Source organism: Physeter macrocephalus, unplaced genomic scaffold (assembly GCF_002837175.3).
Source record: "Physeter macrocephalus isolate SW-GA unplaced genomic scaffold, ASM283717v5 random_247, whole genome shotgun sequence".
Lineage (NCBI taxonomy): Eukaryota > Metazoa > Chordata > Mammalia > Artiodactyla > Physeteridae > Physeter > Physeter macrocephalus.
In genome coordinates, this window is record NW_021145533.1 from 1 (window position 1) to 54848 (window position 54848).

Below are 54848 nucleotides of genomic sequence, written 5' to 3' on the forward strand. Positions count from 1 at the left end.
GGCTAGCCTGCTGCAGATTGAACTAAACTGAGTTGTTTAAAAAATTAGAAAGTGTAGCCTTATAGTAGGGAGACACTGTAGCTTCATGGTATGAATTCGGAAACTGAGGAGAGACAGTGGTTGGCTGGTCTCCTTGCTAGAACTTAAGCTCTGGGGGCGGAGTTTCTGGTCATCTCCCGGCTGTGCATCCAGGGCCCACAACAGTGCTTGTTGCATAGGAAGTGCCCAAGGCATGTTTGCACAGATGAATCTTCATTATCATGAGGCTCGTCTGAAAATGAGGCATTCTTCCTAAAATTCTTACACTTATGTCCAGTTTTATGTTGAAGTATCTCATTTCTCATTAGGTGGGAAGATGAGCATATAATAAGACTGTGAATCTTCTTTTTTTTTTTTGAGCCACGCCCCAAGGCTTGTGGGATCTTAGTTCCCCAACCAGGGGTCGAACCCGGGCCCTCAGCAGTGAGAGTGTGGAGTCCTAACCCCTGCACCGCCAGGGAATTCCCTGAGTCTTCTTTTGAGTCTAGAAACTTTAGCATTTCTGTACCCTTCTATTTTAATATTTATGAAACCTGCCGAACTTATTCCATATGTAGAAAGCTAGCACAACCTAGATGTTAGACTTAATTGCCGGATCGTTTGGGAGTCTCATCCCTGATGAATTCTGTTGCCGCTTTGCTTTATGATCTGTAGGTACCCTGCTGGTTCCCAGTTTTAATACGTATTTCATATTTTCTGTTTTTTATGACCTCTATTTCAGATCTCCCTGGAGTTTCGAAATCTGGCTGAGAAATACCAAACAGTGATTGTTGACATTTGCCGGAAGATGGGATTTGGGATGGCAGAGTTTTTGGATAAGCGTGTGATGTCTGAACGGGAGTGGGACAAGGTTAGTGTCCCTGTGGAGCGTTGTTGGTGTGAGTGGCACTGATGACCTGGCAGTGCTCACCGTGACCTTCGGGCCCAGGGACAAGGGGTGGTTTCACAGCCCAGCTGTAATGTCTGCACATAAACACTTAATAGGGGCTGACGTGTAGTCATGCCTGGGATGATCCTTGCTCTGGGGAGTTTATCGTCAAGTTAGGCCAGGGGTCCCAAACCCCTGGGCCGTGGACCGGTACAGGTCCACAGCCTGTTAGGAACCGGGCCGCAGAGCAGGAGGTGCACGGTGGGCGAGTGAGCGAAGCTTCACCTGCCGCTCCCCGTCGCTCCCCGTTGCTCGCATTACCGCCTGAGCCATCCCCCCACACCCCCACTCTGTCCGTGGAAAAACTGTCTTCCACGAAACCGGTCCCTGGTGCCAGAAAGGTTGGGGACCGCTGAGTTAGGCCAAAGCAGATATAACTCGTCCCAGAGGTGCAGACATTAAGCTGATGAAAGTGTCTCTGACTTGCTGTGAAATTTGAGGTTAATGACCAAATTATTAAATGTAATATAGAGACATCAGTAGTTTTCACATCTTAAAACGTGTCTTCTATTTTTTTTGCCTTTACTGAGCACGCGTGTGTGTTTCTGAGTCATTTCCAGTTCCTCATAACACAAGCTTACTATTTTTTTAAATGAAATTTGGGTTTCTTTTCGTTTTTAACGTTTCTTTATGTAGGCTGTGCTGGGTCTTATTGCGGCATGCTGGGTCTTTAGTTGTGGCATGCGGGATCTAGTTCCCCAACCAGGGATCGAGCTCAAGCCACCTGCATTGGGAGCACAGAGTCTTAGCCACTGGACCACCAGGGAGTGCCCACGAGCTTACTTTTAAATTCAGTGCCACCTTGGCCCCATTTACTTAGGAGTAGGTATCAGACTGTTAAATTATATTCTGTGTCTGTTTCCTCAGAAACAAAACGGTTCACAAGGATCCCAAGGCGCTAACTTGGATCATAGCTGCATTACGCTGAGGAGTGAGTGCCTTTCTAATACCCACTCCTCCTTCCCCATCATCTTTTCATAGAAATAAGACGATGCGAGAGGTTCCAGGTTTCTTGCCGTCCGCCTGCCTCTTTTTACGGTGCTCGTAGATGCACATATGCGGAGGTACACTGCAGGAGCCCCTGGGGGCCCAGGTTGTCTTCCTCTAGGGACAGAGCAGCTGGAAAGGGCTGTGAGAGCAGATGATGTGGCAGGTACAATTATCCTGGCTTCCATTTGGCCAGAGGTTCTCCCTGACCAGCAGCTGTGAAGGACGTTGGCCAGGGGTTGGGGAGAGCATGCTTCTGTGGACAAAGTGACGTAATTGACTACGGGGACTAAACCTGACTCAAAATACAAGATGGGGGGGGGCCTTGCCCATTTTCCATAGGAATGGCCTCTGTGAGACTCACTCATACCTCAGTGGAAGCAGAGACATTTTAAACGTCTAAATTGTGTACATATTTTGTGTCTCTAATAGTGTTTAGGTTAGGGTCCCAAAAGAGCTGCTACTGCATATTCATCGAGTGAGTGTAGGTCCAAGGTCTGGCCTCCTCATTTTTCACGACTCAAAACTTGATGACAACATCTTTGGAACTGGTGGTTTATGCTCCACAAGTCAGCGTTGAGTGTGGCTGCTGCTAGAATATCGGTTTATGAATTTAAAGTTAAAGCTGAAACGCCTGGCCACGCACTAGCGCTCGTTATCAGCACAGTAACTTCCTTTTCTGCTGTGCAGATCTATTCAGGAAACTTAATTATAGGCTGTTGAATAGAAGTTCTGATCAGATAAAACTGAATACTTGTAAAGATTTTTCTTTTCCTTCAACTTTAGAGGAAAATGAATACCTCCATTCTAGGAGTATTTCTACCCCAAAACTGTTATCTTAACATAAAATATACTTTTCCTTGGACAGCAATATGGATGTTGTAATGTAATATGTAATGTTTTTATTAATTTCTAGTAAGTCTTTTAAAACTTTCTTGTAGTTGTCCACAGCTGCTTACTCTCTGATTTCAGCATATCTTTACTCTTTCCAGATCCTTCCTCTCCTAGAACATATTTCAAGTGCCCTTTCTACCATTTCATCGTACCCCTTGATTAGTCTGTGACTTTGTATTACTTCCTTTTTTAAAAAATTAATTAATTTATTTATTTTTGGCTGCGTTGGGTCTTCATTGCCGCGCACGGGCTTTCTCTAGTTGCAGCGAGCAGGGGCTACTCTTCGTTGTGGTGCGCGGGCTTCTCATTGCAGTGGCTTCTCTTGTTGCAGAGCACAGACTCTAGGCTTGCGGGCTTCAGTAGTTGTGGCGCATGGGCTTAGTTGCTCCGCGGCATGTGGGATCTTCCCAGACCAGGGCTCGAACCCTTGTCCCCTGCATTGGAAGGCGGATTCTTAACCACTGCACCACCAGGGAAGCCCTGTATTACTTTCAACCAGAGACACTCTCTACTCTGGTCTTTGCCTAATTCTGCTGTAGAGGGTACCTTCTTTAACTCCTCTTCACTTCTTAAGTTGTCTAATGGACATTCATTTTATAAACGTATTGCTTTAAGTAATACAATATTGTAAATCAACTATATTTCAATTTAAAAACAGAGTATTCCATTGAGTTGTCTTGGAATACTCTTCTCCGGGGAGGACAGCTTTGACAAACCACTTGTATAGAAAAAAACTTATTTGACAATTAAGATTTACATTTACTCAGATTTCATTTGAGAGAAAGGCAGAGTTTTAGCAAAGTTGTTAAACCCTGCCTCTGAAGCCATACGGCTTGGCTGAGAATCCCTGGCCTCTGACTCGCCAGATGAGTGATCTTGTGCAAGTTTAGTGACGTCTCTGTGCCTCAGTTTCTGCATCTGCACGATGGTGATAATTATTGACTGTGCCCCAGAAGATGTTTGTGAGGACCGAATATGCAGCATGCTTAAAACACATCCTTAAGGACTTCCCTGGTGGTCCGGTGGGTCAGACTCCACGCTCCCACTGCAGGGGACCCGGGTTCGAAGAACTCTGGTAAGGAGCTAGATCCCACATGCATGCCGCAACTAAGAAGTCTGCATGCCTCAACCAAAGATCCTGCATGCCACAACTGAAGATCCCGAGTGTCGCACCTACGACCCAGCACAGCCTAAATAAATAATTAAAAATGTAAAAAAAAATGAGTGAATAACTTAGGAAAGTATGTTTAAAAAATAAATAAAACACATCCTTGTTATGTAAAAAAACAAAGTACTACCACTACGTTCTTTTACTTAAGGAGGATTTTGAGACACTGCAAGATCTTAAAATGTCTTCAAGATTAAATTCTACTTAGTATTCTGGTTTCTGTTAGAATATTCCTTATTCCCTCATGGCCTTCACTCCCAATTTGGGATATCAAAAAGTTTACTGTACTAGTTTATTTTTTCAGTAACCTTTTATTCTAGAAGCAGTGCATGTGCATTGTACAGATATAGAAAATATAGTAAAAAAAATAATAAAATTAAAAAAATGGAAACATCACATGAGCCAGAGATCACTTCTGTTAAGTCTTTTGTGCACATCCTTCTTGGAGTGTTTTTTACTCCTTACATGTACATGGTGTATAATGTGGTTTTTTTAAGCAAAAGGAGATCTTTTACATTCTTTTTGGAACCTGGTTTTTTTGTAGCTAATGATCTCTGGCATTTCTGTTTTAGTAAAAGTTTCATTATTAAAGTACTTTAAAAATCGTCTTTTACAGTACTGTCACTATGTTGCTGGGCTGGTGGGAATTGGCCTTTCTCGTCTCTTCTCGGCCTCAGAGTTAGAAGATCCCTTAATTGGTGAAGACACAGAGCTTGCCAACTCTATGGGCCTGTTTCTGCAGAAAACAAACATCATCCGTGATTATCTGGAAGACCAGCGAGAAGGAAGAGAGTTTTGGCCTCAAGAGGTAATAGGTTCAGGGGATTTGGGGAGAAATAATTTTGAATGCTCTCTGACAACAAAACATTAAACCCTTTTGGTTGCAAGTGACAGAAACACAAATCAAGCTCCCTTAGACAGCATAGGAGACGGTGTAGACTAGATTAGGATTTAGTTTGCTTCAGGGGGACGGGCTGCATCCAGGGATTCAGACTATGTAATAAGGCTTTGTCCCCTTTCTACCTATTGGACAGGTTTTGTCCAGTGGTGGGTATCACGTCCCATTACTCACTCATAGCATTGGTTCCTATGCCCGTCCCTTAATCAGTTAGTAGCCAGAGCGTTGAGCACTCAGTCTAGACCTGGAGTATGTCTGCCCACACATGTAGAATGGATTTCCTCCAAGAAGGAAGGACTCGGTGGCAAGAAGGGGCACCAGATGGGCACCCACTACAGATGTTCATTATCAGAGACAAGAGTGGATCTTTGACTTGATTTAAAATGGACAGGGAAAGGAAGGGCTTTGACGTTGATTTTATTCAGAAGGAAAGCCAGGAAATCTTATGACTATTTCCTGATTTTACTCCAGCATTTACCTTTTGTTTTAATCCATCAAATGGTATCCTAGGGACTTCGCTGGTGGCGCAGTGGTTAAGAATCCGCCTGCCAGTGCAGGGGACACGGGTTTGAGCCCTGTTCCAGGAAGATCCCACATGCCGCAGAGCAACTAAGCCCACGCGCCACAACTACTGAGGCTGCGCTCTAGAGCCCACGAGCCGCAACTACTGAGCCTGTGTGCCACAACTACTTTAGCTCACGTGCCTAGAGCCCATGCTCCACAACAAGAGAAGCCACCACAATGAGAAGCCCGTGTACCGCAACGAAGAGTAGCCCCTGCTCGCTGCAACTAGAGAAAGCCCATGCATAGCAATGAAGACCCAGTACAGCCAAAAATAAATAAATACATTTATTTATTTTTAAAAAAGATTTTTAAAAAAATGGGGCTTCCCTGGTGGCACGGTGGTTGAGAATCTGCCTGCCAATGCAGGGGACACGGGTTCGAGCCCTGGTCTGGGAGAATCCCACATGCCACAGAGCAACTAGGCCCATGAGCCACAACTCCTGAGCCTGCGCGTCTGGAGCCTGTGCTCCGCAACAAGAGAGGCCACGATGGTGAGAGGCCAGCGCACCACGATGAAGAGTGGCCCCCGCTTGTCACAACTAGAGAAAGCCCTCACACAGAAACGAAGACCCAACACAGCAAAAATAAATTAATTAATTAATAAACTCCTACACCCAACGTCTTAAAAAAAAAAAAAAGGTTTCCTAGAACCAAGTGCTTTTAAGGTAAAAAAAAAAAAAAAAAAAAAAAGCAGGTGAGAAGGTGGAAAAGATGTTTGGAATTTATACTGCAGATAAAGAGTTAATATTCCTAATATTAAAAGAACTGCCAAAAGTTAAGTAAAAGACCAACTGCACAGAAAAAATGGGTAAAGGGATAAGAACAGGTAGTTCACAGAAAGATGCAAATGATCCTTAAACATCTGGGAAGGTGATCAACCTTACTCCTGATAGGTGAAATTCACTTTAAACCTCCCCTGACCTCAGACATCATAGGTTTTCAAGCCTCCCAGGTGAGTGTGGTGTGCAGCGAGGTCGAGAAACAGCGACACCAAGGCTCAGAGAAGGGAAGCGGCTTATCTCAGGACTCCCAGAAGGGGAGCGTCTGTCTCCTGGGTCTCAGCCCGGTGCCTGTCCAGGAAACGACACCGCCTTTCAGACGAGGCTCTGCACCCCTGCACGTGCTTCACTCCTCACTCTTCTGTAAAATAGAATAGTTTATACCACCAGGCAGTGGTGTGAATAAAATGAGAAAAACTTCTAGCACAGAGTGCTTAGTAAATGTCAGTTCAGGCAGCCTAACAACGAAAAACAGTCCTGAGGTACCATTTCCTGCATTGGATTGGCAAAATGTCGGAAGTTTGATAAGCCGTAAGCCATGCTGGGGAAGTGGGTGCTCCCGTGTGGGTGGTGAGCGTAAGCTTGGCCGTTGACGGCTGTGGGAGGTTGCTGGCTGCAGCCATTGTTTGTAATAGTTACCGTTTATAAACGACTCACATGTCCGTCCATACGGGACGGAGTGAATGAACTATGGTCTATCCACGCAGTGGAGCACCAAAAGATCGATCCTACTGTGGAGCGAGCTCCAGGTTATATTACTAAGTGAAAAAAGCAAGGTGCTTAACAGTATGTGTAGTTCAAATGAAAGGATAAACCAGAAAGGAATAAAGTTTTCAGTAATTATATTGTGAATAATAATATTAATATTGAAACTATTATAGAAACTTTACAGCATAAATAGTAATTTTGTTCATATCATTAGGAAGCAAGATTTTCAGTCTAAAATAAAAGTTGCAAAGATAGAAAACACTGAAGTTAAGCAAAAACTCCAGTGATCCTAAACTGGATTGGAAATATCAGTATGAACTCATGATACCGTTTCTCTTAGAAAATTCTAGCTCCGTCTACTAAGAGTTGTATTGTAGAAAGAGGTTCAAGTGGCTCCTGAGTCCCCTTGATGGGACCCTAATAGTCTTTGATAGCTGCCTTGCCGTATGGTGTGTCAAGATGTTCCAAGCTCATTTTGTACATTTTTTGACTGGGATTTGGACTCATCCAGCTCTTCAAGAAGCCTAAGCTTCTGTTAATGGGAAATGGTGCCTCCAGACCACACGTGGGCACTCGGGGTGGTCATTGCACTCGCAATAGTCGTCACATATATTTAGTTTTAAATCTAAAATATTTACCTTGTAGTTTATATTGATATTTCCAGTTTGAACTCGGGACTGTTACATAGTCTCTTCTGTATCACATCTCTACCTCTTCCTCACCCACAGTCGTATTTCTCAAGGAAAATAAGAGATGATAGAATTAGTATATCCCATAATGACTCATTTGCTTTTTTCCCACATTACAGATGTAATTACACATTACCGCAGTCTCTGAATAGTGACTCTAGTGCTACTGCTACCACGTATGACTACTGAACACAGTTGAAGATATGTTTTCCCATATGCTAGCTAATTCCCTATTTTTATATTGTATTTATATCTAAATTGTCAGATCAGCTAGCCATTAAGACTGGACATCCCTGGTGGCGCAGTAGTTAAGAATCCGCCTGCCAGTGCTGGGGACACGGGTTTGAGCCCTGGTCGGGGAAGATCCCACATGCCGCGGAGCAACTAAGCCCGAGCGCCACAACTACTGAGCCTGCGCTCTGGAGCCCGTGAGCCACAACTACTGAAGTCCGCGCGCCTAGAGCTCGTGCTCCACAACAAGAGAAGCCACCGCAATGAGAAGCCCACACACTGCAACGAAGAGTAGCCTCCACTCACTGCAACTAGAGAAAGTTGTGGCTTGTGGGGTCTAGAGCGCAGGCTCAGTAGTTGTGGCGCTCGGGCTTAGTTGCTCCGCGGCATGTGGGATCTTCCCCGACCAGGGCTCAAACCCGTGTCCCCAGCACTGGCAGGCGGATTCTTAACTACTGCGCCACCAGGGATGTCCAGTCTTAATGGCTAGCTGATCTGACAATTTAGATATAAATACAATATAAAAATAGGGAATTAGCTAGCATATGGGAAAACATATCTTCAACTGTGTTCAGTAGTCATACGTGGTAGCAGTAGCACTAGAGTCACTATTCAGAGACTGCGGTAATGTAGAGCTTGAACCCATGTCCCCTGCATTGGCAGGTGGATTCTTAACCACTGCGCCACCAGGGAAGGCCATTAATATTTATGAATTTTGAAGAAAAAAAAGAACAGTACTTCCCTATGTTTATACATGTTGGTATTAGTTTGTCCTTTATACTTCAAGGTCACTTTTTCTGGATATAAAGTTTTTAGCTCACAGTTTCGAGTTTCTTAAATGTGTTACTCCATGTTCTCCCACTTTAAGACTGGCTGTTGAAAATCTAACGATAACTTACTTTTCTTTTCTGTATATGTTATGGGTTCTTTTTCTCCTCCTTGGTGGTCACTGCCTAGATCCTTTATCAATGGAGATGCTAAATGGTGCTATCTTAATTCTGTCATCCTTTCTGCATTTATTAGCTGGAATTTTGGATTTTGCAAAACTGATGGTGGCAGCATCATAGTGTTTGGATTTTCCCAGATTCTCACCAAAAAAAAAAAAAAAAAAAAAGAAAGAAAGAAAGAAAGAAAACTCAACCAAAAAACTGAAACAGATGTATCCAAAACAATGGATAGCATGTCCAGAAGCACAAGTGACAAAACATCCCCAGGAACTCCAAAACACAAATGGGTGCAGACAAAACACCAGCTCCAAAAACAAAACCTGCAAAACCTGTGCAGGACAAAGCCACGGCGGCTGCAGGGTGTCTCAGACCCGAGAGCAGGAGTGGACAGTGGAATGGACCCATTTGAGTAGAGCAGGTGAAACAGCAATGGGTGTCCCTTCTCTGGCTGTGGGCGAGTCCACGGGGGCCATGGGAAAGCCTGGAGGAGCTGGAGTGCATTGGCCCCCTTGAACTGGACGTGGACACAGACCAATCAGGATTCTCTTCCAGGATTGGGCCCACATTGAGGGATGAAATAAAAACTGAGCAGCGAGACCTATGTGACATCAACCAGATGCAACATATGAATCTTGTTTAGGTACTTACTGGAAGAAACCAAGTGGAAAAAAAATTAGACAGTGGGATAATACGACTGCTAATTGGATAATTTGTAGTAAATATTTATCGTTAACTTTTAGTTGTGATAAGATATATGTACAAGAAAGGTTCCTAGTCTTTTAGATATTCATAATGAAGTATTTATGGGTAAAATGATATATTAGGGCTTTAATTTGAAATAATTTTGGGGCTGGGGCCATATAGCTGGAACAAGATTGGCCAAGTGTCAGTAACTGTTGAAGCTGGTGGATGGATACGTAGGCGCTCATTAACGTTTTTCTCCAGGTTCTGCAGGACAGTCTAGTACCAGCAATCTGAGCGGGTTTAGGTGCAAATTAAGAATGGATAGCAAATGTGACTTACCATAGAATCTTAGTCCTTTTAGGCCTAGTCATTTATTTTGGGGAGTGTATAAAGTTACAGTAAGCGTTATTCTTTAGGAAGCTTAAGACTACCCAAGGATAAAAGTAAATTATTTGCTAGCTTCAGAGAATCCTCTAAATACTATTAAAGATCATCAAACCAATTCTGTTGTTGGAGTTGAGGCTGTTATTTCATTTTCAGGTCAAGGAGGTAATGTTCTTACAGTAGAGACTCAGTTCATTTTCCCAGATAACGCTTGTTCAACAGTGTTCTTATCAGAACTGGGAATGTAATGTTAATCGTTAATTATTTTGAGACCTTGGCCATCTTGAGACTGTTTAATGTTTAGCTTGCAGTGCTGTTGTAGCTGATTTTGTTGTAGCTGGTTGTTTTTTCAGGAACAGACCAATGCCTTGCAAACAACAGGAGGCCTCTTTGGCCTGAGGTCATCAAAGTATTGCTTAGTACGTGCTGCACTAATTGTCCCAAAGGGACACTTTCCCAAATACTTAACTTACTCTTGATTATGATTAGATCTTGATTGTAGTCATAATAGACATTGTATAGAGGTTAAAACGGACTTGGTCTTGGTGAAAGACGAGGCAGCAGCTAAGAAAGGCTTTGTATATCATAGTTCTTATACACAAAGACCCTTTCATGTGACTTGTACGCTGTTCCCCTGTGCATGTGCTGACTTGTCTTTTGATCTTCTTATCCGCTTAGGCTTGGAGCAAGTATGTGAACAAGCTGGGTGACTTTGCCAAGCCAGAGAACGTGGACTTGGCCGTGCAGTGCCTGAACGAGCTCATAGCCAGCACACTGCACCACATCCCTGACGTCATCACTTACCTTTCACGACTTAGAAACCAGAGCATATTTAACTTCTGTGCTATTCCACAGGTGTGTATCGGGGAGGCCGAGGGGTGGGGTGGTGTGCTGTGCTGGGCATTCTAGGCATGCCTAGAATGCGTGTGCTGTTTTGGTCTGTGTATTCAGGAATGTGGTTCCTCAAAAAAATGACTCGTGTATTTTCTTCTGCCAGGGGCAGGCACGTTCACAACACCTCCCTCCCCTCTGCCCCATGGCCATCACACTCAGGTCAGCCTTGAGGTTAAGCCTGCTTCTTTCCAGAACCTTCTAGAACCCTCTTTTTCTAAACGAGTTAGTTTGATGCTTATCCTCACAATTAAATCTAGGGCTTTGAGTCAGATTTATGAGGAGTGCTGGGTGAAACAGGTGAAGCTGTTACTAAAAAGTCTTATTTAAGCACCTAATTTTGGCTGTCCTTTTCCCAGATCTTGGGATAACAGAACCTGGTCCTGTGGACTTAGGAGCTTATACTTTTTAAATGCCTTTACCAGTTATTTACGTTTTTAACTCAAATAAAATGAAGAAAATTATAAGATTTAATTTGGAAACTTGGTTTCGTCTTGTTCTAATGACCAATCTGACCAGTTGATGGAACTAAATAAACTCTTTATGCCAGACTTATGTTTCCATCTATCCTAGAAATAATTTACCTTTGAGCATGGGGAACTACACGGCCCCCTTTCTTTTGTCCCCTGCCACCCCCGTGCTACTTTTTTTTTTTTTTAATGTATAATGATTATGTTCATTGTAGGAAAAATAGAAAAAACAAAATAGAAAAAACTTTCCAGATATTATTTTGGAATATCTATTTTTCAGATCTAATAACCCATTGCCCCAGCATGGAAAATGTGACATTGGCTTGTGTTTGTTTTTTCCAAGTAAAAAGGAACTATCGTGACTAAACTATAGAATTATTCAAGACTGCAAAGGGCACTTGATTCTGTGTTTTGCTGAGAAAGGGAAACATGGGAAAGGGAGAAGTCTTGACATGCGTTCTTTACGGGTATTTTCTCTCGGTTGGTTGCGTCTTAGCCCTTTGGCACTTTCTCCTGAAGGTTCTCTTCCCTCCTCATGATGATGGCTTACAGTGCAATTTCTCACTTCTTTTCACTTCTTTGAAATGAGATGAATTAGTGTTCTCTCTCTCTCATTATCTGTAGGTCATGGCCATTGCCACTTTGGCTGCCTGTTATAATAATCAGCAGGTATTCAAAGGGGTGGTGAAGATAAGAAAAGGGCAAGCAGTCACCCTGATGATGGATGCCACCAACATGCCAGCTGTAAAAGCTATAATACATCAGTACATGGAAGAGGTGGGCTTTCATTTAATAATATCACTATTTAAACATTTCATATTTGTATATAAGATGATCTTAACTCACAGTGTTACGGCATTGGTGTTGGACGGGTTGGCGTCCTTTATTTGGAAGAATAGGCACAGAGAGCCGAGTGTTGCGAGCTGCCCGGTTCCCTGGTCAGAGGGGATGAAGGAAGCCAGGCCTTAGGATGGAGCTCCCAGGAGAATCATATTGTTTGAGCTGGAAGATGAAGTTAGAGGCCAGCCAGGCTTCTTGTCTCACGGCTGAGGCGTGTGAAGCCAAGGCTGTGGCTGCTGACGCAGCATCTGACTGAGTGGATCCGGGACCCCAGGCCACACTCCCGACACCCGGTCCAGTACTTTGCCCTATGGCAGGGACCTCAATTGAGAAACCATTGTGGGGAATTTAGCAAAGGAAAACCATCAAGCTGCAGCTATTTCTAAATTTTCTAATGCAGATCTCATTTCAGATGCCCAAACCATCCTGTAAAACAGAACGTGCTTGTTCTAGTCAAATCTCCAACTCTGGAGGGTGTAATACATGACTTGGTTCAAAAGAACTTTTTCTTAGAGGCTAGAACTCTGCTCGCCAGGCCCTGGAGCAGAGGGCTTCTCAAATGGAGGCGATTTGGCTTCCCCCTCCCCTGGGGGACACTCGGCAATGTGTGGAGACATTTTTGATTGTCACGCTGGGGTGTGAGTGGCTACTGCCATCTGGTGCGTAGACACCCGAGATCCTTAGGTTGGTTCTCACTGAAGATTGAAATACTGCAGAAGGAGATGAAAGCGTTAAGATCTCCCTCCCCGCAGATCACTGCTGCCCCTAGTTTTCTGATCCTTCCCGTCCCCCGGTTATGCTTTGACAGGGATGAGATTTGTAACAGCAGTTTCATCTAAACAGAATTCTACAAAACAACTCTTTCCTCTGATTTCCACTGCATATTGCACCTTCTCCTGGTATTTCCTCCCTGTCTTGCACCTGCCAAGTTTTGCACCTCAGCATTTCTGCCCAAGGCACCTATAGAAGGTATAAGAGAAAAATCAGATTTTTAAAAAATCCTAAAGTTCTTTTACTGACTAGATGAATATGCTCAGCCATTGACCAAAAAAATGCTACTGACGAGACTTGGGAAATTGGGGTTCACTGTTTAGCCAGCACTTATTTGGGGCATACTCTGTGCCTGGCATAGCAGCCAAATAGGTGGATACTATTAATGTGAAGGAAATTTGAGGCCCTAACCCCATGGCTGGGGCCAGAATTTGGACCCAGGTCTGGCTGACTTCAGAGCCTACACTGTTCACCACGATTCTAAGGGCTTGAATTACCCTTTCTAAACTGAATAGTGCCTTTTTTAGGCACTGTTTCTCCATTTTATGTAAATTAGAAACATTCTATATGGTTTGTAGTTCAGAGAATATTTTAGTTTTGCAGTTTTATTCTGATCACTGATTTTAGAAAATGTTTTAAAAACTGTGGTAGGCAGTTCCATTACTATATTAAACTTCAGATTTTATTAGGTATTTTCCTTAACTACTGGAATTAAATCTAGTTGAGATTCACAGTTTGATTTAGGGCAGGGCTGGGCAGACTACAGTTGTGATTCACAGTTGGATTTAGAGCAGGGCTGGCTGACCCCCTGATTTTGTAAATGCCTTGCCTTTTTATTAGGACATAGCCATGCCCATTTGTTTCTGTATTGTCCGTGGCTTCTCAGGGCTCTACAGCAGCAGAGCTGAGTGGCTGTAACAGAGGGGGCCCACAAAGCTGAAAATACTTTCTTGGACCTTTAAGGAAAAGTTTGCTGACCTCTGATTTAGGGCATGAATTATTTTGTTTAAAATTACTCTAGGGACTTCCCTGGTGGTCCAGTGGTTAAGACTCCACGGTCCCAATGCAGGGGGCCTGGGTTCGATCCCTGGTCAGGGAACTAGATCCCACACGCATGCCGCAACCAAAAGATCCTGCATGCTGCAGCGAAGATCCCACACATGGCAAGGAAGATCCCGTATGCCGCAACTAAGACCCGGCGCAGCCAAATAAATAAATGAATATTTTTTTAAAAAGTCTATAAAACTACTCTAGTGAAACTCAGGGTATTTTGGAGGAAATACTAATAAGTTGATTTGACTCAAAAAACTGAAAATTTCTAAGTCTCAAGTAATAGAATGTGATAATGGTTTTAATATCAGCCTTAAGGACTTTTTTTTTTTTTTTTTTTTGGCTGCATTGGGTCTTCATTGTTGTGCGCGGGCTTTCTCTAGTTATGGAGAGCGGGGGCTACTCTTCATTGTGGTGCGCGGGCTTCTCATTGTGGTGGCTTCTCTTGTTGCGGAGCACGGGCTTCAGTAGTTGTGGCATGCGGGCTCAGTAATTGTGGCTCTCGGGCTCTAGAGCGCAGGCTCAGTACTTGTGGTGCACGGGCTTAGTTGCTCCGTGGCATGTGGGATCTTCCCGAACCAGGGCTCGAACCCGTGTCCCCAGCATTGGCAGGCCGATTCTTAACCACTGCACCACCAAGGGAGCCCAAGGACATTTTGTCACTACAATTTCAAATGAAGACTTTTTGTATGAAGTCCACAAGTTGTCAGGCATTTTGCTGGTGGCCAGACGTTAACTCTACTCCTGTGGATCTCCTCACTGAGCACGTCTGTCCTTTGCAGTAAGACGGGAAGACATTTTCCCCTCAGGTCCCTAGTTGTAGCAGTAACGCACCTGCAGGGGACTTCAGAGTTCTCCTCTTGCAACTCTAAGGTGTGAAGGACGAGGTGGAGCGAAGCCCGGGTCCTCTGAGCAGGGGAGCTGCTCCTCAGGCCCTCATCCTCTGGAGCAGCCTCAGCTGGAAACCAGTCTGGCTATCTGGCAGCTGGTGAGAAGCTCAACCAGCTATTCCGGGGCAGAAACAAATGTTCAGGCAAACAGCCAGAAACTTTTACTTCCTTCTCTGCCAAAGATGATTCCTTGGCAAGGGCCAACTTTTTCAAGCGGGTGGAGCTTCCCGTTTGGCTGTGGTCGGTCTACAGCGGCGCCGTACTCTCAGTCCCTGTGGGTCCTTGTGACTCAGAGTGTGGCCCTCCTCCCGGCTTCTGCGTCCCCTGCCGGCGTGTGAGCGTTTCAGTCCTTGAGTCAGAATGTGCCCATAGCAGGATGCCCAGGTGGCGCCTGTGAACACAGTTTGAAGAGCGCAGCTCTAGCTCTCCACCTCGTTCTCAGCCAACTGTGCATTTAACCCTGTGAGCAAGTATGGAATTGGATGCTGTGAATTTGGGTTTGGATGCTGTGAACTCAGGATTGGATGCTGTGAACTCGGGATTGGATGTCTGAACTTGCTGCACTTCTGTCTGTGTCCTGACCCCCATCTAAGCACTCTTTCCCTCCTGCCCTCTTGCCTGAGCTCCTCCTCCTTTCTCCCCCGCCCCTGCCTCTCGGTGTATATCTGTGTCAGTCCCTGCAGACAGCGGGCACATCCTAACTCCTCCTGGGCTTCAGCTCTCTCTGCCTCCCCGCTCCCTCTCCTTTCCTTCACAGCTAAGCTCTTGAAAGGGCAGGTGTTGTTCTTCCTTTCTTTTTTTTAAAAAAAATATTTACTTATTTATTTAATTGGTTGCGTCGGGTCTTAGTTGCGGCAGGTGGGCTCTTTAGTTGCGGCTCAAGGGCCCCTTAGTTGTGGCATGCGAACTCTTAGTTGTGGCATGCATGTGGGATCTAGTTCCCTGACCAGGTATTGAACCCGAGCCCCCTGCATTGGGAGCGCAGAGTATTAACCACTGCGCCACCAGGGAAGTCCCAGGGCAGGTGTTCTTAATGTTATTGATTGCCTTTTTTTCTCAGCCTACTTCTTTGTAACTTTTGTTTCCTACCTTTGTCATTAGAACTTTTCTTACCGAAGTGATTTGATGACCCCCCCCACCCCCAACCAGCGCACAAATCTCATGAGCACTTTCTTTACTCTTCGCTGATCCCACTGTATCATTTGACACTGTGGGTCTCTCTCCTTGAAGCCCTTTCCTTTTTTGGCTTCTGTGACACTTGACCCCAGTTCAGCCTCTTACCCCTCTGCCTGCTCCTTTGTCCTCTGGCTCCTGGTGCTGGTGTTTCCTGGGCGGCGCCCTCGTCTGCTGCCGCCGCCTCCTTCTCCCCCCACCACGGCTCCTGACGCCTGACCTGATGGCTCCAGCTCTGGCCTTGGTCGTTAGCTGCTTTTTGTTGTCTGATCTGTTGCATGTCGTCCTCTGTTCTCCCTGACCCACCTCAGGAATCTCCACCGCCTGGCTGTTCTGGTTATGCTTTCACGCTTGTCACAATTGTGTGCGCGTTACCCTCTGACCGAGCACTTCTAGAACTTTACCTACAAAAAATAACCAGAAAATGTGCAGCAGTGCTTATTGGAGCATTTTGTCCTCATGCCTTGTTGGGAATGAATTGATTAAATTGTAGTACATTCATACCATGCAGCTTGTGTTTACAAAAAGAATGACATTATTTTGTGGGTTCTAGCATTTAAAAATGACCATAAAAAATCGTGTGAGTGAAGGAAGTCAAATTATAGAACAGTATGTTTGTAACCTAATTTTTAAATAAAATTGTGTGTATGTATAATTTGATATGGATAATATAGAATCATATATATTTGTACATCCTATATAATCATATATAGTACGTATAATATATACTACATCTCTATGACGTTTTGTGTTTGTATAGAGGCTTATATGGGTGTAGCAAGAGGTATAAAAGGAACTACACCAGTATATCATATTATTACATTAATGTATGTATTAATATGTGACGGTTTGTATGTTTATATGTATAGGCTTCTAAGGACGAAGCGAGGCGGAATAATGTAAGGGAATTTTGATTTCTTTATTTTTGTTTTGCCTATTTTTATAAGCATAATTCCATCATCTAAAATTTTTGAGAAGAAATTATAGTTTCATCCCCGTGTGGTCTTCTCTCTGTAGCTATGCTTCGTAGCATCGCGTTAGATGTCATTGGCGTATTCCTGTCAGCGTGGTCTTTTATTTCTCGCTATATTAAATTGTAGCTGTGCTTTTTGGGGTGAGGGGGGCAAGAATATAAGAGAACGTTTGTGGGAAAAACATACCCATTGCGTAATGGAAAAATTGAAGATAATAATTTTATAGATGCCTGCTCCGTCCTCTTCATCCGCTTTGCCTCCGTCTGGGCTCAGGTCCCCGTCGCTTCCCACCTCAGTGACCTCTGGGTCGGATGGTTTGAGGCAGGAAACGTTGATCGAGGGCCTGCTGTGTGCCGGGCACGGGGCTGGGCTGGAGATGGACAGGCAAGGAAGCCGCGGTGCCTTCAGGCCTTCGGTCCATTTAGGGAGACGCGCAGATGGTGGCCCGGCGTGGGCGACGGGGAGAGTATATACCCGAGGGGGCCCTCGGCCCGACCTGGGCATTCGTGGCGGGTGCCATAGAAGACAGCTACGCAGGCCGAGACTTGGGTGGAGGCGGGACTCAGCCCGGCGACGGCACGGGGGAGGGGCGTCCCCGGCGCAGGGGGAACGGCGTGGCGGCGGGGAGGGACCAGAGCAGCAGCACCGCACGCGGAAGACGGTCACAGGCAGCTTTACTGGCCCGCGCGGGGCCAGGGGCCCGCTCGGGAGCTCAGGCCTCGCCCGGCCGTGGACACGAAGCCCCCGAGGCTGTCACGCAGAAGGGGTTGTAGGTCTCTTTGGTGACGGCGTGGTGGGGCAGATGAGTGGATTTTAGGGTTCGAGCACAGAGGCAGGAGCTCGATTTGGAGGCTGCTAAAGCTCCGATGGGGGGGGCCTAACCTAAGCAGGAGCAGCATTTGCAGGCGTGGGGAGGAGGCCTGGGTTCAGCAGGGATTCTGGAGCTTTGGGAGGGGAGGGTGTGCAGGGACGGGGAGGCCTCCAGGGTGACTCTCGGGGGCCCTGCTTCGTTCTCGCCAGCCGCGCACACCCGAGTCCATCGCCTTCTCCTGAGTGCCCGTGCCCGGTCTGTGCAATGTGTTTCCCTCCTCCGCGTGGCTCTGCTGTAGCCTCAGCGAGCAACGTGGACGTCACTGGCTCTGCGAGGTTCCGAGGGTGGGGCTCTCGGGGGCCACCCTGCTGCTCCGGGATGGCCCGCGGGATCACACAGACCCCGCTGACGTCCTGCCTTGTTAGTGGAGTGACTTTGGGTTATTACTTCTGTGTTCTCTGAGCCTCAGTTTTTCTCATTGGTAAAATGGGCATAAAATGCCTAGCTGTTTCAGGTTGTAGTAAGAAGTGAACACAGATGTTTATAAAGTTCCTGGGACTTACTCTTCTCTTCTCTTTCTTCCACAGATTTATCACAGAATCCCCAACTCCGACCCATGTTCTACTAAAACGAGGCAGATCATCTCCACGATCAGGAGGCAGAGTCTTCCCAACTGTCAGCTCCTCTCCCGGAGCCACTGCTCACCCATTTACCTGTCGTTGTTCATGCTCCTGGCGGCCCTGAGCTGGCAGTATCTGAGCACCCTGTCCCAGGTCACAGAGGACTACGTTCAGACCGGAGAACACTGACTGGGCTCGGTCGGGAGACCGAACACCCTGGGAAAACGGACTGACCTTCTCTTCAGGGATGGATGTGGGCTTTCCCCCCTTTTTCCCTCCTGCTTTAATCCCTCAAAGAACTCTGTGGGCCTGGACCTTTAGAAACTGTGACATGTGGTGAAGATAGGATTAAAGGGAAAGGACGCTTCAGCCTCGGCCGCCCGTGTTCACCTGTGCCCACCTGGGCGGGGTGACTGAGGGCTGAGCGTCCTCTGCTGTGGGTCACAGTCAGGGCTGCATCCGGGCCTGCAGAGAGAGATCATACTTAGTGTGCATACGGGCTAGAATTATAATTAAATGTATTTAATTTGAAGCAACCTTTGAATACCTGTCCTAGTAGAAAGTGAAGTGCATTTTCTTTCTGTTCTGTTCCTGTCTTTCTCAACCTTTTGTTTTCTTCAGTGGACTTGAACGTAGTCGATGCGAATGTTCAGAGTTCTAGGAATATTCCCGTGTTTCCTAAGGATGCAGACTGTCTTCGGCACGTGAACGCTAGGAAGTAACTTCTGGGTGGGGTTAGCATTATTTCCTCATTTAAAGGGGCTTTAGGTTTCAGGATTGCCTGTGGTCCCGTCGTAGCAGGTTGGTTTCCAGTTAAGGCTGACGTTTTTGAGATTTTTATAATAAAGAACTGAATTACCCGGCATTTGTCAAGGGCAGTTCACTGGAAGCCTGGATGCGCGTGGCAGGTACGGAACTCCAGGCTGGAGTTACTGGTTGAGGGACGGTGGCCACTGCTGCCACCGGGAAGCAGGGACCCGGCCTCCCCACCCTGCGCTCTGCCTGCTGGGAAGGGAGCGAGGGCGTCACCTTCGCCAGCCTGCTCTACTTTTAGCTAATTCTCTTAGCTGCGTTTAGAAGTTTTATTGCATTCGGAGGGTATTTTCAGCTTTGGGGTTTTTTTCTGTTTGTTTCTCAAGAAAGGCAGAAGAGGTTTTCAGGTGATTGGCTTGAAAGCCAAGTGGCACTTAGGCCAGTCCCCCCAGCACGGTGGTCCACCTCCCTCCTCCCCCAGCGTCGCCGAGGTGTGCGCTGTGCCCACCCGGTGACTCCCTGAGAGTCTCAGCTCAGAGGGGGTGTTTGAAAAAGCCCCTCGGGCCGAGCATCGCTGTCGCAGGGCGTACACTGCTATCCCGAAGCTGTGCTCTTGGCGTGTAGTGTATAGTCAGTCCTCTTTTGCTGCAGCTCTCTGCGTTGTGACTTAGGCACTGAAGGAGCTATGTTCCAGCAATAACGTTGGGTTTGCACTGTGACACACGTACCCACACTGATTCTCCTCGTGTGGGCCGCTGCTGCCGTCTGACCATGGACTCCGTTGGTTCATTTGAGACTCAGTCCTGGATGAACCAGTCACCACAATGAAGCCAAAGTCACTTACCACTTAGAGCACAGCTCTAAGCCAGACTCAGCAGTGAGTAATTTAAGCATCAAAACTTGGTTTGCAATTCCAAGGTAGGTGTTAAGATTTGTGTGTTGAAAATCTATTAGTTCTGCTGCAGTTCATGTAGGACATGGGACAACCCAGCGGAAAGAGCCTTGGTCTGAGGTGGATGCGTTGGAAGCTTCTCTCCTCGCTCAGCTGTGGGCTGTGGGGCTATCTGAGCTTCTCTGGTGGTTTGTATGATCTTTTAGGTCCCTCCCAGCTGTAAAGCTATAAAGGTCTTAGCTCGCATGCCCACTCCTTTGGAAGAACATTTCCCTTCTAAATGTTTTGTCTACTGCAGTTGCCAGAATAATACAGGATACCCAGTTAAACCTGAATTTCAGATAAACTGGTTTTTTAATGTAATTATGTCCCAAATATTGCACAGGACATATTTATACTAAAAAATGACTTATGAAATTCAAATCTGATTTGGCATCCTATATTTTTATTTGCTGAATCTGGCAACCCCACCGTCTACTCCACACTTTTAAGGTAAGTAATTAAATATACAGCATCCCTGGCATAGTCTACGTGACTCCTACTTACAGTGGGAGATTTTAAGTTTTCCTCAGAGGAATATCTGACCCATCTGAATCCAGGGCTTTAAATCAAGAAACTGAACAGAGCCTAACCCCATTTGGGGAACTTTCTGGAGCCCTAGCTAAGAGCTGTGCACACCCCCACACCCTGCCCTGGGAAACAACTACCTGGAAGCCCCACTCTTCTATCTACTGAGCCCCTTCTCTGCGGCTGGGGTGTAGAGGGAGGAGGAGGGGTGGCTAGACATTTGTTAATTAACAGGCATTCTAGGTTATTCTTTTTTTTTAAATTTATTTATTTTTGGCTGCATTGGGTCTTCGTTGCTGCGTGTGGGCTTCTCATTGTGGTGGCTTCTCGTTGTGGGGCACACGCTCTAGATAGAGCGCAGGCTCAGTAGCTGTGGCGCACGGGCCCTGCTGCTCCGCGGCATGTGGGATCTTCCCGGACCAGGGCTCGAACCCGTGTCCCCTGCACTGGCAGGCGCATTCTTAACCACCAGGGAAGCCCTAGGTTATTCTTAGTTTTGGAAACAGAGCTCAAAGGCTGGTTCTTAAACTTCAGTGAACTGCTTGAAGGTTCCAGATTGCTAGGACCATGCTTTCTCAGTGGATCTGGAGAGGTGCCCCTACACCTGCGTTTTTAACAAGTTCCCCGGTGACACAAATGCTGCTGGTCAGGAGACCAGCTTGGGAACCACTGCTCTAAGGCGTTCCTCAAACCATAGTGAACATGAGTCACCTGGAGTCCTGCTTAACTACAGATGCAGACTCAGGTCTGGCCCCAAATTGTGCATTTCTTGCAAGAACCTCGGAGACGGCAATGCTGCTGGTCCATGGACCACTCCTGAGGCTCCAAAGTTCAGTTTCTGATGCCTATTAAAGGAACGGGAAAGGTTGGACTACCTGTGCTCACCCTTCTAAATCTGAACAAAAATACACCCTTCTCCACGTAAAGAACGAAAAGGCACTGTCACGTCCAACTGTCTTGTTTGGAGGCCCAAGAACAACTTACCGCCTGCTGAGCTGAGCAATGAGGTGACAGTAGTAGGGCAGTGTGTGTACTGAAGTAGTGACCTCAATCCCAATCGTAAACATTGCTTTCTGTTTTCTAACAGACTCCTTAGGCCAAGCACGGAGATGCCCCGAGGTCCAGTTCGGTTCACTTAGTGCATCTCTGCTGGCGTCCGGGTGAGGATGGAGGTGCAGGTGGGTAGGGGGTGCGAATGGGAGAAAGTAGTCAACAGAATTATTCAACTCAGTTTGGGAGTGGGTAGAAAATGTTAGAAATTCACTGAGCTTATGAATGTATCCTAGTTGAAATTGTACAGAGCGCGCAATGATGAATTTGTAGCTTTAAGCCTCGTTAAACATTCTGTAAGTGCTGTGAGTTTCACCAGTTTTCCCGACAGTGATGTTCGCCACGTGTTTCAGAGCGTATTTGAGGTAGCTCTGATCCTCATTTCTGGGGCACATCGGAGGCTAAACCTCCTGTGCTTCTGGGAAGAGCTGGTCCCACTCCCAGTTGTGGAAGGGAAATGACTTGGGGTACTGACAGGCCGGGGTGCGGGCAGAGGGGGAGATGCTAAGTCTCCTGTTCCCTCGAGAACTAACTGGGGTCCTCCCGTTGTGTACGGGTAATTAGGATGATGCGAAGCAGCTATTCTTAACGAGCGCCCCAGGAGACAGGAGCTCGTAGCACTGCACACGGGCTCTGCCCCGACCCCGGAAGCTGGCCTTCCAGTGGGACTGGTTACACCACCAGTACACCACACCTGCGGGAACCCTCAGGTCGCTGCTGGTGTGTGGTTGGTAAAATAAGAGATGAGTTTTCTTACCTCTTTAATCAAGCAGGCACAGAGCTCTCGAGGTTTGGGGCAGTGTGGGGTGGTAGATTTATAGAAAAGCGTTGATGAGAATGACAGGAGAGAGGAGGTGCTGTGGCTTGAAAGTATGGCTGCAGCAGCGAAGTTAAAAAATTAGGTATTTATTTTGTTCCACTCAACCCAGGCAAGATATCCCTGGTCAGAGGTTCAAGGGCACCCAGATCCATGGGAACACGATTCCTTCTGGGGGAGGAGGAGACAGCAGCTAAAAGTCTACAGACAGTGACAAACGATCTTCGAGATGCCACCAGAACGCAGACTTCACATTGAAGGAGAGGCATTTTATTGGCAGTCGTTCCTTTCTTTGTTATATTAACAGGGTGAAGCAGTGATTTTAAAACAGTAAAAGCCGGCTTCTCCCCAGACTACTTTCACTGTGGTATCAGAGGGCAGCAGGTCAGAGAAATCTCAACCACCGAGTTTGAAGGAGACAATCTGTACAACTAGTACAGCTCTTCCAACTAGCAGACTCTCATTCACATGATCAGCCGAGGAGCACAAAACAGAAAACCTAAGAATCATGCCGAGGACAGGACCAGAGAGGGTCAGCAGCGCTGCAAACCTTGACAGACACAGGGGCCCTAGGAGAACGTGGCTTTCTCCAAAGGGCTGCCCCGCTATCTATCTCTTCTCAACCTATTCCGGATCTAGAAAGCCGCCTGCTTGGGTGGGAATCCATCTAGCTAGGAGAGCTCTGCTTTCCACCCCTTTGGGAAACTGCAAACCCTTCAGGTCTGTCTTGCTCCCTGGGGACGCAGAGGCGGGGGCAGCAGGCGCTACACAGCTGGTCTACAGGAGAGGCTCGCTCTGCTTCGGCGGAGGCTTACGTGCCTAAGTGCTTGCGTCGTGACAGCAGTCTGTCCACTGGGCCGGCCTTGGCTGCGTCTCCTTGGAAGACGGTGGGGATGGCAGACGTGAGGCTTGGCCTGACCCAGTCCTTCAGGCCCTGGCTAAAAACCCTTGTATCTCATCCTAACTCAAAGAATAAAAGACATTCCTACCCACCCCCCCCATCTCACCCCCAGTCCGAATGGCGAATGGCGGTATTTAGGGAAAAACTGCCCCAGGGCCGGCGGACAGGCCCACCAGAGGTTACATCATCTAGTACTGGCGAGTGCATGGGATTCCAGCCACAATTTCCGATTCGATTCCACAGTGATCCTCTCCTCTGAGGATTTTAAAGAAGCCTAGAGAGCAGAAGATGCCTTTAGAGTGTGCTTGGCTTTTGACCTTTGCCGACATATCCAGACCCACCCCTGGAAGACGGGGAAGTGGAAGTCACAAACCAGCCCCGAAGCTGTCACCAGCCGGCCCACAAGGTGCTCTGCCACCTTCCGTTCACCCCGCGGCCCAGCTCCGCATCCGGCCCCTGCAGCTGGTGCCGTGGGGACCCGGGCCGAGCACGCACCCTCTCAGGATCAGAGGCTGCCCTCGTGGAAGCCCCGGCTCCCCGCACCTGCGCAGCCGGTGGAGCAGGACCGGTGGAGCAGGACGGCAGGACGCCCGCTGTGCCCCGGCTCAGGGGGCCCTACTCTTAGCAGGAAGGGGCTGCGCTCACCATTGTCACCCCAGTCGGTGTTCCAGGAGTTGCCGACCAGCCAGTAGGGGGTGCCGTTCTCTACTCCCCAGCCCAGGATGCGGATGGCGTGGCCTCCCATCATCTCTCCCGTGACGTGCTGGTACACCCCTGGGAAAGGAGAAAGCGGTCAGACCGAGATCGGGCCGCCCCCTCTGCCACAGCACCCCTCCAGCTCGCTGGTCACCCCGAGCAGGACGGATGGGGCTGGAGGCAAGGACGGGCCCTGGTGTTCCACGAGAAGGCTCCAGGGGTTCCCACAGCATTTGGGAATTACTTATTTTTGAAAGCCTAACACACTCGAATTTAGGGGGTAAATATTAAGATGGGAGGCCAATCAAATGTGTTTGTTGGTTGCCTTTAAAACTAAAGTTGTAAATTCTAATAAAAATACCAACGGTTAACTGTGTGTTACATACAGGGACTCCACGTAACGATGTGTCGAAAGGGTCCCGTGGCTTAGTTTTAGACTGCTGCTCTGGGGCACACCCTGCAGAGGTGCTGTGAGAGGGGGGCTGGGCTGGCAGCTGCCGGTGCTGACGACCCAGGAAGATGCTGGCTAAGGTGCTCTGAGGACCCCCAGGCTACCGCCTCACTGGTGAATCACTTCGTCAGACTGGAAATGCGTCCTCTCATATAATACTGGTGGAGACTGTTAAGAAGTGCCAACTTTCTCATTTTTTTCTTGCCAGGCACCTTGGTTTTTTTTCTGTAAGACTGGAGAGCTCTGGAGTTTTCGATCTAGCAGCATATAAAATGAGACAGAAGCTCTCAGCACAGACTGTTCGTCTGGAATGGGGGATGTCTAAGAGCTCTCAGGCGGGGACCACCCTGTCCCCGGCCGTCTGAGTCCCCACAGCAAGGTGCGCCCTCTTTCCTCATCCACTGGGTGCTGGGCATGATGCTTAGGCTCTGCCAAGACAAAGATGAAGGTCACTCAACGGTAGGAAACCTACCGTTACAACGTGAATGCGATGAGGACGCAATGGAGGCGGATGGTGGCGGGGGTGGAAAGGCTCCCCAAGGAGATATTTGAGCTGGCCTTTCTGGGAGGAGTAGGAATTGGCCATACAGGAAACCTCTGGAGATGCCAGGGGGAGCCAGAGGACAGGGCAGGCAGGAAGCTGCCGAGAGCTCTACCACCCAGCCAAGCGGCGGCCAGGGGCGTGTGGCACCGCCTCCCGCCCTGGAGGTCCCGCCTCCCGCCCAGGAGTTCCCGCCAGCTGGGAACCCAGACCTCCCTCCCCCGCCAGCTGCCACCAGGGGTCGAGACACACCAGACTTGTACAGCAGGAAGTCCGAATACACGGAGAAGGCCCCCTCGACTGGGCCGTTTTTGTAGATCTCCGCCATGATCTCCTTGCTACCGGAGACGCTGTAGGAACTGCATCCTGCAAAGGAACCGGCCAAGTGGGGCGGGGCGCCTCCCACAGAGGGTCTGAAATGAGGGCTTTGGTCTCTTCCTTCCAAGGCTGAAGGTCTAAGACACCATTCCCGCAGACTTCAGGGTGGAAACGGGCAGAGAACGCAGTGTGCTGCTCCCTCCCGTAAGACGGGCCCCATTCTGTGTTCCTGACCTAAGACCCCAAAGCCTCGGTCCTCCCTCCCTGGCTGCCCCCGGCCGGTGCGCTGGGGTCGCCCGCCCCGCTTACCAAAGTGCTTGTCTTCTTTGTAAGACGGGGTGTAGCCGGGCTCACAGATCTTGCTGCACTTGGGGGTGTCGCCCTCCCCCGTGCACGGGGGCCGGGAGCCGTTCACGTGGTGCTCGCAGGGCGGGATGGAGTAGGGCCTGCAACCTGGAGGGCCAAGGACAAAGGTGGGTGTCAGGAGGAAGCCCCTCAGAAGCCCCGCGAGGCCAGAGAGAAGAATCGGGGTGACGGCTCGCGGGAACAGAAGCTGCCCTCAAGTCCGCGGCACTGACGCTGTCCTCCCGCTGTTGCTAATGGCCATGCACAAGGCTGCCTTGTCTTTCTACCTGGATTTTCAGCCCGGCATTCCTGCCCTCAGCCCTTAACCTCTACTTTATAGGGGAAATGAGACCGCTAGTATTCCTGCATATAAAGCCCATCCGGCCAGATGGGGGCTGAGGGCAGACACTCACCCACATGTGAGTTATAGAGGCCCCCGGACACCAGGCCTTGTTTCGTCCAGAAGTTCCAGGCTCCAGAGGGGAAGCCGCCATTACAGCTGAGAAAAGAACCACTGGTTAAACTCATGGTGAGATGGTTCTCGCTGCTCCCAGACCACAGCCCGGTGCACGGCCACCGCCTTCAGCCGCTGGCCCAGCGGTTCTCCCAGATCCCCAAACGCCCCATTCATCCTCCCGATACTTCTTGCAGGGAGTCGCGCAGGCCTGCCCACCAAGATCCCCCAGAAGACAGAGGTACTTTCATAATCCCGTCCATACCAGGCTCTGTCTTCTGTCTAGATAGCGGTTCTCGAAGGGCGGTACGTTAGAATCCCCTGGGGCTCTTACAAAACACCAAATGCCAGGGATTCCCATTTCCCTGCTGTGGGGTGAGAGCTGGGCACTTTTTTTTTTTTTTTTTTTAACTCCCAGGTTATCACTAATCCGCAGCCGCATCTGAGAGCCACTGCTGCAGAAGCAAGCGCAGAGTTGGCAGAAGACAGGGATCTGGTTGCTAACGGGCTTATCTGGGAGCCCACCACCCTTAATTACAGAGAAGGAGACAGGCCCCAGACCACTACACACTTCCTCACACAGGAAAGGGGAACCAGCACGACAAAAGCCAGAAGTTAAGCCGCCCGTGCCGAGAACACGTGTCTGGCCTGGACCCACGGCCCACACCCAGCTCTGCGTGGCCGGCCTGGCTTCCGACGCCCCAGGTCCCCGTCGTGTCTCAGCAGAGGCGTCGTCCTGCCCGAGGGAGCGGCGCTCCCGCCCGCAGGGAGCCCCCCCGCCAGCGCCCACCCGCGGGTCTGCTGGGCGGCTCCGAGGGGCTCCGACTCACCCCTCCCCACACTCCTCTCCACAGCAGGTCAGCATGTCCTCGGCGGACACCTCCACGTTGACACGCCCATTGCTGCGGATGCAGAGCCGGTCAGAGATGGCTTCCACAGCCCCGAACGCCTGCAAGAACCGGCGCACTGAGCCCCATCCTGCACTGCGGGCCCTCCAGCCTCCACCCGGGGGGCGACGCAGGGCACCCCGCGCCTTCCTGGCGGCTGGTCCCTCTCCGCGGCAGCGGAGGGGCCTGGTGCTCAAGCTGGGCATTAGAGCAAGAGACCAGTCCACGCCAAACCTCTCCCTGGGCATTCAGTTCGCTGCTGAAACATGCGGTCTTTGGTTTCTGACATAAAAATATAGCTTGTACGAAGGACGGATACTGTATGATTCTACTTACATATGAGGTACCCAGACTAGTTAAAATGGTGAGAGACCAAAAAAAAAAAAAAAAAAAAAAGTCAGGGCTGGAGCACACAGCTGTTAGCGTAACCGACTCCACCTTGGGCCCTTACGGTTCCTCCCGTCCTTCCGGCCCTACCCAGGACCGCACGGTGCAGTCAATCACTTCTGTGTCATCAAAGGCTTTAGTAGTTACTAGATTTTAAGAATCACTAGGACCTGGTAGCCTCTATGTTCTGTTAGTCCCCAAACAATGATGAAAACCTTCGCTGACATATTCCTGGTACCCATGAAACAGACCAGGTAGCCGTTCATGAATCTTAAGAATGTACTTTCCCTTTCCCAAGCACCTACCTACCCCCCATACCCTGGGTGAGCTATGAAACCGTCCCAGGGGCTCCTCAGCAGCGCAGAAAGCGAGTGTGCGCGCTTCCGGACCGCGGTCCACGCTCACGCCCCTCGTCCCGAGCCCACCCTGCGAGTGACCCTGGGATACACTGGGACTCACTGATTTAGAAAAGAAAAACCACAAGAGGCAGAAAGCAGAGAGTGGATGTTGAGGGCTGGGGAGAGGGGAATGGGAGTTAGTGTTTCGTGGGGACAGAGTCTCAGTTTTGCAGGATGAAGGGCTCTGTGGACGGAGGTGGTGATTCCTGCACAGCAACCTGAGTGGACCCAACGCCACTGGGTGGTACACTTAATGATTAAGATGGTTAAATTTATGTCCTGTGTATTTTACCCAAACACACACAATTAAGGCAGCTCACTGATACAGATGGGATGCTTCTTCAAAGTTAATGGTATTTGCTGATGGCATGGGACAGTGTGTCAAACAGAAATAAAAACTGCTTCACAACCCATACGTGGGACACGCCCTGTACAGGGCATTCTGCACGTACTGATTCTTCTGCCTGGTCCTGCAATGACTCACGACCTTAGGGATCCTTCTTGTTTTTATACTGGTGGAGACTGAGACTCGGGGACCTTCTGTGACTTGCCTATAGTCACAGCCGGTCTAACCTCAACTCCCCTGGTCTCTCCCACCCCAACCTGTCCCCTGGCCCCAGCCCTCCCGGCCAGCAGGGGCCTCACCCAGCAGGAGCCGCAGGAACCCTGGTCTCTGATCTCTCTGATGGTCGGGCAGTTTGGCCACTGTTCCCGGGCATCGAAGCTTTCAGGCAGAATCATGCCCTCAGCAAATGCAGCTCTGGAAAAAGGAAGGTCTCCGTCAAAAGCTGTCACCTTAGAACCCACTCTCCTATCCCCGCAAAGGCCAGCTGACTGCCGTCACCTAGAAGGGGAGGGGCACAAGGACATGCAAAGGAGGGCGTATGCAAGGGTGTCCCCTTGGAATTTTATTTATTCATTTAAACACATTTTTTTTTTTTTGGCTGTGCCATGCGGCTTGCAGGATCTTAGTTCCCCGACCAGGGATCAAACCCGGGCCCTCAGCAGTGAGAGTGTGGAGTCCTAACCACTGGACCGCCAGGAAATTCCCGCCTTGGAATTCTATAAAACAAAACAGGTTCTACTCCTCCACATAACTTACCATTCTGTACGTTTCTTTCTACACCCATTTTATGGATATTTTTGAAGAGTTTTCGCCACAGGGTCCAGATAATTGTATCTCTTGCTCCCCCAACCCGACCCCGAATCAGACATCTGCCCAGGTTCATCATTTTTTAAATACCTTCACAACTGTGTAATGGTCCCCATAACGTTAACTATCCTCACTGTTAGATTTTTCTAACACTTCCTTCAAGAGTAATATCTACATGAAAATAGAAACTGCAGACTTTTCCAGAAAAAAGAAACATTAATGGCAGATCATATAGCTTTTCTTAGATTTTCCTTAAATTATTCAAGATTGGGTCCATTCGGATCTTGGAGACCCAGGCCTGGGGCCTTTCCCACTGCGGCTGGGACGCCTGGAGAAGCACCGTAGGAAACTCCGCCATCGGTGGCTGGGCCCTGTACCTCAGGCAGAGTCCCTGCAGCTCTGGGGGCAGTGAGGCCTGTGGACGCCAGGGAAGCCTTCTTGCCTCCCCCTTCCCTCTGTGCCAAGCATCCCCGCTCCCATGGCAGCTGCTGGTGTAGCTGTGCGTCCTCCCCAGTAGGGGCACTCACCTCTGGGGCAGCTTGGGCCCGCCCAGGAAGGTGCCACACAGCTTCTTCACGTAGCTCAGGTCCACGTTGTAGAAGTTGTGTCCAGCCTGGAAGACAGCCGCACCCATAGCAGTCACCCACCAACACGGGGCGGCGGGGGGGTGGGGATGTTTCCAGAGACGGGGTGGAGCATGCACACCACCCACACAAGCCCTGACAAGGCCGGGGGTCCCCTCCACCTCCGCAGAGCAAGGGGGTTGGGGCACTGCTACAGAACAAATGTCTGTGTCCCCCCCAAAATTCATGTTGCAACCTAACCCCAATGTGATGGTGTTAAGAAGTGGGGCCTTTGGAGGTGCTTAGGTCATGAGGGTGGAGCCCCCATGAATGGGATCAGTGCCCTTTTCTAAGGAGACTCCAGAGAGCTAGCTTACCCCTCAGGCTGAGGGCACAACAAGAAGTCAGCCACCTGCAACCCGGAAGAGGGCCCCCACCAGAACCCGACCATGCCAACACCCTGATCTTGGACCTCCAGCCTCCAGAACCGTAAGCAACACATTCCCGTTTACAAGCACTGATTTATGCGCTTCTGTTACAGCAGTCTGAATGGATTAAGACAGGTATCTGCAGAGCAGGCGGGGAGCAGCCCAGAGTGACCGCACGGGCGGGCAGTGGGCAGCTCTCAGACCAGTGGGGATCTCCCCTAAGCTGTACCATTTGCTGACGTCACGAGAGACCCTCCACTGCCCTGAACATGGCTTATTCCTCATCCCTCTGTTCCTGTAGCCTCGGGCCTCAGGGCTGGGCAGAATCACGGAGTCGGCGGTACCGATGGCTGTGACACCTACCACGGTGGGGTTACAGTGTCGACCCGGTGGTGAACTCTTCCGGAGCTGGTTTACCCCCACGCACCTTCACACACTCTCACAAACAGAAAACACACACCAGGGAAGGGGACAGGGCAGTGCGCGTGGGCCTCAGTGGCCACGTCTATGAATCACATCAACTGTCTAGGACACACTGTCCCCTGGCCACGGCTGCAGCCCCTCCCTCGGGAGTCAGAGTACACAGAAGGGGTCCCCAGCCCACCTTCCACGTAGTGTTTTGCTTGTTAACAAAGTTGACCAGCTCATCCGACAGAGGCGGGAAACGCACATTGCTCCGGGCACTGGTCAGCACCACCAGGCAGCTGAGTGTGGCCAAGAGCCGCCACATTTCGGAACCTGGATCCTAGATTAACCTGGAAAGGAAAGGACACGAGACATCAGGATGCTTCTTCCCTCAGTTCAGGTGCGTGACACACACAAGGTGTCACCTCAGGTGGCACTGTTCTGGGGCCACAAACAAGCCAGTGGTCAAAGGGATCCCGTTCCGTCCTGGCTCTACCATCTGCCCCCTGTGCGCCTCAGTTTCCTCTTCCGGAGCTGAGGTGTCAGCAGACAGCCTTCAAGCCTCGGTGCCCATGTGCTCTCAGGCCTCGTCTCAAAGTCCCAGCCCATGCCCATAGCATGCAGGACTGTGAAATGGACTCATGTTTGTGTCCCACGACCCCAAATTCAAATTGAAATCCTACCCCCCAAGGTGATGGTGTTAGGACGTGGGGCCTTTGGGGAATGATGAGGTCATGAGGGTGGAGCCCTCATGAATGGGATTAGTACCCTTATTATGATAGAGACCCTACAGAGCTCCCTGGCCCCTTCCTCCATGTGAGGACACAGGGGAAGTCTGACCAGGTAGGGGGTCCTCACTGGCCGATGCTGGCCCCTGATCTGGGGCTCCTAGTCTCCAGAACTGTGAGCAGTAAGTTTGTTTGGAAGCCACCGTCTGTAGCATTCTGTTGTAACAGCCTGAATGGCCAAGACAGATTGTGTGCTCCTCCTCCAGGTGGCTGGGAGCATGCACGAGAGAGAAAGCCAAGAAGGGGCTGTGCTGTGTGCGTGAGGCCCCCTCGGATGCCGGCAGGACACCATGTCACCCGGTCTCTAGAGCTGCTGCAGGGCCAGGGCAGGGCTCACAGTCTGAAATGATGCTGGTCACTGCATGGTTTGTGGATCAACTATCTCGTGAGCTGTGAGGTCGGGGCCGAGGCCGCTCTACCATCTGTCAGAACCCACCCCAGGGCCCAGGCGACAAGCAGTTCCAACAAGTCCATCCCAAACAAATGGACAAACCCAGATCTTCAGGCAAAGTTGAATCCAGTGCCCTCCCCACTATGGGCAACCTGCCTCTCCATGGGTTCCTGGAACAAAGTTTGTGACTTCTCCCAAGTTTGTGCTCCCAAGGAATAAACAGCCTTTCCCTGTGAGCATGTCTCAAGTGGAAGACCAGCGAGATAAGAAAAACGCAAGAGAAGACAAATCTCATGAGCCACATTCTGGACACCAAACAAGCAAACACAAGCCAACCTCCAGCCCCGCATGTGCTGTCTCGAGAGCTGGGAAGCAGAGCTGGTTTGGCTGGTGGCACGGGTCTCCTGGGACCGTCCGTGGCTTTTCCAGTCAGCCAAGGGCTCCGCTTCCAGTTTCAGAGACGGGGCTCCCGAGAAGGGAAGCCATCCCATCACCACCAAGGCCTCAGCTCTTGGACTGGCCCGCAGGTCAGGAGACTGCCGACTTCCAGCTCAGCCTCTGAGGCACCCTCTTAGCCAAGAAGCTCTGATGAGAGCAAGAAATGTGACCCGGGCGCCACAGCACCGCAGGGCCTCGCGAGATGCCCGCTCAGTGAGCGAGTGTGTGTGTGTGTGTGTGTGTGTGTGTGCGCGCGCGGGCGCGTGCTGGGACCTCCTGTCCCTGACCTCCGGGGCTGGCACAGCAGGGTCACTGGGTCACCTCCTCAGGTCACAGGTTTTTGTGAGGGGTACATGAAGATGACGTAGGTGACAGCACTGAACATGCTGCCTTCCGCACAGTGAATTATATTCAAGGGAAAACCTAACTTACTTGTTGCTTAAGCAACAATTCACTTGCAAGAATCCATGTGTGAAGATAGCCAGACGGTTCTGGAAAAGAACAGTGATGGAGGCCTGAAGGTCTGGGGTGGGAAACGTATTTTAAACCCTGGGTGATGCCAGCCCAGGCAGAGCCGCACCAACTAAACAGGCCATTCGAAGCACATCCTACAAGGGAGGAAACAGCACATCTTGGTGGATGGTGCCTGCACAACTGGCTGTGCATTTTGGAAAAAACCCCAAAAGACTCAATCTTTACCCTCAAGTCCTTACTATACAAAAATTGCTACATGGAACAAAGATCTTGAATAAAAACAGAAGTTGTACGAAGAAAATAAGGGCACTTTTAGAAATGTAACACTGGCGTGAGGAATGCCTAAGATTGACATAAAACAGAATCTTAAAGGGGAACATGATTACATGAAAATAAAGCCTCTCTTCTAGAAGAAACAAAATACAAAGTGACAAATGGACAAAAAACAGTCCTCACAAATACTTAGGGCTCTGTTTCCCTAATACGCAAAGGATTCAAAAAATCAGAATAGAAAAAGCATAATAGAAAAATGGCCAGAGGACATACACGGTAAATGTACAGAAAAAACTATAGAAGGCCGGGCTTCCCCGGTGGCGCAGTGGTTGCGCGTCCGCCTGCCGATGCAGGGGAACCGGGTTCGCGCCCCGTTCCGGGAGGATCCCACGTGCCGCGGAGCGGCTGGGCCCGTGAGCCGTGGCCGCTGCTGGCCCCGTGACCCGTGGCCGCTGAGCCTGCGCGTCCGGAGCCTGTGCTCCGCAACGGGAGAGGCCACAACAGTGGGAGGCCCGCATACCACAAAAAAAAAAAAAAAAAAAAAAAAACTATAGAAGGCCAACAGATACTTAAAGATGCTCAGCAAAGAGGTATGTATCTTCCAGACTGGCAAAGGTGGCAGGGTTGGAGAGTTTTCAGCTGCGGTTAGATGTGCAGGGAGACAGCTGCTAACGCTGACGAATACCCAGAGGTAGGTAGGACCCGACCTCTATCAACTCTCCTCATTGCACGCCCTTTGGCTCAGCAGGCTGACGTTGAGAAATTTATCCCACCAGCCTCAAGACAAAAGATACCGGTATACGGGTGTCCACTAAACATTCCTGGTGCTCGCAAAAGACCGGACAGAAAGCATCTAATAACATTAACTGTAACAGCTGTGGTAAATGCTTAAATAATAGAATACAAAAGCAGCCATTAAGAAATGAACTAGTTGAAGTGAATCACGCTGTACTGATAAAAAAGACCAAAACAGACAGTAAGTGAAGGAGAGCAAAGCAGCAGGTGAGCCACGGCAAGGGTGAGCCCATCAAGCCACGTCCATGTTTATCCCTGTCACTCGTGCAAAACGCTGAGAAAAACATACACGAGTCCCAAGAAACTGCTGATTTTCGCTCTATAGCCACCTTTTTAAAAAAATGAGCATGTCACACACACACACATATATATATATTTTAAATGAGCATGTTATATTTGTGGGGGTTATTTTTTAAGGAAGAATAATAGCTGGTGTTACCAAAGACCCAGAGCCACCCAACTGCAAGAACATCTGTCCTGATGAGCCCCCAAATGCTCTGTTTCCAGTCAGATGCCTTCTCCCCAGTGACTTTCTGCTCAGAATGCTTAACCTCCCCGTTTTCAGTGACTCATGGGAAAGCTGATGCTCACATGGCCCCGTGTCAGGGAGCCTCCAAACTGTTAGGAAACGTCTTGCCGTGTCCGCGTGCGGCAGGAGGGGCGACAGAGCTCTCTGGGGCCTCTTTTAAAAGTCTTCTGGGCAGAGACGCAAAGCAGAGGGTTCCTTTATATCGATCGACACCCTGACTTACCCCTGGCATCTTAACACCGCCCCGAGATGGGAGGTGTGCTCCCCACACGTGGGCGTCCGGACCCACCGGGCAGGTGGAGGCCTGGCCGATGGGCCCGCCAGAATCGCACCTGGAAGGGTCGCCACCCTAGGCTCTCACCACTACCTGTCCAGGTGTCAGGAACATGGCAGGGTCCTCAGGAAACCAGAGGCCATCTGCGCAGAACACTCCCTGTGTGTCAAACAGGAGCGTCCCCAGAGCCCCCGTGGGCTTAGCCGGCCGCTCACGTGGAGCGTGGGGCACCTCCACGCAACCGGATTGCACAGATCTCTCTGGTTTCGGGAATTCCCTGGCGGTCCAGTGGTTAGCTCTCGGCGCTTTCACTGCGGAGGGCCTGGGTTCGATCCCTGGCCAGCCCTGGTCCAGGAACTGGTATCCCGCAAGCTGCATGGCGCAGCCAAGAAAGAGGAAAGGATTCTCTGGTTTCGCAGGGGCGGGGAGCGTGGGCAGCTCCCAGTTGGTTCTCAGTTGCCGTGCTGACAACTGTCCCACGTCCTGCCCTCCTTTCCTGCTCCATGGCTCCTGTCAGCTGTTCTCCCTGCTCGTCCCTGGCCTCAGCGAGAACCGGGCCCGTGAGCCTGGGGTCAGGCTGCAGTATGAACCACCACTCCAGTCTGGTCATGGGGCCTTCCCTGCAGCCGCAGCCCGCCCGCCGGAGCCACAGCCCGCCCGCCGGGGCCGCAGCGTCACAGGAGAGCATCCGGGCTGGAGTTCAAGTGGTCAACAGCTGCGGGAGCCGCTGGAGAGGATGAGAGTGGGGCTTGGAGTCAGGAGACCTGGATTCCACTTACTTCCCAACTGTGTACCCGCCTTCACTGAGCCTCAGTCTCACCACCTGTAAAATGGGGCTAGTGACCACTCGTGTCCCCGGGTGGAAGTCCAGAGTGAAAGGAGGGTGCCTGCCAGTCAGAAGGCAGCAAAGGCCCCACCCTTCTCCTCCTCCCTCTTCTCCTTTCCCCACTTGCAGTCTGTGCCAGACAAGTCCAGTTCACTCAAACCCGCCCAAAATACCTCCACGTCACAAAGAGCCCCAATTAAAACTGAGATTTTACTCCAATCAATCTCCCAAGGGACCTCTCCTTCTGAGGGTCCAGGGGCTGTTGAGATCCCAGAGAACACGGAATCAAATTTCTCCTCCTATGGGGACAGACAGATGCCCCTGCATTCCAGTGGACACCACCTCTTCCTTTCTGTCCACATCCACATGCATCCTGAAACAGGACAAACTAAGCACAAATGGTTTAAAGCATGAGCTGTGCTGTTACCAAGCCAGTAACGGTCCCACTCGTGGCCTCAGCATGAAACACTACCAGCTTTCACTTCCCCTCTTTTGAACAAACATTTCCCTTTTCTCAATTCTGTGGGGGGTTTTTCCCCCTTAAAAACCAGAGAGAAAGGACAGAAAGTCCTTATTGTGAGGGAAGAGGGCCCCAAACAGGATTAGGACACCTGCAAGTCACCAGATCCCCATCAGGGTGTGGAAGGGAGGAAGGACAGCTGTGGGCAGATGTGACTTGCAGCCCTCAGTCAGCTGACTTCCTGGGAAGACCTTGGGCTCCACTACACCCTCTGGCACTTTTCCAAGCTACTCTCTGGCTTTAAAAAATGGGCTCTCTCATTTCTTTCCGCTCCAAACCCCTAGAGCACTTGACTGTTTATATGAAAGCACATTCCCCTGGAGCTCTGCAGAATGTTCTCCTGGGCAAAGTAGGGCCTGCATCCAGGTGCCTCTGTGAGCCTCCCCTAAGAGCAGAGCTGCTCCCCACACCACCCTGAAGCCAGTCCTGGGACCACCATGGGCCCCGGGGCTCTGGAAGGAGGGGAATGAACACAGGCGTCCTGACATCCCAGGGCCACACAGCCAAGCTTCATTTTTAAAACAGCTTTCTTACGTGGTTAAGAGCCCTCTGTAGGCTGGATTCTAAATCTGATCTAAGGAGACAGGACATATGTACCTGAAATTTCCAAATCAGCCAGCTGCAATCTCCTGGCTAATCCAGAAGAAGATGGACGCATGTCCAGACACAGTCTCCCATCAGGTCCTTTGCTCTTACTTGCCCCCTGCTGCCGCTTAAATACTGCTGACCCCTTTCACTGCTGGCTCAAAAGAACTGAGTGCCTACATTTTGCCAATAGCCACAAATTAAGGTTGTTTCTTACATGTCAGCAGAGTGGCTCTAGGTGGGGGTGGGGGGGAAGGTGGAAGGGCTGGAGGGTTGTGAAGGTTCAGCCGGACCTTGCTACAGGCTGTGTTTCTTTCTCTTCCACAAAGACTGCTCTTGCCCCTCGCCGTCACCGCGGCACTTGCTCCTGAAGCCTGGGCCATCTCAGCGCACCCACACAGAAGCAGGCGGGCCTGTGCTTCCCCTCCACGTCAGCCGCCCACTTACACCTCCATGTTGAAGCGGCACAAGCGCCTTGACCTCAAATGTGCTCTGATCGACCCGAGGGACACCCGGGACCTCTCCTTGAGTCTGAAGCACAGCCTTGATGTGGTCTTTCTGTTTTACGTCTTGGTTCCTAATGGAAACATGTGAAGCTGCTTTCTGGCTTATAACCTTTAAATCAAAACCAAAACCAAACAAAAACAGCTGCCAGTCTTCATCCTCACAGCTTTAAGGAGACAGATGGCCAGGCACCAGTTGGCTATCCAGGCCCTAGAGCCCGGCTCCCCGCAGCTGAACGCGCCCAAGCAAGTGCTGTGTGACCCAGAAAAGGCATCCAGCGTGTCACTGCAGGCTCCAGGAGCTGTGAGAGGGCCCCACCTGCCTCCGCCACCTGAACCCTTTAGGACACTCACAGGGACTCCCCTGCTCCCCATCTACCAGTCGTCTGTCTGAAATAAGTGACTAATTCCCACCAGGCTCAGCAGGGAGGCCTCCTCAAGCTGCTCTCCCACGGTGCCTGGAAACCGCGCGGCTACACTGCCCACAAATGGAACACTGCTTAAGATCAGTCACAGCAGCTCATAACCTGCACACAGAAGAAAATTACTCCCCTAGGCCTAAAACAATGGACCCCCCCCCAAGAAGGCCCTCAGCGGTCAAAACATTTTTTATTTTTGAGAAACATGACCATTTGGGCAAAGTTCTGGAAAGTTCTGGAGGCTTCTGCTTGCTGGATTGCTCCCCGACTCTGACCCTGACTTAGTGAGAAGCTGAAGGGGTACTTCATCCCCGTGTCTCAGCTTCTAAAACGGGCGGGCATGCTGCCTGGATTCTGAAGGACCTTGGGGCTACTTCATAAAAGCTTTCAGAAATCCTTGGAGATTCAAATGAGATTAGCGTCCCATGCCTCTCCAGCCTGCGGGAACACAGCAGGTCCCTAATTCAATCCCAGGCTAGAGTACATCTCCCTGCTGGCTGGGCACTGGTCAGGGGGATTGGCAGACACAAAAGCAAGCAACAGAAAGGCCGTGCCTCTCCCGCTTGGCCCAGGTTTCCTCCCCTGGGAAGATACGCTCCCCTCGCCAGGCTGCGGGGAGATGGAAGGAGACGTCTTCCCCGCAGCCTGGCTCGGAGCAGACAGCCCTACTGCCACCAGAAAACAAGCCCTCACGCACCAGCACCGGCAGCGCGAACATACAGCTCCCTGTGCAGAGGCCGGCTAACTCCTGCCGTCCCAGGGTAGTTCTCTCTATTCTCAGCTGTATCCCGGTGTGGAAGAAAAATCATGACCCCCCTACTCAGGTGACGGTTCATCCTGCTATCCTGACCACCAGAACCATGCGCCCCCGAAATACCTGCAGGGTTAAGTAGATGGCGAAGGGGGGCCGATGGCTCCCAGCTGATGTGTGGACAAGGCCTCTAACCTGGAGAGGCTGATCCCCTTGGGTGGCAAGCCCAGAGGCCAAGCGACTGGTTTGTTCCAGTGAGCACATCCCGCCCCAGCCCGGGTCAGCAGGTCAGGGGGTCACGGAGAAGCTCAGCCCCGCTGGGTCTCTCGGCAGAGTAGCTAGTTTCACACTGCTCTATACTGGATCAGTTCACTATCTAGATGGTATCTGTCCCATCCTCCTTGCCGCATCCGTGCTGGTAACTCTAGGTTATCTTGATGACCAGACTAAGTGAGTGATTTGCCTGGTAGAGACAGGTAATACGGTCAAGACTGCAGGCACCATCCTTCCCAGCACCCAGCATTCATAAGATGGTACGGATGGAAAAGGGCCTCTGGTCTTGATTAAGGCTTTTGTTTCCCAGGTGAGGGGAACTGAAGCTTAAGAAAAGACCCAAGGCAAGCTCTGGATGGCATACCTGGGTAGGGACAGAACTGCCAAGAGATCGAATCGTAGAGATTCCTCCACAATTATCTGGGTGACACCTGTCATGTCACAAACTTGCAGGTGCCTCAGTTTTCTCACCTGTGAAGTGGAAGAGTCAGACTTCCAGTACCCAAAACCCACACGCACCCTCAAAGTTAAAAAATCAGAAAATATTATCTAATTGCAGACAAGTCCAGATACCTAGGCTAGGATCAAAAGAAACCTTCTTAAGTTCTAGCTGTGGACAAACACATTAAAACCCACAAACTATCACTGATCAACAACAAAAATAGAAAAACCTCATCAATGACTTCCTAGAGCAAAGAATTAAATTTGACTTCCCAGTCTCGCAAATTAAAACAAGAACAGCACTTCAAACGCACCAGACTGGCAGAAATTAAAGTCCGATAATATGTGGTGTTGGCAAATATGAGAGACAAGAACCCTCAAGGCCACTTGGGAATATACGTTGGTAAAACCTCATTGGACAGCACGTCAGTATCTAGAAAAAAGGAAGGTGCACACACCTTAGGACCCAGCAACTTACTGACTTCTGCTTCTGCCCTAGAGAAACTCTTGCAAGTGTCTGAGAGACACAAGGATACTACAGCGCTGAGAACAGTGAAAAAGCAAAACTAATGTCCCTCAGGAAATAAATACACCGTGCATTTAAGATGAATGAACTGGATCTGCTATGTATTAACATAAATCAATCTCACACACAAGTGGAAAAAGGACACATGCAGTATCATTAAAGTATGTTAATTTCAATAACATTATTCACAAATTGATACAAAGTATTAAAAGAACAAGGAGAAAAAAACCCCAACCAGGCAGGAGAATCATAAAGAGAAGAGCAGATAGGAGTTCCCACACCTGAGATAAGAAGCTGTGGGTGCCGATCCCCCTCCTACCCAAACTAGGTTGGGATGTGACACACCAGGCATGGAGGGACTCGGGAGTCATCTCCCAGGCACCCTTGCTTAGGCGGCTCTGGCGTGTGCGCTGAGCGTGAACCAAGAAAGATGAAGACACGGGACGAGGGGTGGAATGCCGACAGCCTCCCCAAACCCAGGGAGCCCAACACACACCTGCGTGTGCTTCAACTAGATTCGTCAACTTACCGTCAATCCTGACCACCTCTACACGTGAGGCTAACCATATCCAAGTGCCTGACTGCAATCCTCCTTGACGTACAAAAACTACCATTTCATAGAGTTCAGCCTCACGTATTTCCAACGCTTTCCTTATGCTAAACTGCCCCAAACAGGCGGCAGACGCCGTGGGTCCTCACCCTGAAACGTTTCAGTTCTTCTCTCCCGAGCACGGGGATATTCAATACAACCCCAACTCATCACCACATTTAAGAAAACCACCCAGCAGACATCCCAAGACTCACCTGAAAGCACTCTTCCTTCACTTCCCAATCCAGCTGCCAATGGTAACACAAGGTATCTTAGCCCTAAAATGTATGCCACTTCCTACTCCAACTCCCAGGGCCGGCAGCTGGGGAAAGAAAGAGCCCATCTACAAGGAGGGCAGCAGCTCAAGCTGCTGAATCGGCAGCACACAGGCAGGTACTTCCTGGAGCTAAAGGGCTTCCACACTCACTGCCTGGCCAGTTCAGAAACAGGCTGTCCTGACCCAGCAGCAGGGGAGCTCAAGTGGAGCCAGGGCTGTGTCTGGCCCAAGTTGCCTTCCCCTGGGCCTGGGAAGCCCCCAGATAAGGGATCTGCACCCTTCCACTTGGCTGCACCCCAGCTCTGGGACAAAAATGCCCCCAAAGGTTTGAGCGAATCCATTCTCCAGGGTGCCTTCAACTCGTTGGGAAAGCCACACAGGTTGGGGGCGGCCCAGCCCCTTTCTCTACGAAGCTCAAGGGCGCTAAGTCATCATAACCAGTGCCAACAGGAAACAATCCTCCAGGAAGTTAAGGATGTTATGAAAAGAAAGGAAAGTAGCCTTTACCAAGCCAGACGCCGTGCTAAGGCTCTTCCTCGTATCACCCTGCATCTATAGATTCAACTAGATGAACGCACCTCAGCTGCATTCGCCTCTAGTGAGGCACCTGAGGGTCAGTTTTTCCAAAGGTAACCAAAGGTTCTAGGCCTCCCTTTGAACCCCTCCTCCCCGCAATGGGTACGAGTCTCTCCTGGGTCAGGGAGAGGGAATGTAGAGCCTGAGCTACTGTCCTTCTCCCCGTGCCAGCCTACTGGCTTCCTCAGTGCCTGGGGAAGGGGTTAACCGAGGCCCACGAAGAAGACAAATCCAATTCACATCTACCTGGACAGCCGGCGGACCCCCAAACTCGGTCACCCCACAACGCTCCCTCTCCGAGGCCTCCAGGGTCATCAGCTGAGGGACAGGCGATGCCCCCGGGGCTCTGCCCTGCCTTCGCCTCTCCCGAAGCACCCCGGGCCCAGGCCGGCTCCCTTCCTTGGCAATCCAGGGGTGGGCCCGGCATCTCCCTCCCCCGACACTCCCGGGGCGGGGGGCTGGCACCCCGGGTCCTACAACCTCCTGTCCCCCCCTCTGCTTAGTTTCTCCTCCCATCTGTGGATTTAACTCTTCCTGTGTGTCCCACCCCCCTCCACCCAGTTCCAGGTTCCTGTTTTCCAATTTCTGTCTTCTGGAGGTCCCCGGACTTGGGTGTGATTGTGTGCAAGAAACTGACCGGGCAAACCCTTTAGAAAAAAAATACACCTAAAACTCATGCAGGTAAATACTATTATCCCAGCAATTTGCCGCGGAAACTGAGGCCCAGAAGCTCAAAAGGGGCTGGGGAGCCGGGCTGCCGCCGAAGTCAGCGGGGCCCAGGCCAAGCTCTTCCTCGCAGGCTCCTCCCTCGGATCCCACCGCCCGGCCCTCCCCGGCCCTGAAGACGGCGGACCGTGGGGTCTGGATGACCCGGCCTGGGGTCAGAACACGGCCCGGGGACGGGGGATTGGGGGGGGGAACACGAGCCTCCCAGCCGGAGTGGGAATGGGGGAGGAGCCCCGGCTACCCGCGCGGGGGTTGATTTTTGCTTTTCTCATCACAACGACGTCCGGGAGGGCGCCGTGCCGCCCCGGCTCGCCCGGCTGCGACTGCCCGAGGGGCCCCCTTTCCGCCGGCCCGGGACGCCGGTCTCCCCATCCCCCCGACCCGCTTGCACGCACTCACTCACTGCGCTCCGCCGCCGCCGCCGCAGAGGGCCTGGGCCTGCAGCCTGAGACCGTCCTGGCCGGCACTCGAGCTGGTGCCGGTGGCTGAACAGCCGCTGTAGCTCCACAGGGTCGCCCCCGCGCTAAGTACAGCGCCCGGCCCCGCCCCGCGCTCGACTGACTCATCACGTGACCTCCGGCGCCCCGCCCCCGGCCGACTCACCACGTGACCGAAGGAGCCCCGCCCCTCCCCAACCTCACGCCCGCCCGGCTCCCGGGGGTCCAGCCGCTTGGGAAGAGGGGTTCTGAGCTCCGCCGGATTCCACCCTGCGCGCTGGGACCCGTGCGGAGCGGAAGGGGGCTGTAGGCGGCCCTCGGGGCCTCACCCCGCCTGGAGAGATTCCCCGGGGCCCACCCTGCCGAGACCCAGCGCATCAAAGCCAGAGCCCGGATCCCTACTTGGGGGAGGGGATAGCTGTTCCTTATTTCGTTGATCCAGAAACAACTGCCAGAGATGGGGGTATCGAGACAGCACGCTTCCCAGAAGAGCCTTAAAAGGCTGTTAGCTTTACTATTCTGAGACTGTGCCTATCAGATGGTCCAGCTATGTAAGAAAAAAAAAGGTAGTAGTTAATTACCACTGAGTATTAATTTCAGGAGCTGTATCAGGATATCTATAGAGAAGGACCTGAGAGGCAGAAATCTGTTTGGAAGAGTGGTGCCAGGAGGCCGGTCCTGAAGAGGACGTACACAGCAAGCACTCTGTTGTACTTGAAGTTTACTTGGGGGTGGGGGTCCCTATGGAGGCTGATGGAGGGGCTCAAGTCCCACTTGGTTCCATGACTCCCCGGATGTTTTTTTTTAATAAATTTATTTACTTATTTATTTATTTTTGGGCTGTGTTGGGTCTTCGTTGCTGCGCGCAGGCTTTCTCTGGTTGCTGCGAGCGGAGGCTACTCTTCATTGCAGTGTGAGGGCTTCTCATTGCGGTGGCTTCTCATGTTGTGGAGCACGGGCTCTAGGCGCGTGGGCTTCATTAGTTGTGGCACGCGGGCTCAGTAGTTGTGGCTCACGAGCTCTAGCGCACAGGCTCAGTAGTTGTGGTGCACGGGCTTAGTTGCTCCTTGGCATGTGGGATCTTCCTGGACCAGGGCTAGAACCTGTGTCCACTACATTGGCAGGCGGATTCTTAACCACTGTGCCACCAGGGAAGTCCCCTGGATGTTTCTAATACGCATGACAATTTTGCGAGGTTGGTATGATCCCAGTTTTAGTCAACGGGCTCAGAAAAGTCTGGTATTTTATCCTGGTGCTCCTGTAGTAAGAAAGCTGTAGGTCTGGCCGACTCCAGGAGGCCCTGGCTGTCTGCTGTGTCCTGCAGATGCCTGGCCATAAGCTGTGACACAGTCCCTGTGCATGCCAGGTCCCTTCAGAGAGCTCTTCGGACACATGTGCTCGCACCTGTTTGGTCCCAGTTAGGGGTAAGAGAGGAAGGAAAAAAGACTTAGTCCACACATGGTTGCTGCATCCTCAAGTGTGTGGAATATCCAAGGAACTTACAACAGCAGTGGGAATCAAGACACTCCAGCCTTGGACTCCAGACTGCAAGTCAGTGTTTTGCCAAGTCACCTTCATATGACATCAGTCATTCTTGAATTCCATAATAGTGCTCATAAGAGGCACAAGTAGGAGGACACACCCATGATCATGATAAATTTCTCTCCCTCTCTCTTCTTTACAGCATGACAAGAGGAGTGCCAAGTGCTTTCCATGCATTCTCTCAATTTTATGGAATTTTGGATGGGTGCCATTACAGAGATAGAAATCCCTTTTGAAATAGAGCAAAAGAAAAATAAACAGGTACTACTAGAGTAGAATTGAACCGTTCCTGGGAGATCCAGGAGTGCTTCATGGAGGAAGCAACATGCCACAGGATCTATGTTACTTCCCTCTTTGCTCTCACTGGTTCTTAAGCTCCAAGAGGACCAGGATTTTGCCTGTGTTGTTCCCTCTGCATCCCCAGCACATAGTAGTGTGCTTGGCACCTAGTAGAGAACGAACACTTGTTCATTGAGTGAATTCATAAATGAATGAAATGGACTTTGAAGGTTTAGTAGAATTCTGGCTTAACTTGCCAGGTTTGGGATCAGGGAATAGCTCTCAGAATGTACAGAAGGGCCTTGGCCTGTATGTGCAGAAGATGTTTGCCTGCTGAGCTTCTGGAAAAGAGGCCTAGGTATACAACCAAAAGAGATAAAAACATATCCTCACAAAAACTTGGATTCAGATGTTCATTGCAGCATTACTCACAATAAACAAAGGGTAGAACAACCCAGTGCCCATCCACTGATGAATTGACACACAATACGCCATATGCCCATATAATGGAATGGTACTCATTTATAAAAAGGAATGAAATATCGGTACATACTACGGCATGGATAAGCCTTGAAAACATTTATGCTAAGTGAAAGACGCCAGTCATGAAGACCACATATTATATGATCCCATTTATATGAAATGTCCAGAAGAGGCAAACCTATAGCGATCGAAAGTAGATTAGTGATTGTCTCAGGCTGGGGGGGCAGACAGGGAGATGGGAGATTTGGGAGGTGATAGCTAAAACGTATGGGATTTCTTGAGTAATAAAAGTGCTCTAAAATTGATTGTGGTGATGGATATATATGTACCCTATGAGCATAGTAAAAAAAAAATTGAATTGTACACTTTTTAAAAAATTTATTTATTTATTTATGGCTGTGTTGGGTCTTCGTTTCTGTGCGTGGGCTTTCTCTAGTTGCGGCGAGCCGGGGCCACTCTTTATCGCGGCACGCGGGCCTCTCACTGTTGCGGCCTCTCTTGTTGCGGAGCACAGGCTGCAGACGCGCCGGCTCAGTAGTTGTGGCTCACAGGCCCAGTTGCTCCACAGCACGTGGGATCTTCCCAGACCAGGGCTCGAACCCATGTCCCCTGCATTGGCAGGCAGACTCTCAACCACTGCGCCACCAGGGAAGCCCTGAATTGTACACTTTTAAATGAGTAAATATTTTGGTATGTCAGTTATATCTCAATAAAACTATTACAAAAAAATTTTAAAAAGAGGGTTGATTAAGGAAGTACTGGAAAAGGCTAAAGTAGAAACAATCCTCCCCCCCTTTTTCTGGCTGTCCTTTAAAAAGTCCCTTTTCTGAAGAAATACCTGATCTGTTTTTCCCTCTTTTGTAAACACTTGTAAATTCATTTTCCTCTGACCTCTTTCTGCCAGCTTCTAAATCCAGGGGAGTTAGGCTGGTGGTGGAGAGATTTTTAATGGATGGTCTGTCGCTATTGACTGGGCTCTTTAGTAGCTGACAGTGGAGTCTGATGGCTTGGGCATCGGCTAGTTCTTCCTCCCAGGTGTTGACCCAACAGAGTGACACCTGATAAGAGCGAATCCTCTCTCTACCTTCTTTTTTTTTAAAAATATTTATTTATTTATTTGGTTGTGTGGGATCTTAGTTGCGGCAGGCGGGCTCCTTAGTTGTGGCTCGCCAGCTCCTTAGTTGCATCATGCATGTGGGATCTAGTTCCCTGACCAGGGATAGAACCCAGGCCCCTTGCATTGGGAGCGCAGAGTCTCAGCCACCGGACAACCAGGGAAGTCCCTCAGATAAGACCTTTTGAAGGTCTCCTTGGGCCCCTAATTCTTACTTTTGGCCTTTTATGAGCCTGAGAGTGTGATCTCCTGAGACCTCTAGCAGGTGGAAGGAAGGAAGTATATGAAGGAGGATTTCTTTCCCCCATTATGCCCTGCCCCCAGTTCACTCAAGCCTACAGGGCCAGAAGCACTGGATTCTACCATGAACCAGAATCTTCTGAGCTTCCTGGAGGGCTCTGACCAATGGGAAGAGTTGACAATAGTCTCCTGCACAGAGATCTTGTTCCCTGAGAGCTGGGTTCACCTCTTGGGGGATGTTGAGCCAATAGACACAACCGAGTCAAAGATCAGGAGAAGGATGTACTATTACTTGCAGCAAGGAAGAAGAACACTTCGGATCCTTCCCAAAGCAGTGTCTCCCCAGACAGCAAAACTGGGGAAGGTTTAAGCTAAGGGTACATATGTATTAATGAAGGGGCTTGAGCAGAGGACTATTAGCACAGAACCGGGCCAAGGTCGACAGAGTCCAAGTCTTAGCTGACGGAAGTCGGGAGGGTCAACGTCATCATTCTGTCCTCCACCTGGGTGGGGACCTTGTTCCCGCAGAACTCAAAGATGTATTGGGGGGACTTCCCTGGTCGCGGAACTAAGATCCCACATGCCATTCAGCCAAAAGAAATGAATTTTTTAAAAGGATATATTATGATGCATATCCCTTGAGGAGAAACTAGGACTCTGCTTTGTCACTGCACTATTGTTTGACTGCCTTTTCTCTGTTCCTGCGTTCCCCTGTTCCCTTAAAATCATTAATTACTGAGACCTACTCAAGGGCAAGCATCGTGGCCAGGCTTAGATCACAAAAGGGCTTAGGCCAAAATGGGTTCTCTGGTATCAAGAAAGCCATTCCTGGTTCCCTTTCTCCAGGACCCCTTACCCTATCTGCTTACAATCTCCCTTCTCAACACTTTTTTCCCACTGGTCCTAGCCAGGGTGGGAAAAAAAAAAAAAAAAAAAACGGAGCCAGAAAAACCTGGGTTTGATTTCTAGTTCCACAGTTTCTTCACTTTTCCCAGCCTCTAAACAGGTCGTTATGAGGGGATAATTTAAGTTAGATTCCGTGTAGTGCACCAACCACAGTGCCCGTGAGACTGAGCAGGACACTATGGGGCCTTTCTGGGGACAAAATCCCCCCATGTTCCCCACCTCTTGTCTGTAACAAACCTTTAACTTCCTAGGTCTTCCCCAAGTTCCAAAGAGCAGATTTAATCAGAGAAATTTAAAAATGCAGAAACAAAGGAAAACAGTGAAACAAGACAAAATAATAATAGTTTAGCCATAAAACAAAGTCAAGGACCTTTAGTTCCTCCTCAAGGACTATAGATAATATCCTGAACCATATCCTTGAGTTGTTTTGCAGAGACAAAAACCCCCCATCAGGTGGAAGAAGTTAACTACACGCGGACCACCAGCAGCACTTAGACCCCAGACTGGCTGGAGCCAGAAAACTGATAATTGAGATCACCTTGTTACCAACTAACTAGAAAGATGTCCATGAGTTGATCATGCACCCCAGACCCTCCCTCTCACTTTGTCTTGAAAAACCCTTCCGTAAAACCAACTGGGGAGTCCAGGTCTTTTGAGCGTGAGCTGTCCGTTCCCCTTGCTTGGCCCTGCAATAAATGCTGTACTGTCCTTCACCACAACCCGGTGTCAATATATTGGCTTTGCTGCACATCTGGGTGAGCGGAACCAAGTTTGGTTTGGTAACACCCACAAATACATTCTTCAAGTTTACAAAGCTCCTCCCACTTTCTAGTGGCCAGGGCAAGATATATAGAAAGTTCTGGTCTTAAAACATGGACAATACCAAATGTTGGCAAGGATTTGAAGCAATGGGGGTTCTTTTCTTTTTTTAATTAAAAGTAGAGCGAGAAAGGAAGCAAGCTCTCTGGCGTCTCTTCTGATAAGGGTACTCTCAGGACCTCCTCTAAACCTAGCTAATTCCCCAAGACCCCATCTCCAAATACCATCTCACTGGGGGTTAGGGCTTCAACATGTGAAATCTGGGGGGACACGATTCAGTCCACGGCAGGGAGTTAATACATGTAAGGCACCGAGCGCCCAGCACAGAAAACACGCTCCAGATCAAGAGTGCTGACAACACGTGAGTATGTTTGTATATATATGAGTATATAGCGCCTTACAAATTGCAAACAAGTCTCACCCTCATAATCTTTCCCACTTGGAGCCCCTTAGCCACCCTCTGAGGTAGGCTTCTTCCAGATGAGAAAACCCAGGAGAGGCTGGGCCATTTGCCAAAGTCACGTGCACTTAAGCAGCTAAGTCTCCTGACTCAGCCCATGCGTTTCCTGTCTCTTCTTCTCAGGTCACCGGCACCACCTTTAGCAAAATGGGTCCCCTTGGACCCACTCCAAGGCTGCCTAGGAGCTCGCAAAGGGGTCTGAGTTACAGAGATTTGACGAGTCTGCTTTGTGTCCCATACTTGTGGGTCTCCTGGAATGTGTCAGACTGTTTCTGTCCTAGGTACTGTTTCCCCTAGAGACAGATCTGTTGACTTAGCTCTCTGTGAAAAAGCAGCTCCATGCCGTCAGCAGTGAATACAGAACATAACAATCAGCAAAGTCATCAGGAAGAGTGACAACAGGGAAGTACCCCAATTCAGGGTTCTCCATCATTTGGGGCTCAAATGGGAGAAAAGTTTTATTACCGTACACCAGCAGAAATCATTTCTGAGTATGAGATTCTTTTTGCTAAGGGAAGGTAAAGAGTAAACTGTTCCCATTTAAATGCATAGTCATTGCTCTGGCTCATTTTAGAGACCAGTGAGGTCACCACGGATGGATGGTCTAATTTCTCTATCGATTTCAGAAGGCTTGTTTGCTGTAGATGGCCCATAAGTACTTTTCAAAAATCAACTAATCTTCAGAGAAGGTCTTTTATTTCTCATGAATTCTTCTTTTGCTTGAGGATGTCTTTAGATTCTAGAAATCCATGGTGAGGAGACTTCCCTGGTGGTCCAGTGGTTAAGACTCCATGCTTCCATTGCAGGGGGCACGGGTTCGATCCCTGGTCAGGGAGCTAAGATCCCCGGTCAGGGAGCTAAGATCCCCCGTGCTGTGCAGCACAGCCAAAAAAATTCAAAAAAAAAGAAAAGAAAGAAAAGAAATCCATGGTGAGATATGAAATCCTTCGTTTCCTCCAGATGTCTACCTGTGTGAGCTCCCCATCCTCGTCTGTTTATGTTGGGTTCTGTGGAGGTGAGAAAACCTCCTCTAACTGGCATTGGTCTGTGGCTGGATGAACAAAGTATCTTCTGATTGTTAATCACCTAATTTGCATGCGTGTGAAGGGAAGTAGTGGATTAGTCATCAGGGAGTAGGTGGGGGAAGCTGGTGAATTTGCAACAAGAGCTGAGAAGGGCTTGAGCATTCGTTGGGGGCAGGGTACAGCCTGAATCCAGCTCAGTTTTCTGCCTTCTGTTCAGCCAGGAGTGGCCTTCAGTCCTGGAGCAGGAGCTTCACACATGCTCATGGCTGGGGTAACAGGCTCGTGAACCCATAAAAGAATGGCGCCTCCTGGGCTTCCCTGGTGGCGCAGTGGTTAAGAATCCACCTGCCAGGGCTTCCCTGGTGGCGCAGTGGTTGCGGGTCCGCCTGCCGATGCAGGGGACGCGAGTTCGTGCCCCGGTCTGGGAAGGTCCCAAATGCCGCGGAGCGGCTGGGCCCGTGAGCCATGGCCACTGAGCCGTGGCCGCTGAGCCTGCGCGTCCGGAGCCGCTGCTCCGCAATGGGAGAGGCCACAACAGTAAGAGGCCCGCGTACCACAAAAAAACAAAAAACAAACAAAAAAAAAAAAACAAACAAACAAAAAAAAGAATCCACCTGCCAATGCAGGGGACACGGGTTCGAGCCCGGGTTCGAGCCCTGGTCCGGGAAGATCCCACATGCCGCGGAGCAACTAAGCCCGTGCGCCACAACTACTGAGACTGCTCTCTAGAGCCCGCGAGCCACAGCTACTGAGCCCACGTGCCACAACTACTGAAGCCCGCGCGCCTAGAGCCCGTGATCTGCAACAAGAGAAGCCACCACAATAAGAAGCCCGCGCACCGCAACGAAGAGTAGCCCCCGCTCGCCGCAACTAGAGAAAGCCTGTGCACAGCAACAAGGACCCAACGCAGCCAAAAATAAAGTTAAAAAAAAAAAAAAAAAAAGAACGGTGCCTCCTGCCAGCAGAGGGAATGTGACCTGTAGGAGGCCGGCTTCTAGCTGTCAGCAATCTGCTGGTAGCGCTGAGCCAGAGGCCCATCAGGAAGCCGAGGGCAGGAGGACAGGCTGAGCTCAAGCCTGCAGCCAGCCGTTGCCATGAACAAGCACATCAGCTCAAGCCCAGGGGCAGGAGGGGAACCAGGGTCTGTGTGTCTGAAACAAGCCTGAGTTAATCAAGGCAAAAATATCTGTGCTCTGTTAGCAAAAATATCCTTCCTCCTTTTTACATTTTGCTATTTTCTTGCACTTTAGGTTTTCACCTGGGACCTCCCCTCCCTTTAGATTCAGGTAAAATGGACGGAAAACTTCCATTTTGATGGTCTTTGGATGTTAAAGGTGTCCCTAGATGTTGCAAATCTCCAGGTGAAGGAGGATACTGGGGGAGGAGGGCGTGCTTGCTTTCTGAAGAGGTAAAACTCCACCCTTGTTCAACGTCTTTATTATTTTATTTAGGTATTTATGTATTTATTTTGGCCACACCGTGAGGCATGGGGGATCTTAGTGCCCTGACCGGGGATCAAGCCCTCACCCCCTGCAGTGGAAGCAAGAGGTCTTAACCACTGGACCGCCAGGGAAGATCCACCACCCCTGTTCCATTTCTGAAGCTCACACTGAACCTGGTGAGTTTAGTAAACCCTCCTGGAGATTTAGGAATAGACCATATGCGGTCTCTTCCTAAATAGGATGTGCAGCTGGAAGCCGTGAGGTGGAGGAGGGCTGTACCTTGCAGAAAGGCATCCAGAACACGAGGCATCTCCCTCCAGAAGATGTTCTTGGCGGACCCCGCCGCGCTGGATTTCATGTCGCTCCGACCTCTCCTCTCTCCTTCCCTGCCTCACGTACAGCTGCCTCCCCCCTCCTCTGATGTCGGGGTCCCTGCTGACATTCATCCACCCCACAAGGTCTCATCTGTCCCAACCTGGCCTAGCTCAAGATCCTTCCTGTATCGGTTGGAGTTCTGGGTTCAGCTGTGCTCTCTCTCTTTAATTTCATTTCTCCAGGAAAGTTCCTTTTGGAAATCCCAACTTTGCTCAGCTGAACGAAGCGGGTCAGGGCAGGAGTGCTGTGGGGTTGTGCGCGCATGGAGACTCCACGTTGTCCTGGCCTCCCGGGTTCCACGTGCCCCAGGGGAGCCCAGCGTTGGGAGGGGGGTGGAGGTGCAGCTCCTTCGTAGTTGGCACGAGTGAGGCACTCATGCTGCAGAAGCCCTCCCAGGCAAGGGAACATGTTCCAAGGTTGCCCTGAAGATTTCTTCAGGTTTTTTCATTTATTTTTTATTTTTTATTTTTGGCTGTGCCACAGGGCTTGTGGGATCTTAGCTGCCCGACCAGGGATTGAACCCGGGGCCACGGCAGTGAGAGCGCCAAGTCCTAACCACTGGACCGCCAGGGAACTCCTCAGTTTTTTTTTTTAACAGACAATTTTTTAGAGCCTGTTGAGGTTCACAGCAAAATTGATGGGAAGGTACAGAGATTTCCTGTATATTCCCTGCCCCCGGCAAGCATACGGCTTCCCCGGCTACCGCCATCCCCCACCAGATGGTACATTTGCTACAAGTGATGAACCTACATTTGAACATCATTATCGCCCAGAGTCCATGGTTTACATTAAGGTTCACTTTTCTTTTTTTTTTTTTTTTGTGGCTGAATTGGGTCTTCGTTGCTGCGCGTGGGCTTTCTCTAGTTGCGGCGAGCAGGGGCTACTCTTCATTGCAGTGCACGGGCTTCTCATTGCGGTGGCTTCTCGTTGCGGAGCACAGGCTCTAGGCGCACGGGCTTCAGTAGTTGTGGCTTGCGGGCTCAGTAGTTGTGGCACGTGGGCTCAGTAGCCGTGGCTCACGGGCTCTAGAGCGCAGGCTCAGTAGTTGTGGCGCACGGGCTTAGTTGCTCCGCGGCACGTGGGATCTTCCCGGACCAGGGCTCGAACCCATGTCCCCTGCATTGGCAGGCGGATTCTTAACCACTGCGCCACCAGGGAAGTCCCAGGGTTCACTCTTGGTGTTGTACATTCTGTGGGTTTGGACAAATTTACGATGACATGTGTCCACCATACAGTATCATACAGAGTAGTTTCACTGCCCTAAACTCCTCTGTGCTCCATCCCTTGCTTACTTTTGCCCTGAAGTTTTCATCTTAAAAATGCATGTGAAGTTCGACTTTCATTCATAATACATGTATGTTCATATTGATACAAAAATAATGTACTCTTCAGGTTTGCAGTGTTTGTCTATTGGTCTTGCCTGTATGTGCCTGTCACTCTACTAGGCTTTGGGAGTTGAGTGACAAGCAGGACTGATGGGGCATTTAGGATCTAGGTGGAGAGGTAGATGTTCATCAGTCAGTCAAGCCAGTGGAAAACACCATCGCCTGTGGTATTATCAGGAGGCTGCATACCTTCCGGGGGCTGGTAAACCAGGGGGTCAAGTGCTATCTTACTCTTTTCCAAGGACGTTCTGAAGCTATTCCAACCTGTGGCTCACTTAGTATGCATTGGCTGAATGACTGAGTAAAGGGATCAATGTGTGAATTATAAAGTTTGACTGGGATTCTCATCTAGGAGTGTGATGGTTCATTTTATGTGTAAATCTGACTGTCCTAAGAGGTGCCCAGACAGCTGGTAAAACATTATTCCTGGGTATGTCTGTGAGGGTGCTTCTGGGAGAGATTAGCGTTTGATTCAGTAACTAAGTAAAGGTCACCCCGTGATCAGTGTGGGTGAGCATCATCCAGTCCCCTGGGGGCAGAAAGGAACAGAAGGCAAAGGAAGAGCGAATTTTCTCTCTTCTTGAGCTGGAAAACCTCTGCCCTCAGACAGGAGAGCTCCTGGTTCTCAGGCCCTTGGACTCAGACTGAATTACGCCACAGGATTTCCTGGTTCTCTAGCTTGCAGACGGTAGACTGTGAGACTTCCTGGCTTCTGTAACTGCGGAACCAATTCCTGGAATAAATGTCTCTCTCTCTCTCTCTCTTTCTCCATTTATACACCTATTCGTTGTTTCTCAGGAGAACCCTGATAAGCACAGGGCTTGTACAGCCCCTCTGGGCTACAGATGAAATCCAGCAAATGGAATCCAAAATCACCCCTGCTTTCACGATCTTCAGATACGATGGGGAGGGAGTAGAGGAGGATGAGGAGAAATTACATGGACACGAGCTCACCTGGATGACAGCCGACTGGAGCCCGAGTTCCCGGATTAAGCACCGTGTATCTGAACCCACGGCCCACGATGCCCGTCCTTCCAGGACCCACGTGGCTGACATCACCACTTGGAACAGGTGCCAACCAAGGTGATGGAGGTGTCACCTGACAGACATCAGGATCACGCTGGTGTTTCCAGGACTGGGGTTATCAAATGCTAAGGTCATAATGGGATGCTGGCTGCTCCCCCAAACCCCTGGCTTCCGGCTGGAGCGTGGGACAAGGTACGGGGCTAAAGGAAACAGGGGGCTACGAGCCAGGGAGACGGTTCAGCAGGAACGAGCTATCTGCAGGCCGCCTTTGATCCATTCCCGGCTGGGTTCCCATTTTAATTAGGTGGATGGTGAGGCCGCCATCCTTGGGGTCTCCTGGCTCCAGCAGTGGTCCCTGCACTGAAGAGGCTTCAGTGGCCTCTTGGGGGGGGGGGTCTTCCCAGGGGTCTCAGGAGCAGCACTGGTGAGCTGCACAGGTGTGCCTCTGTGTGTCCTCTGACCTCTCGGTGTGAGGCAAGGCGATGTAGAGGGGAGACAGGCTTTGGGAGGTAGAATTCGGGCTGTGGCCTTGCTAGGCGGTGTGTCAAGTCACTGGGCTTTTCTAAGCCTCGGTTTCATCCTCCGTGTCATCTGAGATACGAGGACAGTATTTGCCTCACAAAGTGGATGTCAAGATGAGAAATAACGTACGTCAAATGCCGACACAGTACATGGTAGATGGAAGTCGTAGGTGATGGCCATTATCACAGTCATGACGTAAGGGGCCCCACTCCGATGTCCCCGAGGATCGCAGCTGAGGTCGGGGCGTGTGTGGCAGTATCCTTGGGGTCTCCTGGGCTCCAGCAGTGGTCCCTGCCTGAAAGGGCTTCAGGGGCCCTTTGGGGGGGGGGTCTTCCCAGGGGTCTCAGGAGCAGCACTGGTGAGCTGCACAGGTGTGCCTCTGTGTGTCCTCTGACCTCTCGGTGTGAGGCAAGGCGATGTAGAGGGGAGACAGGCTTTGGGAGGTAGAATTCGGGCTGTGGCCTTGCTAGGCGGTGTGTCAAGTCACTGGGCTTTTCTAAGCCTCGGTTTCATCCTCCGTGTCATCTGAGATACGAGGACAGTATTTGCCTCACAAAGTGGATGTCAAGATGAGAAATAACGTACGTCAAATGCCGACACAGTACATGGTAGATGGAAGTCGTAGGTGATGGCCATTATCACAGTCATGACGTAAGGGGCCCCACTCCGATGTCCCCGAGGATCGCAGCTGAGGTCGGGGCGTGTGCGGCAGTGTCTCCTTCAGAGAGCGCACAGAACGCTCCCTGTCGGGCCCGTTGGACGCCGTGCGGCTCCGGCTCCCATGCCTCGCGCGGCGCAACGACTCGATGGCGCTCTCCCTGTCAGTCTGCCGTCAGCTCATCGCTGCTGTGGGTGGGGGAGAAGCGCGTACAGGTGATGAAGCTGAGGGGAGCCCAGCCTCCCTGTGGTACGAGCGAGAAACCCCTTCCGTGGGAACATCCTGCATTGATTGGTCCAGTGCGGGATACGTTCTAGAGTTTTTCTTTTTTCTTTTTTAAAATTGATCGATTGACTGGCCGTGCTGCGCAGCCGCAGGATCTTAGTTCCCCAACCAGGGATCGAGCCCGCGCCCCCTGCAGGGCAAGCGTGGAGTCTTAACCACTGGACCGCCAGCGAAGTCCCTAGAGTATTTTCCATGAAACATTCATTTTCTAGGCAACTTGATGTTCTGGAAATAACGTGAGGGTTTTTTTGTTTGTTTTTTAAAATTTATTTATTTATTTTTGGCTGTGCTGGGTCTTCGTTTCTGTGCGAGGGCTTTCTCTAGTTGCGGCAAGCGGGGGCCCCTCTTCGTCGCGGTGCGCGGGCCTCTCACTATTACGGCCTCCCTTGTTGCGGAGCACAGGCTCCAGACGCGCAGGCTCAGGAGTTGTGGCTCACGGGCCTAGTTGCTCCGCGGCATGTGGGATCTTCCCAGACCAGG

The 54848-nt window shown here is 50.3% G+C and overlaps 2 protein-coding genes across 7 annotated transcripts; one reads left to right on the top strand and one right to left on the bottom strand.

Annotated features, from left to right (window-relative positions):
* The first annotated feature begins 732 nt into the window (after nucleotides 1-732).
* Nucleotides 733-18960, top strand: LOC102983337 (squalene synthase). The gene is made up of 5 exons (XM_028484830.2): nucleotides 733-889; nucleotides 4633-4824; nucleotides 10579-10755; nucleotides 11886-12038; nucleotides 18358-18960. The coding sequence occupies exons 1-5, from the start codon at nucleotides 827-829 to the stop codon at nucleotides 18577-18579; spliced, it is 807 nt and encodes a 268-aa protein (XP_028340631.1). The 5' UTR covers nucleotides 733-826; the 3' UTR covers nucleotides 18580-18960.
* CTSB (cathepsin B) lies at nucleotides 15989-41906 on the bottom strand. 6 transcript variants are annotated; one of them, XM_028484828.2, is made up of 10 exons: nucleotides 41770-41902; nucleotides 30596-30746; nucleotides 29528-29613; nucleotides 28493-28607; nucleotides 27006-27124; nucleotides 26135-26220; nucleotides 25686-25829; nucleotides 25311-25424; nucleotides 24016-24144; nucleotides 15989-16389 (listed from the first exon to the last, which is right to left on the bottom strand). In XM_028484828.2, exons 2-10 carry the CDS (start codon nucleotides 30719-30721, stop codon nucleotides 16340-16342), a joined length of 969 nt encoding a protein of 322 aa, XP_028340629.1. In that variant the 5' UTR covers nucleotides 30722-30746; nucleotides 41770-41902; the 3' UTR covers nucleotides 15989-16339. The 6 variants fall into 6 exon arrangements, with proteins under 6 accessions (XP_028340629.1, XP_007128200.1, XP_007128201.1 ...); XM_007128138.4 differs by lacking the exon at nucleotides 15989-16389 and adding an exon at nucleotides 22401-23644 and having other exon boundaries at nucleotides 41770-41899; XM_007128139.4 differs by lacking the exon at nucleotides 15989-16389 and adding an exon at nucleotides 22539-23644 and having other exon boundaries at nucleotides 41774-41906.
* Nucleotides 41907-54848: the final 12942 nt, after the last annotated feature.

Bases quoted from the DNA above. Each gene is read 5' to 3' on its own strand.
- LOC102983337 (XM_028484830.2), top strand. From the start codon at position 827: ATGGGATTTGGGATGGCAGAGTTTTTGGATAAGCGTGTGATGTCTGAA. The intron at 890-4,632 runs GTTAGTGTCCCT...CGTCTTTTACAG, and splicing joins CTGAACGGGAGTGGGACAAG to TACTGTCACTATGTTGCTGG. The intron at 4,825-10,578 runs GTAATAGGTTCA...TTATCCGCTTAG, and splicing joins GAGAGTTTTGGCCTCAAGAG to GCTTGGAGCAAGTATGTGAA.
- CTSB (XM_007128138.4), bottom strand. From the start codon at position 30,721: ATGTGGCGGCTCTTGGCCACACTCAGCTGCCTGGTGGTGCTGACCAGT. The intron at 29,614-30,595 runs GTGGGCTGGGGA...GCTGTCTTCCAG, and splicing joins AGCAAAACACTACGTGGAAG to GCTGGACACAACTTCTACAA. The intron at 28,608-29,527 runs GTGAGTGCCCCT...TCCTTTTTCCAG, and splicing joins GGGCCCAAGCTGCCCCAGAG to AGCTGCATTTGCTGAGGGCA.